General features: G+C 38.5%; 3 protein-coding genes across 5 annotated transcripts; 1 reads left to right on the forward strand and 2 right to left on the reverse strand.

Moving 5' to 3' along the window:
- Positions 1 to 3,406: 3,406 nt before the first annotated feature.
- On the reverse strand, positions 3,407 to 28,693 carry LOC121952316 (tubulin-specific chaperone cofactor E-like protein). Of its 2 annotated transcripts, none has more exons than XM_042498899.2 (8): positions 28,313 to 28,693; positions 14,985 to 15,127; positions 14,748 to 14,887; positions 14,019 to 14,200; positions 12,531 to 12,787; positions 12,311 to 12,437; positions 12,080 to 12,196; positions 3,407 to 7,674 (listed from the first exon to the last, which is right to left on the reverse strand). In XM_042498899.2, the coding sequence occupies exons 2-8, from the start codon at positions 15,115 to 15,117 to the stop codon at positions 7,329 to 7,331; spliced, it is 1,302 nt and encodes a 433-aa protein (XP_042354833.1). In that variant the 5' UTR covers positions 15,118 to 15,127; positions 28,313 to 28,693; the 3' UTR covers positions 3,407 to 7,328. The 2 variants fall into 2 exon arrangements, with proteins under 2 accessions (XP_042354833.1, XP_042354834.1); XM_042498900.2 differs by lacking the exon at positions 28,313 to 28,693 and adding an exon at positions 18,578 to 18,646.
- Positions 22,493 to 30,354, forward strand: plekhb1 (pleckstrin homology domain containing B1). The gene is made up of 6 exons (XM_042498901.2): positions 22,493 to 22,718; positions 24,475 to 24,627; positions 27,158 to 27,260; positions 27,352 to 27,391; positions 27,503 to 27,593; positions 29,866 to 30,354. Exons 1-6 carry the CDS (start codon positions 22,682 to 22,684, stop codon positions 29,997 to 29,999), a joined length of 558 nt encoding a protein of 185 aa, XP_042354835.1. The 5' UTR covers positions 22,493 to 22,681; the 3' UTR covers positions 30,000 to 30,354.
- A 750-nt stretch (positions 30,355 to 31,104) lies between these two features.
- sc5d (sterol-C5-desaturase) lies at positions 31,105 to 60,371 on the reverse strand. Of its 2 annotated transcripts, XM_088088068.1 has the most exons (6): positions 60,317 to 60,371; positions 40,696 to 40,742; positions 35,600 to 35,817; positions 34,010 to 34,142; positions 33,829 to 33,929; positions 31,105 to 32,370 (listed from the first exon to the last, which is right to left on the reverse strand). In XM_088088068.1, exons 2-6 carry the CDS (start codon positions 40,727 to 40,729, stop codon positions 31,906 to 31,908), a joined length of 951 nt encoding a protein of 316 aa, XP_087944194.1. In that variant the 5' UTR covers positions 40,730 to 40,742; positions 60,317 to 60,371; the 3' UTR covers positions 31,105 to 31,905. The 2 variants fall into 2 exon arrangements, with proteins under 2 accessions (XP_087944194.1, XP_042355302.1); XM_042499368.2 differs by lacking the exons at positions 40,696 to 40,742; positions 60,317 to 60,371 and adding an exon at positions 36,937 to 37,003.
- Positions 60,372 to 60,948: the final 577 nt, after the last annotated feature.

Here is a 60,948-nt window from a genome sequence, read left to right on the forward strand (position 1 = left end):
CTTTGTGTGTGGCCATTCTGAGCAGGTACACCTTTGCCTCAAGATGACTCACTGTACAACTTCATTCATTTGAATCATTCACTCACATCTAACCTTTCTGCAACACTACTGAACTGTGAAAGCCGCTTCAACTTGACTGACACCGAGTCTTTGATTTTTGTCTGGTTGTCGGATGGTAGGATGTAAACAGCTCTTGACAAGAGCAATTAATGGCACCTTTGATGCTTAAAGTCAAGACTGAAAAAAACATAAGATAAGAGCTCTTTATAAGTTACAGTGAGTGGGAAGGACCTGCTGCCTTGAACTCAGCAGTTCAACATCAAGAAACTCCAGTTCAAGTGTGCAGCTCCACACCAAATACAGTTGACCAAGGGCTTTGCTGGAGAAGAGGCAACAGCAGTATTAGTCATAACCAAATACTAAAAGTATCTATGGAAAAAAAAGTTGCAGTGCTGATGTTAATAGCACTATCCTCCTTAGAAATGGGAGCGGCTGACAGCATCTGTGTGGCTTGAAAGGCCAGTGGGTTGTGTAGCTCATACCACCTTGAAATTTTTTGCAAGAGACAGAAGACAGAAATTACATCAAAGGTTTCTGTGCAGCAGGAGGGCACCGTGTGGGAACAGGGTCAAAGTATCCAGCATCACACGTTCTGGAGAATCCATCAAGCCTGACCTTCACAAAGAAGGTCCTGGAGTGGATACCCGCTGAGCTCTGTTCGGCAGTCACCTAATCCGTGGAGTGGGCCACTCTAATTCAACCCTTATGCCCAGCGGTTGGCTCTGCCCTGCCCTCCTCTCCTTCCTTTCCATTCACAATGGCGAACCTCCTTCCAGTAACCCAAACCTTCTTACCCCAATGACTCCTTCACCTCAGAGAACAAAAGGCCCTGTTCAGCCCCCCTGCCCTCAATCCCACTTCATAATGCAATGGGGCAGATCAAGGGCAGATCAGAATACCAACCGTGCAGCCAGGTCCCGTTTATGCAGCAAGGTGCTAGGTACGATCTATACAATGCAACCGCATCCATCCTCCAACCTCAGTCTGACCTTGCATTAGTGAACATCTCCAAGCTCAGTGACAACAGTCTGGTTGCGGCCATGCTCTTTGAAAACTGAGAGTTTTGAGTAAGGCTTCATTATTTACATGTTAAGGCAGCATTTTTGTTAACTATACACTGTTTATGCTTAAATTAAAACCATCTAGAAATTTCTACCTCCAACATTGCAGCTCCAGTTACACTGCGCATGTGTCATACCATTTAGCTCACAAAGGGTCAAAGAACGCGATCCAGCCTTCACTGAATAGCCTTTGCTCATGCTTCATAATGTTTACCATGTTCATCATCTTAGTTAAGTGTGACTATGCTCACACCTGATAATTAGCACAGAACACAAAGAACAAATCAGGCTGGTACAAAGGTCATCGACTTTGCAGATATTTCATCATAAACCAAAGTGTTGGTGAACTAACATTTTTGATTTAATGATGTCGCTAAATGAGAATTCAGGGGACGACTTTTCTTTTTGTGGTAACCGAATTTTACGGCAATCAGTCCAATTGTTGTCAAGATATTTTATCCTGAAGAAATGCCAACTTTCTGAAAGCAATAGCTGAAAGGTAGTCAGGGGATCGCCAAAGCTGTGATGATACATCATCTAGATCATGGCATGATATTTCATTCAAAATAGGAACTGTCAACCAAATGGTGGCACAAGAAGAAGAGTAATCAGACCAGCAAAGTGACTGGGAATCAAGATTTGGTGATCACGAATGTCTGAAAATAACAAGGTCCCGATGCATCTTGAAATATTTCCGTGGATAAGAGAGAACTTTGACGTGCTGGTGGAATCACCTCAAGACTCACTTTATGTGCATCCTGGTGATAAAGTTTCACATAAGTCTGTTAATAGTTGTTAAGACATTTTACTAAAATCCCAAAGTGTCAACCCCATGGAGGCACTAGATGCTAGAGAACGGGGGATCACCGAAGAAAGTGGGGATTCATTATTTTTATCAGTGACAGTCAATGCTTTCACAAATATTTAGATGAAAATTAGATACACTCCTTTAAACTACTGAAAGACTGACTAAACTTGAATTGGGTTTTCATCACTCCAGACAAGGGATGTCAGATGAGGTAAAGTGAGGTAAGGTAAGGTAAAACAGCTTATACTGTATTTCTGAACTGTGTGTCAATGTTTGGAGCTGGTCCTTGATACAATCCAATAAGATGTCAAAAACACCTTTGTGTCTTACTTAGCTCCCAGAGAAGGGGGTCCTGATGGTGACGGTGTATTGAGGGGTGGCTGATGGTGGTGGGTGGCATAGATATCCCACACAGGATTAGAGCAATACCACTGGAAGAGGAGGAGGGGGAAAAAAAGAGGGAATGCCCCAGAAACACAACACCGCCTGACACGTATGGAATGGAGTCTTTGCAGCTCGACTAAATCACAACTGCCAGAAAGAGATCTCCAGAATCCCATCTTCTCCGAGGCCAAGCATTCAGCCTGTGAAACAGAGCTGTGTATGCCGACCACGTGTACATTCTGCACGTAACATGAGTGATGCCGCTCCATACCTTGTCTTTCAGTCAAGACTGTGAAATGCTCCACAGTAGTTAACAAGCTGATTTGTACACATTATGCATTTTTTTCCTTTTCTTTTTAGAAAAGATCAAACTCACCAAGTTTTGGAATGCACACACAGGTAAATATTTCTGCACTACACAATATCAACAGACAAGTAATACCAATGCAAGAACAACACGTTGCAGCAGCAGTGTAAGAGCAGAAACTTGCAGTCAGCTGTGTCCTCTACAAGCAGATCTGCAGACAGCAATATGATGGACAGCAGCCTTGCAACTTTTTGATGCTGCAAGAGGCCAGGATACGCTTGATAGAAACTAGTCATTACATCATGCTGTGCAACCATACTTGGTAACAGCAGCAATTATAGCTGTATCGAAAGGCCACAATCTAAAGCAGGGTGATCATCCCTCAAATGGGAATAACAAAGCATACTTGACGCACTTATTTATAAATATAAAGAGTGAAAGAAGTAGTTGAAGAATGAAAAAGAGAACTTGAGAGAAAAATTTGGAACTCACCCACTTTCTCACCTCCACACACCTGGCCAATCATTGTATGAAGTCAGCAAGCTTGTCAGATTTAGAAAAACTTACAAAAACTGTTGGATGTAGCAGCTGCAGGAGAAAGCTGAAGCTGAGGGCATAACAGAGCAAAAGAGTGAGCAGAGCACTGAGGACTTAAAGAGATGCCTAAAATGGCAAAAAGTGCATTTGATTTGATTTTCATAGAGCTCTTCATGTTAGTATATCTGACAAGTTCTCTGCCTGAATGAGCTCACGTCTCACTTTATTTATAAAAATGTACCACTAGAATAAGATGAAATAATTAGAATTTATTTCTTGAAGAGAAGTAAAAGCACCATTACACTGTACAGGTGTAGTCAAAATGGCAATATGATCGCAAGAGAGAAAACAAGGATTTACCATCAAAATATCAAGATAAACATTTGAGAAAATACAGAAAGCAAACGTAATATAAATTAAACACAATATACTAAACAGCACAAGGCAAACTGTATCACAGATTAGCAACTATCTTTTAGATTTTTTAAATCTGTAAATAATCTTTGTATTTGGTATAACTGAAGGGACAATGTGAGGGTGAAAGGAGCACAAGTAATATTTTAAAGCGTCAAAATGACAAAATAACAGTTTCCCTGAATGACACATCCATACACATTTTAAACCAAACATATCAAGAAGTATCACAGCATGCAAACCACCGACTTACCACAATATAACTTTAGAAACTAAATGCTTTACGCTCATCCCATTACTTCCCATTTAAGCACTCAATCATAATATAGTATGATGCAAGTGAGTCAAGACAGAAAAACCCAGAAGAGATCTCCAGTTATCAACTACACATTTTAAGTTGCGTGTCGGAGGAGCGGTCCGACAGCACTGTAAGGCTGCCACAGAACGACGGCACCTCAACACTTTTTCATACACTTTCGGTAACACAAGGCTTCACTTATAATTGGAATAAATGTACTCAAGAGAAACTTTTTATCCTGGCAGCTCGCTTCACCCAACATGATTTCAAACAAACACCTTCGCAATATTTAAAAGAAACGGCTTCTGCGAGACCTACCTTATTTTCAGTAATATTGTTGATCGTTTCATCAACAAATGCACATATTGGGCCACGTTTACACTGCAGAGAGAGCAGGGAAACATCAACAACACATTTTATTTAGAGTCTTCTATCAGCCTGACCTATCTGTCTTTGGACTACAGGAGGAAACCAAAGTAACTCTTTGAAGCACTACAGACCTCTTAAAAATGTTATTTCTTGGCCACAAAACACTAAATTGACGCATGTTTTTCTTTATAAATGCACAGTGAGCATTTTACTCTTAACTCCTAAAATTAAGCTTCAAGACAGTCTGCATACAGGGAGCCCAGCTAGTTGTTGGTGCTTTATATGAGAAGTTACCATAGACAAATTCATGTCCCTTGTTTTCTATGAATGCAGCACTCCGTCTAGTTTGTTTTTTTTGTGAGTGGAGTTTGCAAGTTCTCCCCATGTCTGTGTGAGTGATTCAGCTTCCTCCCATTGTCCAAAGTCATGCAAGTCAGTTAACTGAAAACTCTGTTTCCAGTGCAGGAACTTAACGAAACACAACATAATGTGCTGCCAAAGTCAGCCAGGATTCTGCTTTTTCCTCCACTGTTCTCTCATCATCTTTGTGAATGAGCTCTTAGAAATGAATTTTCAGGTTCCTTTAGGGGAACAAACGCCACAGTATGAATCCCACTTTACCGTTGTGTCTGTCGACAAGAACAACGGATATTTAGGTCAACAGATAAATAATGGTGGACATCTGAAATAAAAAGGTGTCCAGGTCCTTGCCAGTATTAGTAGAATAGAAGCTTTTCAGTGGAATCAATGATCGGAGATGAAAAGGTGTGTCAAGATTTTTCAGTGTCTGGCAGAAGGAAACACAAAAAAATGACAACTTTCCAAGGGTTAAAGTTAAGGTTATATGCTGTTATATTCCTGCACTGGAAAAGGCTGTCAATTAACCCTTCTTAAGTCCCACTCCTTTCTGCTCTGTGCTCAATATCAGCTGCGCAAGCTTGATACCCGGCAGATCCTCACTCAACATTCCCTGTTCCTGTAACACTTAGATAACATTTTAACATCTGCTAGTTAAAAGTGCTGGGAAAAAATGAAGATGGGTAAAAGATGTGACCGGCGGACTTGTGAATGTGACACTCAACACATTACATCAGCGTCACGGGACAGACGGGTTAGTTACCGACATGCTTTTAAGATAACATGAATTATTGTAAGCCAGATCAACTTCCCTTTGTTTATTTTATCTCTGTGATGCGTACGTGCTGCCCAAAAGTAACTTTTGGGGTTATACATTTGGATATGCACTATGTCTACTATCCCGTAAATATAACCTTCAAACACATACTGTAGTCCTCGCTGTTGGCCTGTTAAAGCTATATTGCCTGACGCCCAGAAACTGTCAGCACCCAACTTGACACAGAATCAGCGTGTTTCTGACCATCAACAGTAACTAAAGTGTGCACGACTTAGGATCGGCCAATTGCCAGAAGGTGGGGAAAGGTGGGGATGTTTTTCAATCTATTCTTTGATTTTGAAAACAATTGATGCCAATGTGAGCCCATGGAGAAGTTCACAACCCTATGTCCTGTGAAACAGCAGCCACTGAGAGTGTCAGGTTTGTAAGACAGGAGAGATCGAGGTGACTGGGTGAGGGGCGAAGCCTTTTGGTTGAACCCATTCTAACATAAACGCAGCGGAAATGTCTGTGACACAGCAGCTGGTGTGTGGTTACCATACAGGCTGGGCCTCAACGTTTCTCAGCTGCCTTTGCAAAGGAGAGAGAGCTGCTCCATTCATGGGCTGAATGGCCAGAAGACCTGCAGTAACTTGAGCGTCAACGCTCCTTCCTTTCTCTGTCCCAGACCCGAGCTCACCTCAGACTTGTCTCGTCTTTCTGCCAGGGCGTCTTGACTGAGTGGCAGCCATGTGCTCTGTTATCCCCCACACACTGCATTCGTGATTTCAGCTCGGGGGGGTTATCCCAGGGCATTTCACTGCTATCAAGAGTCATGTGGAGAGAGAGTGATCTGAGTGACGGGAAGAAGCAGGGAAAGATTATGCACACACTCCTCATGTTCCTGGAAAAGAACATTCTCAGGAGCAAATCTCGTCTGTTAGAATAAAAGTCAGAAGAGATGAAGCCTCTCAGAGCCTGTCATGATCATGAAAATGTAAATAAAATATTAATAATTCATTTTTTATACGCAATGCAAATGTAGACTGTACCCGGTTCACGAACACTTGGCAATATGCAGAAATCGAAAAAGTCATTCAAAACTTGGTGTGAGTTTTAGACAGCTTGGCTGCAATCATTTCTGCATGATTAAGGTTCATTGTTTGCCACTGTGTCGGCTTTTAAGGAGAAGATAAGTTTAGAATGATTTTCACCCAAACTGCATTCTCCGAGGCAATGAAAAAGTCACACTGTTCACTGCTGCCTGAAGACACTGTTCACAGCTTACAGGAAACGCGCCTCAGAGTAATCTTCTACTTGCAGAAAATGAACCGAAAAATGGGGTGAAAACACAGAAGAGCTGCTTATTACGGTGCAGAAAAGCCAGACAAGGCATTTTGAAAACTGTGAAACGTATGCATACAGCAGCTGGTATTTTTAAAATCCAATTTCCATCTGAACTCTTTTATGTCAGCCAATTTCAACATTTTTCACTTCTCAAAAAAATACTTATAAGTCCAATGCATGTTGCAAGCCAGGGTGAAGTTTTCCATCCCAAATTGCTCAGATTTAATTAAATGCTTGAATTATTAATTGTTTTTAAAATCAATGTGCAATTTTTGCATGCGACTGGTAATTATGGCAGCTGTTTTTTCTTTCAAAGGTTTTTTTGCACCACATCCGGATTTGCATATTTTTCATAAATGAGATGTAAACTGCAGTCTTACCTCAAGCAACTCGAGCGCAGAAAAGTGCGACTCAAGATACAATCTTTGTGAATGTGGAACTTCTATGTGCAAATAAACTATTGTATAGATTTGTTCAATATGGTGGACAGCAAACATCTTTACATTCAAGGCTGAATAATATCGCCTTTCTTTTTAATCTAAAAAAAAAAAAAAAAGGCTCAAGTCAAAGCTTAGTATCCAGTAAGTGTTCATCTAAAAATCCTGAAGTCCCATTCAAAAGCCTCAGACTCAAAGATCTGAGGAGCTGCAGCGGCTTTTCACTCTGGGCACAACTAGAATCTCATCCCCGTCTCGGATGCTGTAGGAATGGAGCGCCCGGCTGCCACACTTCAACTCCTCTGGTCCCACGACCGAACACATCTCTCGGTTTATATAGAAGAGCCTGATCCCGTTGGTGGGCAGCTGCAGCAGAGCTCGAAGGTGTTTCTTCAGGTCACCCACCGTCTGCTCCAGACGAAGACTAACAGCCTCCACCCTGTCGCCCCAGCGAACGTCCACCATGGTGCTGCGGGGGCTCAGGTCCACCTCCGCCAGCGGGGCCAGTTGACCGTACTTGGATACAAGGATGTGGTACCTGGGAGGAAGCAGGGCTCATGGCAGATCACTGAAAGGCTTTGCTAATTTTTTTGTTTTTTTTTAAGACTACAGAATAACAAGTTTGCAAGATGACAGTTAACCCAAAAATATAAAATACAAATGTATACTCTTACCTGTAAAGCTATTTATCAATCTAGATTTTTTTTAAGTGTGAGTTGCCAAGCTTTAGAGATATCACCCTTAAAGATGTCTGCCCTCTCTGCAATATAACAGAACTAGATGGCACTCGGCTTGTGGTGCTCAAAGCGGCAAAAAATAAAAGATCAAGAAAAGTCAAGTTATAGTTCCAGCATGTAACTCTCCATGAATTGTTTAATCTGTTGGTGTACAGGTTCAATAAAATTGAGACAATTTATAATATAATCGATGAGCTTTAGAGGTGTTTGCAGAAGGTACTGTTTTTTTTTTTTAAACTTTATGTTTTTTGATAGAAAAGATATAGTGATATAGTATAGTATAGAGAGACGGGATGACATGCAGCAAAGGGCCAAGGCTGGAATTGAACCCACGGCTGCTGCACCAAGGACACAGCCTTTGTACATAGAGCGCCCTGCTCAACCAGGTGAACTACTGGGCGCCTCCCAGTAACAAGAGGTGTTTTTATCGGCCGCTATGATATATGGAGGCAGCTGAGATGCAAGAAGTGCCCCTGTCTGGACATAACCCAGGGATGTTGCAGTTCTTATTATTTCTGGTCTTTCTGCTGGGGTGGAGGCCTTTAACGGTGAGTGGAAGAATTACATGTTATATCTACTATAGATGAAGCAGATGAGATCTATTAAAAAAAGAAAACCTCTTTCAATCAGCGACTACTGCATCTTTTCTTTTTTGTAAGTGCCAACTACCTCACCTCAGCCTAAGCAGTTCCATGCTGTATTTCAGCCTTTTCTTTACATTTCTGACATTCCCACTCAGCATATTTTAGGAGCAAATTTAAAATGGGCATAAAAACAGGTAAATGGCTTCGTGCCTCGTGTGTTTAAGTGGCAGAGAAACACCGAGTTCTCTGCCTCTTGCTTGCCGTGAGAAAGCTCTCAGCCACCTCAGGGGACTGCGTGTTCGAGATAAGGACCCAGGAACGATTAAATAAAATCCAGGAGAAAAGGCCTGTGCTTTCAAAGCTACTGTAACAGCTGGGCCAATCAAAGCAATTTCCCTTCCCTCCCCAAAAACTTCCCCACAAAGCCAGTCCCCTGGCCTGGGGTTTCTGGCCAAAACTTGTGGTCCACCATGGGAATTCTCCTCTAATGCCACAGTGCACAAAGTGCCATTCTAAGAGGAGCCATTTAGCTAAAAGGCTTCATTAAGGTGGTAAGCGTTGCATAATGGGGCAAATAATGCTGCAGGTGATAACAAGTCAGCATTCCAATTGTCTTTTCCAGCATTCTTCGCTAATGGACGGTAAAGTAGCGGCGAGAACAACAGGTATTGGAGCTAATACAGAAACTATCTAGCCCAGATCTAAACGAGCTTCTCTTTTGCCGTTTCGTCCTACCTCATTTTCTCATTTCTCTAGTTGAAAGATGACCTGCTCAAAAAGTTAAAATGTTGTTTTCCCCTTTTTTTTCTCCCAGACTCCAATCCCCACTGTTCCAGGTCCAGTCCCCTTTCAGCCCCTCTCTACTTATTCTACTGGATACTCCGACTCTCAGATTTCTTTTTCAACCCTCTTTCACTGCAACTAATCCTTCCTGTCCAGCCAACACATTTCTTTACATTTCTGTCTCCCAGTCCCACAACCCCTTTCCCAGATTATCTACAATTCTCTGCACATCCTAAAGAGATTATTGAAGCATATCGGTCTCTATCAGTCAGATTTATGGTTTGAGCTGCGTTTACAGTTACTCAAAGCCAGGCTGTGTCAGATGTGTTCACCTGAGAGGCTGTGACCAACCCTGCAGGGCTCTGATGTCTCGGGGTAGCAAGGCCACAGCCCCATCGGTGAGGAAAGGGGATAACGGCGTTCACTGCTTACCCAGCGTGTCCGACACCCCCGTAACACCGACATGCTGTCATGGTAATCTCTAGGGAACCTGGCTCCAAACCAAGACCACCAATGCATGGATGACGTATACAAACAGGGATAAGAAGTGGACTTGAACATGGCTTCTGAGAAAAAAATGTCTGAAGGTCTTCGGATGGTTTTGGCAAAGTATGATGAATATGATATCTGTGACATGATTTAATGGCTCCTGAATTTAACTGAATCAAAGTTGTTTTGTGGCAGACTTTGTGATATCAGCTAATACTTTATTGTTGTCGGAAGAATCGACATTATACGATATTGTGATAAAACTTGTGATTTGCTACCGAGCCCCTGAAAGGACATGGTGAGTAAAAAAACTGTGGGGAAAATGAGATGGTAAGAAAAAAAAATAGATGGTGGGGGAAAAATGAGATGGTTAAAAAAAAGAAAATATTACATGGTGGAAAAATTACATTGATTAAAAAATAATGGTGTAAAAAAATAGATGGTGGGGTGAAAATGAGATGGTTAAAAAAAAACTAATTACTTGGTGGCAAAATATAGATGCTGGGAAAAAATGGATGGAACAAAAAAAATAGAAATGATTAAATTAGATAATTAAAAAAATTGAGATTTTGAAAAAAAATATAGATGAATGGAAAAAATAGTGAAAAAAAATGGACAAAAAAAATGACATGATGAAAAAAATTAATGCTGGAAAAAAGTTTGCTCGGGAGAACACAAAGTTTTCTAGGGAGACTTTTTTATTTTCAACAATCTTTTTTTTCCCTCACTATCTATTTTTGTTGTCCTGGATGTCTCTTTAGGGGCTACATAATTAACATTCATATGTACAGCATAATTATCGTATACGTCTTGGATCTTCACATAATTAGGAAGACAATTCATAGCCAGGAGATTTATTCCAGCTACAGTGACATAAGAAATAAATAAATCTCTCAACTTAAGGTTTAAGGTTGACACAGTAGGTGTATACATAAAAAAAAGAAAAGAAAAAAATTCAACCTGCTACCTTGTGTATCACTTTTCCAATCAGAGAATTCCCAGCACAAAGGACTCATTGAGCAGGTAGAGACTGGTGGCATTGTCTCCCAAAGGTTAGTTTCCCCCAGTCAGAGACTACACCTTCCTTCACAAATCCCTCCAACATTCTGTCGAGGTTAAGTGGAATGCAGTCGGAGAAGAGCGCGGGCAATTATTTGACTGCTGTCAGCCTCCGAGGACGGCTTTCCAAATATTATACCACATACCGTAAATGTATTGAGGGCAAAGAGCGTGTTGGTGCTATTGCTACAACTGTACAAGTGTTCACAGGTACGAGTTATAAAAGTGGAAGACACTACTACTACATGTTCAGATTTCTGACTGATATGAGCTATAAAAATAACTTCGGCCCACTCATGTCGCACATATCATGGCTTTAAATACCTGGTGGATACAAATACACACAAAGCGCAACAACTCAGGGTCAGTGAAATCATAACGTTTGTTCTATTTCTGGCCAAGTTGTAAATAATTAAATCTTTAGACTCAATTTCCTCATTTTGTATTTAGTAATCTATATTGTAGCTGGCTGATATATCGATATCATATGATGTTGTGATACAAGACTAGATTTCGTCTTAAATTTTTAATATTTTTATATCATGAGACAAGTCTATCCCTAGTTTTAAAAGGTGCATTATAGTAAAGTGATGTCATTTTCAAAATGACTTGACTTCTTAAGCTGTTCTATAATTTGCCTTTACCCACTTAGTCATTTAGCCACATTATTAATGACTATTCATCAAAAAAGTTTTGTGAAAGCACCAAAAGTCAACTCTACAATACCACCACAATTTTTGACACTGAGGTATCTGGTTAAAAAATATAATGATATTTGATTTTCAAATTAATTCTGGTCGATTGCCAGTGCTGATACAGATATGACATATGTCTTTCCACATAATTGCAGAGAGCATCAAGTCATGTTAGTTAAATAAAACATTCGAGTCCAACGAAAAACTTAGAGCGGGTTTGAATTGGAATTAGCTGGCTTTTGTTGAGATGTTACCATTTATTTTGAGATTTTACAATGCAATGTAAAAAAAAAAATGACTCATGAAATAACACTTGTCATCTCTGAGCATTTCTAGGACTACTGAAATACTGATTTGAGACATTATAATACCAATTAAGGCCTTATTTTAAATTAATGAATTCAATGCCTTTTAAGGCTTTTTAAGGACCCGCGCAAACCCTGGGAAGTACACGCTTTTGTTTTTATGTGAACAAGAAATACCATTAAAGAGTGAAACACTAACGCTAATGGTGCCATCATTTAAAATTAGGGGTTGAGTGGGAAATAGGCGTGGGTGTGAAATACATATTGTGTGCATATTGTGTGTCTGAGTACCTCATAGGGAGTTCCTGTTCTGGGCAGTCCTGGTAGTACCGGATGAAAAGCCTCTCAGCATCCTCCCTCTCTCCATTAGACACTGCACTCCCATTCAGCAGCACCACAGATGGCAGCCTGAAGGCAGGGACATTTGGGGTATGGAGATTAGAGGCAAAATAAGAAAACATGCTGTCCTGATTGTGTAGGACAATAGAGATTTGATGTATGTGTGCGTAAGTTCAGACTCACTGTGCTAAAAGGAGGCAGCGTCTCTCATGGGTGGTGTAAGGCTGCAATAAAGGAATCCCTTTTGCTTTGACTTCCTCCAGCTTAGGGAAGAAGTTCAGCCTTTCAATGTCCTCCCATTTACTAAGCCCTGAACAACACAACATCACAGAGTTTTAGGGCCACAGAGAATACTTAGTCGAAAAATCAAACCTGCGCACAGCCTTCATCCTCCCTCTCAGACCTGAGTTGTTGAGGTTGATGCTGCGCAGGTTGGGGAAGAGCCGCTGCAGTGTTTCCTGAGTGTCATCCACAGAGTCCACACTATTATTGGCCAGAACCAGTGTGCTCAGACTCGGGTACATCTGCCCAAACTTCCTCACTTCTGCCCATTGGTGCAGCTGGTTGTCTGTGATCTGCAGCAGGCGTAGTGACGGACAGGACGTCTGGGATACTGACACAGTGTTGTAGCCATTCAGGCACAGGAAAAGCTCCTCCAGCCTGGATGATGAAGTGAATTGATTAAAACTTCAAAACATTTTTCGGGTCAAATGTGCATCTGATATATTTGTTGTGCTCATTTTTAAGCCTCTGTTTGATTTATTGGCTCTCTGTGGTTGAATCCCCACAATGAGGGCATGTCTTTGAATCTACTTTCAGGAAAGGCTGCTGTCGTTCTATAGATGAAACAATGTATTAGTTCATCTCTCCATACTGTTAACCCTTTGAAACATGAGCAAATTGGCTTGATTTAATTAGTAAAACATGGAAAGAAGGCAACAAGAAATGACCTAAATATCAGCAAGATATTTGTAAACAGTTTTTTTAAAAAGGGGAAAAAAGTGGAAAATTTGCATAAAAAAAATAAAGAGCATCATGAACATGAAATAACCTGGGAAAAACAGTGCGAAATTAAAGGAAAAATAATAAATAGAAATAATAATGCTAAATTTAATTTTATTCTGTATGCTAATTTTAAATATAAAATTTTTTAAATGCAACTTCTGGTCATTTTCCATTAGGCTTTTTTTAAAATCATTTTCTATTGATTCTTTTTTTCTAGATTTTTTTCATAAGTTCTGCAATTTATGCTAAGTTGCTGATTGCCTCTCTTTGAAAGAAATTTAACCAATCTTAGGTTTTAAAGGATTAAAAGCTTGTTAAAGGTGTCAAAAAGCAGCACAAAAGAACTGATGACAATTCAGGTTTAAAAAGGTTAACACAGGTCAATGATCTCACAATTCACTGACTTTCCTTCCCTGTTGTAGCCCTTTTTGCACAGAGATCCTGTAATACTCCTGCAACAGCAATCCCTCATATTGCCAGCTTTGCTTTCTTGCACAGAATCAAGCAAAGCCGTTATATCACTGCCCCAGTGTGTGATTTTATAAAGCATGTCGGTTTTCCAGAAGCAAAAGAGGTATGATGTGCAACGTTAAAGCATCTGCATCTAGTCTGATATACAACACAGGCAACCTGCAGCATATTTTTCACCAAAACAATGGCAATACATGGCACTAACAATCATTTACCGTCCGTTACATGGCGATTGATCGCGCCCTCTGCTCTGAGGGTAAGGAGCTCCTGGACCTCATTGTATCCCCAGTTTGCTGACATTTTTGGTTTTCTGTTCTTCTTCTTTGAGTAAGCTGCTAGCTGCTTTTTAAATAATCTTTTCAAATATCTGTACGTTCAATTCAAAAGGGCAACATCTGCATGTCTCATCACTTACTCTGGTGTGTGTTTTGTGAGTGTGTGCACTGCGTCCCAGCTGATGTGTGTGTTAATGAGGACGAGCTGTCGGAGCCTGGAGAACACCTCAGCCATGCTGGGCTCCAGCTCCACGCCGCTCAGGGGGTTCATGCTCAGATTGAGGAAGTCCAGGTGGGGGATGTTGGAAACAATGGTGCAGATCTGGCAACCCACAAGCAAAAATGAACAAATACACAAAAAAGAAACCTTGCAGAAAATTTTAAGCATATACAATGCATATAACTATCACTAATCACAGGTTTTCTCAATAAAAGTCTGGCTTTGATGAGAAGGATATAAAAGCTTCAGCTCCTTATTTGAAATCATATTCTAAATATAGCGTACACTTAAACCTTTTTTGATTTTCTTTACGTGGCTAAATACATTTTGTTGCTGACCCCTCCGTGGCAGGAGATTGTTTAGCCTTCATGCCTGTTTCTTCAAAGTGGGGGAGTGCAAACTGTCTTCTACTGTATGTATACACTAACTGAGTATAACTTTGTGTGCAGGAAAACTGCAGCGGCAACTAACAACACCAATAATCTTAAACCATGACACTGCCCCACACGTCTGATACAAATAATTCTGTCTTAAATTATAGCGGGGCCTTTGCAGTCAGTACAAATTAGATCAAAGTGATAATTTCTGTCTCTGGAGTAGCTCGGCTTTTGAGAAATATTACCGCCAAGAGTCTTTTACAGACACCCACCTCTGTCCAGTCGTTCAGTTGATTGTGGGACAGGTCGAGCTCGACCACGTGGCCACAGAAAGCTGCAATATCTGAGCCATCACCGGCTTTACTGATTCCAGAGTCACTCAGAACAAGTATGCTGGGCAGGAACAGTCGATCTGCAACAAAATGAGTTAAGCAAACTTCACTCAGCTTTTGTGCAGTAAATGTACTGATGATTATAACACTGACATAATTCTCTGCATCGTCTCTCACCTTTGACGGGGGATCCTGGTGGGCTGGGCATGACCATTACTCCTTGTCCGTAGGGGAAATTCTCTGGGTTGTATTTCTCACTGAGGACTTGGACGAATGTGTGCACCTCCTCTTCATCAGAGGACGGCTCCATGGTCCCAGCCCTGAGCAGGTCCCCAAGGAGAGACAAGGAAACACAGGGTGCAAACAACAAAGTCAGTCAATTTCTTTTCAGTTTATATTATTTTTGGAGCCTTTGATTAGTGGAGTCATTAAAACAGTTACACCAGGGCTCTGATCTATTTTCACCACGTGAAGAATAAGGCTGATGATTTTACTTAGATTAAATTGTTGCTATTGCTATTTTTTTAACCTCCTAACACCTGGGGACTGTTGTTTATAGCAAACATTAGCCAAACTAGAAATACCTGAATTGTTTTGTTTGTAAGGGGGTTGTCACTAGCTACAGATATAAAGCTGCTATGAGAAACTTTGCATGTTGCCAGCCTCAAATGGCTGCCTACAGGAACATCTGAGAAACTTCAATAATCAGAAACCATAAAAGATGATATCAGTAAATTTATTGAGTTCCTTTTAGCAGTGTGAGGATTTACTGATAAAACCATGTGACAGTCTTCACGATGAACTCATCTATTTCACCAGCTTATAACACGCAAACATAAAAACAACTTCCAGAAACAACAAACAGGGCTTTGTTGTAACTTTAACTTTCATTTGTGAGCATATTTTGTATTTCTTCCTTAGTCTTCTACGACATAAAGGGTCACACACACGCATGCCTTGTTGCTCAAAGTAAAGACAGACTCACACTGACAAATATTTAGACCTTCACATTTGTATTTTTTTTCTGAACAAGGAAAACTTGTGTGGACATTTAGTGACTGTGGAAGCAGTGTGGCCAGTTTAACCAGCATAACACTGCAGGACATTAAACAAATTCACTGAAGCATTTTGCTGCAGGGCTTTAATGTACCTCTTAGGTAATGGGGGAGTTAGTTACCTTAAAAATCCTCAATTTCAGAAGCTTAAAAAAGACAATAAACACAAAATTCTAAGTACTTTTTTGGATGAACATTTGAGAGTACTGCCCAAAAAAATTTGATATATGAGCTAAAAGATATTGCTAACAATATTCGCTAAGGGAGAAAAAGTCTGTCTTTTTCTTAGTCAGCCCAGGCAAAGAATAGAAATTAATGACTTTGAGTTGGAAATGATTATTACTGATAATAATTCTGATTAAAAGTAGTGGCAGTAGAAACCATTTCTCTTAGTCTTGTTGTTCCTGCTGGCAGAGTATGCGTTGGATAAAAAGGTCTAAAAATAACCCTTCAACATCACAGAATAACCTCCAAGACACAGAAGCAGAAACGTGAGAGGCAAAGTAGCACTGACAAGAGCAGGTGCATGGTTGACTCCAATGCACTTCTTATTAAGGCTGCACCACCTGTTCCTGCCTAAACTCATTTTGTGTAGTTCTGCAACAGTTAACCGATTAACCAGTTAGTTGATTAACACAAGTTACTTGTTAATTATTTTGATAATTGATGTTTTAAGCAAAAAACAAACAAAAAAAACAGCTTTTCTCCATTTCATATCACTATGGAATAAATATCTATCTCTATCAAGAAACAATGTAAAGAAATAATTATGAATTTTTGGACATTTTATAAACTAAACAAATGATCAAAACATTTATTGACCTTTTAATGAATATCAGATACACAGCTGCAGCCCCAACTATGTGTTTGAAAGAAAACAAGACTATATTTGCATATTTATTTATTGACAATTCTTGGTAGTTGTTTTCCATTAAGGTACGGGGCTTAGCAAACACAGGACTATTATCACTCCAAATATAAATAATTAAAATAGAGAAACTGTCCTGTCAACTTTGGCATCTAACAGCTGATAGCTCAAAGCCAGGCTGGCAACAGTGTCTAAAACATACTGCAGCCCTGCAGAAGAAACAGCAACACATGTGAATAAAAAAAAAGTTCCTGATTGTCCTGATTTAATGTATGCTGAAATTATTCAATTAGTATGCAAGGATTTATTTTTTAGAGTTATGATGATATCATTCATCACAAAGCATATAACCTTGGCCTTGTGTGCACCCCGGGTAGCCCAGGACTCACCCTCTCTCTTCAGCCCTGATCAGCCCTATCGGTTTCGAAACATCTTAAACTCAGCCCACCTGAGGTGGTGTTTTTGCAAAATGACTGAGCGTTGCGTCCGGACACTGTCTGATGTTTCTGTCATAGATAGTTTCTTGTTTCACAGATGCCCTGATTCAAACCTCTGATGTAGCAGAGACCAAAGGAAAGCCTGTTTTCAACTACACATCAGATCACAAAACTCATCTGCTGCTGAGAGAAAATGTTGATGTGAACTTTGATGAAACAAGAAGAAGAGCGTCTAAAAAAAGAGCTCAGCTGAGTTTGGGGATCAGAGAAAACCAATATACATTTGTGTAAATATAAAATGTCTGCCAGCTTGATGGTATAAATTGGAAGAGGAAGTCCTATGACTTGCAATAAATAAGTAAAGGAACAACTTGCGGGAATTTTCTTTATCTAAGGACAATTTCCTTCTATGCACCTGTCTGCCAGTTTTTGAATGGAACAAAAACAACACAGGCAAACAGACTTTGCGCTTCATAAAAAGGAGTGAATGTGCATTTTATGGCTGACAAAAGAAAGACAGAGCGACAGCTGGTTTCCTGGCAGGTTCAAGGGATACAAAAAAAAAGTTCAGTCCAACACAATACACTGACAACAAAGTATTTGATAAACATATGCCAGACTAATCTGATATTCTCCAAACATCCATTTAAAACCTATCCATATGATGTTAGCTGTCTCATCCTGTGTATTTTTTTCTACAAATATGTTGTGCAAACCTGTGTTGTCCTCTTCAGCCTTTCTTCAATTCGGCACACCTAACAAGCAGCAAGTTATTTTCTTTATAGGAATACAACTTTTAAAACTCGTCGCTGCTGCCTTCACGGTTTAGTTACTGACACAATGCTAATCCAATTTCATGGTACAGTATTACATACAAGGCGTTTTATTTAATGCCGAATTGAATGGCGACCCACGGCGATTCAAAAGCAGTCCAAAGTGCAAGCTATATCTGGCATTTAGACGTCCTGATAAGCGAGACTACATTGAACTCAAAGGTTTTTCAACAGGGTTTGGCGATACATTCTTCAAGCGAGATAAGCACATTTGGTGGTGGGGGGGCTGGCTGCGACCGAGGCCTGGCTGCCTGATGTCGCTCGTGCAAAAATAACATGGACAAAATAACAATGTAAACGTCGACATTTTGAAAGTAGAGGAGGGTACGTTTATTCACCTCACAGCCACACAATTTCACGACGGTGTCAACCTCGAAAAGATGTGCAACATGTATGAGGTTGTGCAGTAGTGTAACTTAGCTACCTTCACCTCAAACGTTAGATTGAGAAAGGTATTATGATTTCAGTGGCTGCTACAGTCGAGATATTATCATGCCCTCTCAAGCGTACATCACATGTGACTACTCATGTAATATTTTGTAACTGATACGGTATATTTCGAGACCATTGCACTCACCGTCCCCGGAACCCCCTCGGTGCTGTGTTTGTTTTTGTTGTTCTTCGGTTAGTTGACAGTTTAAGACACGCCTACTTTCCGGAAGTGACGTAGTTTAAATGTTTTTTTTTATTTTTAAACTCGTCTTCTTACTGTACATTTTTTCTTTTAAAAACTATACACACTAATCAGTAAGACATTACCGGGTCTAATATACAATTTAGTAGGCCAATATTTAAAAAAAAGTATATAAATATTATTTTTGAAGTTGGGAGCGTTTCTGATTCGTCATGCCAAAAGCTATATCGCCAAGTATTTGCGACAAATATAACCCGCAAGAATTAAATCTAGTCATTTTGAGGCAGAAACAACCTTTCAGTCACAAGATAGCGGCTGTTATCACTTTTCGGCAAGTTGAGAATGCATTTTATGCATTGCATTGGTCTTTAAAGGGTATTTACATTGGTAAAAAGGGACTGAGTGGGCAATAATCTGTCAAATATAATCACTATGAATGAAATTAAGTGATTAAGAGGCAGAAACAACTTTTCAATGATAAGACAGCAGCTGCAAATTATAGCAGGTATTTTCGGTATTTACACATGTAAAAATGACTGGAGTGATTACAATTCATCAAATACAACCCCCAAGATTTCAAAATAAATTTTGAGGCAGAAACAGCCTTTCAGTAATAAGATAGGAGCTGTAATCAGTTTTTGGCCATTTGAAAATTGCATTTTAGTTTGTATTTGTTATATTGGCTCTTCAAAAGCTATTTCAGCATGTAAAAGGAGGTAAAAGGACTGGAGTGGTTATAATCTCAGCCACGGAGCAGGTAAAATAATGCAGGCTCATAAGGATAACAGCAGTAGATACCTTTATTTTTACATTACTCATCCGTAAAGTATGATAGACTACTTTCCAAATATAAACAAGATACACATACTAAACAAAAAACATTTGAATATATGTGTTCATAGGAGGACCCATTTTACAGTTAAATTGTGAGTTAAATGACAAAATGATTAGAAAAGATTAAAATTGGGGCTGTAGTCAATATTACAATAAGAAAACAAAATGATCTTTCATGTTCAGAAACATAGTTCAGACAAGAAAAGGAAAGAAGCTGCATAGACATCTCTTTCACTGTTGCATCATTACACCATATAAAGAAAGATGGTATTTATATTCATCCTCAAGTTGCCCAAAGTTTTTCTTAATTTACAATCATGAGGCGAAATATTTGACAGTAGTTTTAATGGCATGACACAGTCCTACCCCATGCTGCCACTAGATGGCAGTCATGTTGTTTGCAGTAAACAGGTAGAAGGAAGAAGTATAGCATTTTTTAAAACACTTCACTACAACTAAAAGTCCTGCATTTTACCAGGACATCAGCTAAATGTACTTTAGATATTAAAAGTTAAAGTAAAAATTGTCCTTTTGACTGGTATATATATTAGTACATTTCTATGGCAAATACTGATGCATCAGTGCTTAAGTAGCGTTTTGCTGATGTAGCTGGTTAATGTGGAGCTTGTTTAAAGGTTCAGCATGCAGGATTTAGGGGAATATGAAAAAATAAGAATTACTGTGTTTTTGCTACCTTAGAATTAGTTTTTTTTCCATGTACATATGGGAGCAGGTCCCCATTTACAGACATCACCATGCTGCATCGTCTTTCACGTTTTTACATCAGCCACCATATTTAGCAGCCAATCAACAATAAGTGCGTTAGAAAAACACAATTTAAAAAAAAAAAAAAATCATTACTAATTCATACCTTCTAATTTCATATCTTCACTGGTTTAAATCACTGGAACAGACCTCTGCAGATAATTTGGCTCATAGTGAAAAACCTTATGAATTTTGGGATGTAAAATTAACAGAAATTAATGAGCACACATTTGCAAACAGATCTAAAAAAAAAATATCAGATTTTAAAATATATGAATTTGTGCTCAGGACACTAAGTCAACCATGACTTCGCTCCACTGCCACTTGTAGCCTATATATAACAGAAGAACTATTATGAGTTGTGGTACTGGGTATCTATAAAAGGAGATTGCACAAGTCAGAAAAATGCCTTGAGCCAGTCATCCCGTCTGTCGGGGGTTCAAGAGAGCGGAATATAATTCCAATTCACAGACAACGTAACAGTTCTCTATCTTTAACCAGTTAAACAATAGATGATTTCCTGCTGCTGTTAATAAATCCTGGTCGTTTGCTATGTCGCTCCATAATCGTCACTACTCTTTATAACAAGCAAGTTTTCCAATCTTTAACCTGCCTGACCTGTTTGTGTTTTCTGTTTGATGCAGATTACAAAGCCTTTTTTCTAGCATTTTGGCCAGGGACTACAGATGAAAAATAGCCTTTATTTGCACTGTCCTTTTTTCCCCCAATAAACTAGACTAAACAAAATGACATTTATTTGACATCCTGAAGGGTTTTACGGCTCACCAGACTCCATTAGATTTCCATCTGTTTTAAGAAATGGGACTTTTTCTGGATAGTTAGCTGTGTCATAGTTCATTACACAGTTAAGATACATGGGCGGGGGGTTCCAGAGTTTGTTTTTGGAGAAAGTATCTGAACACCAAGAGGAAGCTATGACTACAGTATTATTCACTGTCAAAACAAAACAAAAACTAACTCGTACTTTTGATGGGACTGTAGAATTACCAAGTGCCTGTTTTAAAGATTTTTCCCCGAATGGGTCCAACACCACAATGCATGCACATGGTCCAAACATGGGGTGTATCTTATGATACTGCTCATGATAATCATGACAATGGTAATATTCCTACATGTTGATATAACAACGTTACACACGGCAACAACAAGCATGGCTTAAGGCGATAATGCTGCCGACTCAGCATTGAAAATTTGAAGGCAAACGGTTATATTTATGCCGACATTTAAAACACTTCTTTTGTTGCAGTTGTATGTTCTTGAAATTAATAATCCATTTTTTTTAGGGATGCAAGATATTGGATTTTTTAATGATATCCGATTTGCCAATATATAACTGATTTGAATGACAACAGATATATATTCACCAGCAGATGGAGACAAATGCAATGCTTTTCAAGATATGTAATATTTATTTCCTGTGCAAAATAAGAAAAATAATTCAAGGTTAATGTTTTGTACGTCTTACGGAAGTCCTGAGGGGAAAGGGAGAAAACGTTTTTTTCTGGTAATCCATTTTCTAAGTTCAAAAATTTTTCTTTTCATGTGTGCAATAAATTAAAATATATATATATATATACATGGATAACATGCTGATATTATTGTGCATACCTAAATATTTTTCATTATTTTATCATATTATCAAGAATATCGTTATCCTAAAAATACACTGAAATATTTTGATATTATTTTAGAGACATATCTCCCCCCCCTATTCTAAACCAAGTTAACAGACACAAATCTGTCCCTCAGAAACTCAAACATGTCATGTCATTTCATTTTGAAGTTACCGTAACCGTTTTACCGTTCTTGCTGTTAATGCAAACATTAAGTCAATAAAAACTTACCATAATACAGTGCTTCTAAATAAAGAAAGGAGTGTAAATACATAATAATGTGATTCAGCTGACACTGTTTAGGCTGTAAAAGGAAATGATGTCATGCAGACATCCTGAGAAGACTCTCATAACTGACCTGGGGACTATTAGGCTAATCCTCATGTTGTTATTTAAGTGCAGGGATTAACTTGTAAAAGCATGCTATATTTATGCACAAAAACAAATGAAACTGGGATCACATGAGTTTATAGTTTATGAACATGTTACAAGGGTGTTCGACAGTATATAAGTGGTGCACGGTGTGAGTCAGGCCAAAACTGAGTCCAGAAAGAGCGAGGGAGATAAGACAGGACGAGAGGGAGTGGCCAAACACTCTCCTAATCCAGAATGATCCAGTGAGTCAACCTTAGTCCAGATTAATCTACCAGTACCTCACTGTCTGTGGGACAGAGGGGATATAAACAAAAAAACAAGAGGCAGAAGAGTCCAGACAAGCTGCTGGATCTTTTTGTCCACTAAAACTTTAATTTCTCCTTTTTGCTTCTATTGGATTATCACTGTATCACAACAAGAGGGACGGCAGCTGAGACACATGGCGCTCCTGAAGTCAGGCTGGCTGTGGAGACAGAGTGAGTAGATACAGGACAATTTTTTAATCAAAGATCAAGAAACACGGGGGGGGCGGGTGAATACTCTGCCTGTTATGATAAGGAGCACAATTTCAATTTCTCCAGTGTGAGAATTTCCAGTTTTTCTCTTATCTCGTTATTAACTTTTGGAAGATGACGTCTTGGTGTCTGGGAACTCAATATTTGGTATTAAAAATGTTAGGGGGATTTCATGCTTTAGTCCGAAGTTAACAGTAGAGGGACAGGAAATGAGGGGAGAGAGAGACAGAGGGGGTGTACAAAAACACTGAAGGCCAGACTCAAACTACAAACTCAAACTCTACTCTGAGGACACAAATTTAACACATTTTCTGACATTTTGTAGGATAAAAGATGTATGGATTTATTATTGATCAAGTAAATGGTTCCCTTTTTCTATTACTGTGTAAACTGACAATCCCATAAGTGACATATTTTATGGATATTTCAAATCATCTTCAATACATAACAATAACAGTACAGAAAAAATGATAAAATGTACAATTGACCCAAAAAGTAAAAATAATAACAGCAGGAAGTTTGTGTAAAGTGAGCTATTTGGTTACATTTTAATCTGATTATTCCTGTGAATAGTGCATCAGAGATTCGTTTTTGTGATATTTTTAGGAACTTTTTATAGGATTCTCTCTACACATAATATATTTTCAAACTTTAGCAGTCATTTTTGACAAATTCATTCCTGTGCGATCTTTTTGAGTTTATATCTTGAATTATAATCTAATCTTTAAAAGTAATTATTTATATACATGTTTAATTTAGTTATTTTTCACCCAGAAATGAATAAAATGCTGAGTTTTAGGCCGACTGTATTTCTATAAAAAGTTTCTTACACCCCTTAAAATCAGGAAGGCCTTGTGCTCCCCTGTAAAGCTTTGGGATCAGGACCTCAGGCTTAACCAGCAGATTATGTCATGATATGTTTTCTACTTTAGTATTTCAACAAGCATTCATTAAAATATTAAAATACATCAATAAAAATGTCATCTTGGTTGATTCAGAAATCAAACATTTGATCTTCAAGTTACAGAACGACTCCAGCAGCCGAGCGAGCACCAGATATGCACTATAGACTAACAAATTATTGATTTCTCACACTAGTGTTGATATTGCGTTTTAAGAAATCTGATGATTAAATATCAAACCATGGTCATCCTTTTAAATACACAAACATTTTTATAACGGCCTCTTGAATTTAGTTATTAAAGAACTGTTAACGTGAACCGAAAAAAAGAACGTTTTGCACCTAAATGAATTAACAGAGGCACTATTTTAAAGTGCTTCAAACATATTTTTAGAATTTATGTTCTACAACTGCTGTCTTGACATATATTCAGATACAGATGTATTTATGATCAGATAATATCCATCAGACTTAACTGTCACTCTCAAATATGTCCCACTGTGGTTGTCCAGATGTTTCCACATTCATATAACAAAAAATCCTTAACTTAATTTCACCATTCAAAATTAAATTGAACTTCAATCAGATATACTGAGCATTTTCTAGAAAGTAAAAACTGTACCTGTTATGAAACTCCAACCTTTGTAACTTGTAATCCCATTATTTGTCCCTGGCCATGTCCTTAAGTGGCTTACGCCGCTGAGTCAGTCACGATGTGTCTGCTTGATTGTTTTTTTTCTTTTTTTTACCAAGTTGCTAATTTCCCCTTCAAGGTGAAACACTAATGGTACACTGTGACATGTGTCTCCTCTCTAGCGTCCTATCTAAAACGCTGGAAGTTAAACTGGTGTGACCTCTGGATAGATGGGAGTCTTTGCTTTTACAAGACTGACAGCAGGCGAGAGCTGGAGCACCGCGTCAGCCTCAAGATGTCATGCGTAGATGTGAGGTCTGGCCTGGAGTGTGGAGGTACAGCACGCTGCTGGTCAACCTTTCCTGCAGATCCATTGTTTTTGGGGTTATTTTTTATGTTATCGAGCACTGCTCAAACTCACAAACTTTTATCTTAAGGCTGTCTGTAGCGATGATTATTTTTAACGATGTCACAAAAACAATGCCTGAAATGACTGCATATGAAAGGAGTCACTTTGAGTGACAAACCCAAGGATTTAGTTATCTCATCTACCAGCTGCAGCTACTTTTTAGCTAATAAACCCACTGTGCACTACCAGACCCGCAGCACAGAGCAGATCGACACAGTTAGAGGCATGCTGGTGAACATTTAGCAGCTGAAAAGCCAGATATTTCCCTCAGGAGTTGGGGGAGACTAAAAACACCACACCAGGAGCTGAAAAATGTTGCAGGGCTCCTGTCTGGAAATGTTAAATGATCTCTTGACTGGGTTTTAATTTAGGGGAAGCCATGACTTCAATAAGTATTTTACTGACATAAAGAAGGCCGTCACATAAAACTAGTCTCTCTCTGCTGTAGAAAGACTACAATAATACTTTTGAAATCGGTATTGACTAGAGAAAACAAGTAAAAAGGGTGCTTTTGCTCAAGAGGTCCTTCCTTCCATCAGCCATCAGGCTATACAACACCAGCCTTAGCCAACAATAACCTGGACTCACTACAATCAAAAGTTTCTGCCAGTTGCTGTACATTTTTTTCTTCTTCTTTGATACATGCCTATTTGTGCACTTTTGTATATTTTATATTTTGTATATATTGATATTTTATATATTTTTTCTGTACACACGGCTGCTGTGACAAGCTAATTTCCCACAAGTGGGATAAATAAACGTGTCTAAGTCTAAGTCTAAGTCTAAGAGGTAAAAAACCTACAACTCCCAGAATGCTACACGTCTGATCAGACCAATAAACACTCCCGCTGGTGGGTGACGTAATGTGGACTGGTCCATGTGAAACAACAGCAGCTGGCCGATTCTCATATTACAGTAAAAGAGTAAACTAAATCATGTTTCTGAAAGGATTTGAGGTGAGAAATATGCAACCAAGAAACAGATTCTTAGTTTATATTTGATCAGGGCTGCTTAGTTTTTCCATTTGATCTCTGCGTTTTCGATCTCAGTGCAGGAAGCAGTATGGTGCCGACTTCCTGTTCACAAACGTACACTTTTACAGCTAAAAAATATGTTTCTATTTTTCTCCTAAAATGTTTTCAGAAAGTGCACTAACAAAATCTTGATTTATATTCAGTCAATACTGCCTAGTTTTACCATTTGATTGGATTATGTGCAACTTTGAGAGCAAGACAATTTGCAAAATTTGACCTAAAACAGTCAGTATACTGACATATATCTGCGTGTATATGCATATTTTTAAAAGTCTGATTTTAGGGGTTACCAATGACTGCAGTTACATGGAAAATCATTTCTCTCTTAAAATGCAGTGCAGACGGAGAATGGAGCTCTGCAAAAAGTTCAGATAACAAAAATAAGTAAAAATGATAATAGTAGACGATAATCTTAGTAATCCATCATTTCCTAAGTAAAACACTATGTTGATTTCTCATATACCAACTGCAATAACAGAGTAAAATAAAGATTAGTTTGTAATATAGATGCTATATAATCAGTATTTAGCATGGAGCTGGGGAACAGCTTTTGTTTAATGATTTCTCTGCAGGGGCTTTAAACAGCCAAGCAGCATGAGACCATTTTACAGAACCAGATGCTTCCTATAGTGCAACCGCACTTCACCACACTGCGCACAACTTAAGAAAAATCCAAAGTGGTTTCACAAAAATAAGAATAAACCAAATGCCTTTCGTGGCCTCACAGATATCAACTTTGTACTCCCTAAAGCTTCTTATAGACAACATGACATGACAACGTGGCTGAAGCTGTTCTGAAGGACTACCGCTTAAAATAATAGAAAGAATATGTCCAAAATGTTATTAAAATTGTTTGTTCTTCCTATTTATATAAACACCAAAATCAATTGCGCGTATATAAACGTCTTTCTGTTGTGTGACAGTAGACTACTAGTTAGCTCAGTCTGAAAACATTAATGGTATTTCAAAGTTTATTTCGTAAATGTTATAAAGGTGTGCAACTAAGTCGGATGTTTTTTTTTATTTTCTGGTTTAGTTTGTCTAATTTGGTTTTATTTTAATTTATTTTTTCCCTTTTTCTGACAGTGGATCCTTTTTATATTTATATAATTTGTATTTTTGAATAAAGTCTAAAGGTCAGTATATTTGAATGTTAAAACAAATAAAAATTCAAATTACAAAAAATAATAATAATAATAATAATAAAGGTGTGTATCTTCATGTTTTATTGTCTAAGTAAAAGATTCTTAGTTTAATTTTATGTGTAACAGTCAATATAAACATATCATCTGAAGAGTATAATTTCATTGTAAAGCCACAAATTACCCAAAGACTTCAGTCTTTCTCTAAGTTTTTGACTGACAGAAGAATGATGACTAACTTTTGGGTAAATTACGTCTTTAACTTGTTTTTGGGCTGCAGGTGTGACTCCACCAGAGAGTAACCCGAGGGAGAATCTCATTGTGGTTCAGCTCGCAAACGGCTCAACAGTCAACCTGTGTGCTAACAGCGAGGATGAGTCCATGTAGGTACTCTCACTGCACTCGTGTCCTCTATGCTCTGCTTCCCTTTACATCCATCCATCAGGTCTTCATTCCTGTTCACGTCTTTTTCAGAGCGTGGAAACTGACTCTGCTGGACACCAGGAGAAACCCGGTGAGTGATTGATCGAGTGTTCTCTGTAAGCGCCGAGACACGATCTGTTCACGCTCATTGGTGTTTGGTTTTTCCACCTCGGTGCTGAAAGGTTTTTTTCTCTCCCTGCAGGTGTTCACATACGACCCATATGATGACTCCTACCAGGCTGTGCCCATCAACAACTACCATACCGTCTACATCACACCTGGAGCAGGACCAGGTATGTTACCATGGTGATGCAGGGCACATGAAAGCTAACCCCAAAATACTGTGAATCTGACTTGGCAACCATTGACTCATGTTTAACAGGGTTCCTGCAGCTTAAGGCAAAGTAGATTTAGATTTAAAGTGCTTGTTTTCCACTGAGACAACACTGCATTTACAGCAAGGATTGAGCCATCAAAACTGGGTATTTTAATCCAAAATAAGACCTTTCTCTAACCATAACCAAGCCGTTTTTGTGCCTAAATCTAACCACATGTTAAGTACAATTGTTGAAACTTACTGAAACATTAAGGTTCATTGTATCTGCTACATAACAATGTACAAATGTAACATATCCACTGCTTACAGGAATGTACAATGGCAACATTTATTCAAGCAATTGCGTTGGAAAACTACATAAAACAAAACAAAAAATAGAAAACTGCACAAATGTAGGCTATAAAAATCAAAATTGCAGAAAATATATTTTGTGCATACAGTGGGGGAACTTGGACTCATGACCTCAGTATTTCTAAACCTCTGGTTACGGCCCTGGTAGTCCTTAATCTGCATGCAACAACAGTGTTCCTCAAAACAGGACATTCAACACAGAGCACCACGGCGGGTGTACATATACATTAATGCATTCACAACAGAGTATAGCCCACACAGCATCCATACTGCCTTCATCACTGACACAAACACCACAAACACACTTGCATGCTTTAAACTGACCTCTTCCTCGCGGATCCTCGGCTGCTTCCTCGTCCTCTGCTGTATCTTCCTGTCGATCATGTAATCCATGTAGACATGTAATCCAGAGGAATCCGACACAAGTTTCAAACTTTCAGTATATCAGCCTATAGGCTATTTTTCACCGCCACTTCTCAAACGCCGCCACGTCGCTTCCTCTATCACGTGATTCACCTCCACACCTGCTGGGCGCGCGGCCTAATCAGACTGTGGAGCATTTGATTTGTGTCACCTGGCGTGTCCGCCGGGCGGTGCATTGAGTCAAATACCAAAGAACAAAGCAACCATAAACATTATACAGTTGAAGAATACTGTGATACTAGCAATATGTGTAATGTGTATTATAGTGCAATATTTCAGATTCGTTTATGTATCAGTAGGCCTACCGAATGCTTTTGGCCAAGTCTTAAAAAATACTCCATCAAAATTCAAATGTTACCTAATTAAAAATACAGAACGCAGAATCTACTAAAAGTATTAAAAGTACTCATTATGCAGAGTGCTATAACCTATTATTATAGAATATTAGCCTATATTATTCTATGTTTTGTCACTAACAAATAAACGTAGGAGCATTTTTATGTTGTAGTTGGTTAATGTGGAGCCAGTTTTAGATACTCTGTATACAATTGGGTAAATTTAATATTAAAATACTGCATTATATCATATAAGCATATCATGTCTTTATTTATAAAGTAATTGGCAACTCTAAGTATCAGGAATTGGTGTGGTAATAAGTATTTCCTCTGACATGTAATGAGTTTAAATAGGCCTAAAAAGTAATGCACAATGACAATACTCAAGGAAAGTAAGAGTATGTCAAAACTGTAACTACAGCACTTGGGTAAATGTACATTATTTACCATTATATCCCCTATTGCATGAACATTGGTGGAAACACCTGCAATGCAATTGAGCCCAGACAGCAGTTCAGTCCAGTCCTACATAATGCATCGTGCCAAATGCAATTTGTAATTTATTTATTTAAAAAAGGGACAGTGTACATTAATCCACATTTAAACAAATGTAAATGCTGGTTGCATTCAGCTAAGGAGCTATTTCTCATCTGTAGTCCCTTACCTTGCCTTACATTTAAATCTTTTAAGAACAGATCAAAACATTTTAGGGCATTAAGAATTAAGGAATAGGCATCTTCCCGCTTTTACATCTTTGAATTCAATCTGTTTTGTGTGAAACAAAGGTAAGCACAACAAAATCCAGAGGATTTTAGAGCATTTCTATGGAAAAAAAATGAAGGTTTCAGTGGCATCCAATATCACATGTATCTGATGTTCAATTTATCTGACTTACAGCATTAGAAAATATCTGTTTGTATACGTAAATGCATATCAGTGCATAATGCACAACATTTTATTTTTTAAGGACATGTTAAACTGTTAGTGGTAAAAGTCAAACAGTGTCAGTTTTCTGCAGTTCTGGCTCAGAGCTGAGCTCCCCTTTTACCAAACATGGATCAGGCAACAAATTATACATAAACATTAGGTAAATGTGTCTTCCCTGTGTCTTTCTTTAAGGAACCCACCAGGTGGTTGTTCACAGGGACCCATTTGATGGAGTTTTTGAGCATCTAGCACTGGGATTACTGGCAGGCATGGCTGCAGGGACAGCCATGCGATCCTTCCTCTGGATGCCCATCTTTTTCTGCTGAGATGATCTCCATTACTGACATGACAGCGCTGCACACAACCTGTGTGGGATCCAAAATGACATCAGCATGTGTAGAAAAGCCTCATCTTTTGTATCCTTACTTTTCAAATCATGTCTGCTGCTCTTATGTGGACTTTGCATGTAAGAAGCTGAAAAGGATGTTGTAATTATGCTCTTTGTGCTTGTACATACAAAACACTGAATCATGTGCATATGCATCATCAGAAAGTTGATTTTGTATGTGACTGTTCTTTAAACTGCTGCCTGAATTTTACTCTTGATAGCTTGATATAAGTGTAGTTATAAAATATGTAGCGTGTTCTAGGAAATAAATTGACATATTAGAATATGATAAAGGACAGTGAGCTACAATTATTGTTTCATTGCACACAACAAAGCACAATTAATGCTTTGGATGAAAACACCCTGATGACGACAATGAAATTAAGTTTAAGTTTCCACAAAAAGCTAGTAAAAGGACCCTGAGTAAAGATTTGTATGCCTCTGTACCCCGTAAAGCTGTGCCCAGGATGTCCTGTTTTTGGGTTGTGTATGTGTCCCACTCTCGTGAACATGATATGACGCCATGAGGGAATTTCTTCAAATTTGGCACAAACGTCCACCTGAACTCAGGGTGACTGACTGGAATTTGGTGGTCATAGGTCACTGTGACGCTAATTGCAACAAAATTTCACATAAATGTCCAATTAAAATGAAGTAATCAAGTGATGACATTTCAAATCCAACTTCACCGTGGCATCATAATGTTCTGCAAAATACTTTTTGGCCATTATCTGACATCAAATCTCAGGAACAGAAGGGGAAACATTTAATCAGATACCGAATTGGTGATGCTAATCTTGGGTGTTATCCTTAAAACTGTGCTGATTTTACAGATCTTTTGTGTTGCTGGGTTGAAGGTTGTTGTGCATCATCCACATTTCACCAGGAAGTACTCTCAATACTTTTCATTATATTCCTAAAGTCTTCACTATAGATATTAAGTCTGGACAGAGATTGATGTAAACTGCAACTCAACATGTTGGTGGAGGCATACAGCCTCCAGATGGTATTCTAGCTTTTGTAAAACTATTACTTACAAAGAATGAATTTTAAACAATTTTTATTGTATGAATATAGAACCAAACCACAGAGAAATTTCTATGTATGTATGTTGCATTTTTTTTTTATCCAGCACTATCATTTATTTCTAAAAGGTATTTTGACTCTCTTTATACCAACGCATTGATACAGTACTGGGAGGAAAGGTCTTTTTTCTCAAACCAATAATGATACAATCATTTCAACAGACATAGAGTAAAGTTAAATTTTATAAGTAATATAAATGTTCACAATTTTGAGAATTTTTGAAAAATGCCAGAAGTAACAGTTGAAGTAGTTGTTGGTTTTCATGTTAAACATCCAGTCTGAACTTACAACAAAAAACTACTTGTTAAATGTAGAAATGTAGTAAAAAAGTCTTTGTGACACTGGTTTCAGTTTCTAATAATTATGTCAAACTTCACTATTAGTGTCATTCACTGACAGTGTAGCAGCTCCAGCCTTTTGATACTCCTTAAGTCTCTCGGCTCTGTTTTAGGTCTGCAAAAAGTAAAAACTCCTGAGCAGCATATTGAAACTTTATCACCTTTTGCTTCACTTATAAGCACTGCAAATGAATTAGGCCAACTGGCTTGATTGGTGTATCAAAAATGCAGCGATCCAAAAGCTTGCCTCTAATTGGGTAAATCCAGAGTTAGCCATCCTGCACCTTATTAACTTGCATTTAAAATCTCACAACAGCATATTTGGCAAGTGCAAAACTCAATTATTACAGCTGAAAGTGGGTGTTGCACACAGTCTTTACAAAAATAGATTTCACTTTCAGAATTTAACCTTCCCTACTGTTACTCCTCCTTACATGTGACTCCTCTCTGAGCATGTCCGTTCACTTGCCCTTTACTCTTCACTCTGTCATCTCCAAACTTCCCCTCTGCTTCAAGTTTACGGATCAGATCGTGGGGACCTTTCCCCATCAGAGCCGACGGGTGCCTGTAGGAGCCTCCAAGGCGGTCCCACAGAGTGAAGTATTGACCGTAATTGTATTCAAAGAACAGGTGGTGGTCGGTGTGGTGAGCCGAGCCGTTGATGGCACCCGTCAGAGCGCTAGGGACGCGATAGTCACCGTCGTGGATCGAGATGGTCCAGATGTTGACGAAAATGTAGAGGGCCAAGTAGAGTACCTTGTGGAGGGGGAAGAGAAAGGGGTAGATGTGGTACGGGAGTCCCTGCATGAAGCCGTCAACTGGATGAAAGGCGTGGCTGGCAAAGGGAGTGGGAATTTTCCACAAGTGGTGGGGTTTGTGAAACAGCTGGTGGGAAGAAAAAAGCAAAGTAGTCAGAGAAAATGTTATTGCTTTCTCTAAAAATCATGGTAACTGTGATTTACCTGACACTTTTCTATGATTTCAACTCATTTATGGTAGTTATAAAAAAGTGTCAAATGGTGGCATTGGTAAAGACACTACAGAACAGAGCTTTGATTGTCTGCCTGAGCCCGATCAGGTGAGACAGAGAAGCACCACATTTGTACCAGTTCATCTTTGAGTCCAAGTGGACGTCGGTGCCAAATCTGAGAAAAATCCCTCAAGGTGTTCCTGAGATATTGCGTTCATGAGAATGGGATGACCATGAGGTCAATGACTTTGACCTTCAACCACTAAAATCTATTCAGTTCAACTTTGAGTGCAAGTGGACATTTGTGCCAAATTTGAAAAGATTTCCTCAAGTGATTTTTTTGAGAAATTGAGTTCATGAGAATGAGACAGACACAAGGTCACAGTGACCTTGACCTTTGGCTACCAACATGTAATAAGTTCATTCTTGACTAAAAGTGGAAGTTTCTGCCAAATTTGTAGAAAATTCCCTCAAGACGTTCCTTAGATATTGCATTCACAAGAATGAGATGGATGTGAGTTCACAGTGACCTTTGACAACCAAAATCTAATAGTTTCATTCTTGAGTCCAAGTAGACGTCTATGCCAAATTAAAAAAAAACCAAAACAAAAACTCAAAGTTTTCTCGAGGTATTGTGTTCATGAGAATGGGATAGACGGATAACCTAAAAACATAATGCCTCCAGGCACGACTGTTGCTGGCTCTGAGGCATTTTTCTTTTACAGAACAAATTTAGGGGCTTTCAATCGGGCTCAGGCCCAAAACTGCTGCTGTGGTGCAGATTTGCCTCAAGCTTGGGACAGAAACTGCGGGTTTATGTAGGGTCAGCCTGATGCTTTGGGCCTGATGAAGGCTCTTCTATAGAGGACTGGATGAATAATGGAGATAAGAAGAGATGCAATATTACTACTACTACTACCACTAATAATAATAATAATAATAATAATAATAATGATGATAATAATAATAATAATAATAATAATAATAATAATAATAATAATACATTTGATTAATGGGCATCTTTCAGGACACTCATTGTACCCTAACAGATACAATAATAATAAAGACAACAAAAAATCAGGACATAAATAAATCAATATACAGTTAAAATCTAAAAACTAAGTCTAAGTTAAAAAGGTGTGTCTTGAGGTGGTATTTGAAAGTGGGGAAAGAGTCAATATCACGGATAGTTTGTGGGCGAGAGCTCCAGAGATGAGGGTCAATGGGTGCTGGGAGCAGCAGTAAAGATTGCTTGACTTCGCTGTTGTTTATCTTTCATTTCCTAATATTAAGGACTTAATGACAGAATACAAATGAATATTTAGCCCTAAAAAAAAAAAATAAAAAAAAGAGAAAGCCACTGTTGGACTCACCTTGTAAATAAGCTTATGATGTAAGAACCGATGAATCCAGTAGATGCACATGTCAGTAAAGAAAAGGAAGGAGATCATACTCAGGAAGAGCCCAGGCCAACCTGAAAGCACGCAGACCGCGTCAGCACCAAGAGCTTTAACAAAACTACTGAAAGCTCAGTGAGGTCAGTCTTCAACTTACCCAGCGGAGACTCGTTGACGTTATCATACAGTTTGCTGTATCCTCGAACTTCAGCGAAAAACAGTGCCACTGTTGGGATGCTGATCCAAGGGAGAGAAGTCATCGCATATTTGATCTCCCTCTGAACCTGATTCTAAATTTAAAAAATAAACAATAAGATAGCTGATTATACTGGAAGAAAGAGGGAATGTATCAACATATAAAGACACAGAGAGCATGCAAATAGATTTCTGGTGACAATTAGTATGCACACTGAAATTTCATGTGATAATCATAGCTGAATCTGGCGGCTGTGTGATTGGATTTGTTTGGTTTAATTCATCTGGAATGAATGTTGAACAGCTGAAGGAGGCTGACTGAGTGTCTGGAAAATCAGAAACTATTGAGACCACGGCTGATTTACAATTATTTTGCCTGTTTTTTGCAGGATTGGTTGACAATAAAGACAAATACAGAATAATGTCAGGCTAATACCTTAAAAGTGATGCTTGCCTGACTGATATCAGACAGAACTGTCAACTGGTTTCACTCTGTTTGGTCCTATCTGGTTCACTGATTTTGGTAGGGGTGGGAATTTGATTTTCCCTACCAATCACTGGAAACCCACAAATCGGCTTAAATCTAACATCATTTTAAGTCCAAACTGATGTGTAGCAGTGCCAAAATGCTGATTTTGCAGGGGTTTAAGCGCAGCCCGAAGCAAAGTAAAAACAAGCTACGATGTCAAGCAACATTGAGAAGACATGATGTCTCTGTAAAAAGACAAAAGCTTCCACAGCATTAGTCCTGCCTGTGGCACTGATTGGCTAGTTATTAGTCCCCCTGCTGTCATTAAAACGCTTATATCGATCCAATGAATGAGATCAATAACTGTCCTACAAGTTATGTAACTTTGGCCAGGTGTGTGGCCATTCAGGTCAGGTAACAGCGTCTAATGGTCAGACAACACAGCATACAACTAGTTCATTTAAAGCATATTTAAGGCCTTTATAATAATCACCAACACAAAAATATGTTTGTCAGGCTTTTATGGTCCTAATGAAACCATGAGGGGTGAACATAGCAACATAAACTACTGTAAACAGAGTTAACAGCCTACAGCAAGTGGAATATAAGACTTTTCACAACTTTTCAAGGCCACTCAGAAAAATATTTAAGTATTTAAATATTTAAAAATATAACTTTTGGGTGCAAGCAGTGCAAGTGGTATTCTGTGAATTTTCTTTTTAAGTTACCCATTACTTTGAGATTTAACAATGCATTGTCAGAAAAAAAGATTCATAAAATTGTACCTTTTATGTCTTAGCACTAAAAAATTAAGTCAAGACATTTTAAGACCAATTAAAGCCTTATTTTTAGATTGATTCATTTAATTACTTTTAAAAGACTTTTTTAGGATCTGCAGGGACCCTGGTTAAAATACAATAGCATCCAACATTTTTAAAAAATCATGCAATTGATTCTTTGAGTCCATATTAGCACACAATTATTCAATCCAACATCACCAAGACAAAAATTTGATTTGACTACATTTAAATGCATTCTGCAGATGTTCCCAGTCATCAAATACACGAGTTAAAGGCTTCATACCTCTAAGAAGTGCGGGTGTTTCATCAGATTGTGGTCAAAGATGAAGAAGTAGCTGATGGCTCCCAGGCCCAGGTACAGGACTGCAGCCCCGAGGTTGGTCAGCACCAACAGGCTGATAATCTGCCGCAGGGCGCCGTCCTCAGGCCACGACACAGGGTACACATACGGGGTGAGGACATAATAGTCAGCAACGTTCAGCACAAGATCCATGGTTGAATCTGTAAAGTGTGGAAAAGAGACAGACTCTAAGCTGATATTCGAATATCACGGACAGTAAGGACACATAATTAAAGCTACACTTCATTTCCCAGAAGCCCTGCTGTTACCTGTCATCTCTCATATTAATCCTTTGATACATTTTTAAGGTAACACCTCAAACCCCTTGCTCTCCTTTTTGGCATTTACAATTAAAACTTGGTATAAAGTAATGTTTAATAACTTCTTATTAGTAGTGTTATTTGTGAACAACAACCTAAAAATTACCCATTACAAGTGTAGTAGTGTTCATAAATGATTGACAGTATGATAGTTGAAATCCTATACAATGTGTATTAATATGTTAATAAAATGAGGCTGAAAGCACTGGAGGAAATACACTGAGTGGAGTTAGAGTTAGGATTTTATTTCTGTAAAGCTGCTGTTTCTGAGGTCATAAATGAATGTCTTCATTAGATTTGCCACATTTACACTGTTAATGTCATGAAGACAAGAAATGATTAACACTGCAAATATTTTACTTTTAATAAAAGTATACGTGAGCAATTAACTGAATGAATGACACACATGAGTGGCACACAACTGCGTTGCACTCTTTCTTTATCCAAGAAATTATTTTCTACTCAACAAAAGTCGTGACATGTCCTTTTAACAATTGTTGTAGACAGAATAAGCCATTACAGTAGTAGACAGAAAGTGGCTGTATATGTAAATATGTTATTATTAATAAAATAATAAGTTATTTTGCTGATGGGCTGGACATCGGGATTTTGCCCTCTGATCTCTGGAAAGAGGCCAGATCCTGACTTTACCAATATCAACACAATAGACTACCAACTTTTTTGGTCCTTTTTTTTTGTTTGCCCCTAATAAACTTTTACGAAACACATATGCATAAAACATAGATTTTTAGTTTCCATCCGTTAATTCGGTGTCACATTTATGTAACTTCCGGACAGATTTTATGTTATGTATGTGTGACAGCTTCACGAAAATGTGAATATTATTGCTATATCCATCAACAAACACCAAAGGCTGCATCACATGATATCATTGGCAATTAACTGAGCTGCACAAATAACAGAGCGGCACTATGTTATTAATATAAAATTGTATCGTACCTTGTGTAGGTTGCTCGTATCCCAGTACAACAGTGGAGGGATCTGTACTTAACTAAACGTGAGCGAGCGACCAATCAGAGCCGAGTCACCGCTCACGTCACACAGAGGATATCCAATGAGCGCGTAGCTTCTCATCACGGCAGGACTGTTATGATTTCCGATTGGCCAATTGGAGGATCTGATCATGGTGCTACAGAAACAGCGCTGCTGCCCTTAAAGGTCCGGCCACAGCTGCAGCAGGGACCGAAACGCCCCCAGATTGTTCAATAAGTATTGTTTCATGCTTCGTAATGTAACAATACAATATTTATACCAAACAACTCAACATTGGGAGAAGCTAAAACGTGCCATAACATGCTGCATTCTAGCATGTAACCAAACTTCCTTTACAAAACGTAAGAATTTAAAGTTTTCTCCTTTTTACCTAATGTCATCTATATCGTGGAAAAAAACTCCCGAGATCACACTAAACTTTCAGACTCACCCTTCAATTCGGCATCTTCTAATACACCCAACGTTGTTTCCCCCTTCTCATAATGGTTGAGGCACTACTTGCACTATCAGTTTTGCTGTAGGCTGCATAACTTGTAGGCAAAATAATTTCATAACAGAACCTCTTATTTAAAACAACATGAAAGCTGAATTTTCCAGAACAGCCTTTTAATAGAATAAGTGCTAAATTAACCCATGTGTATAGTGTATTGTAGCAATTCAGCCAGGCAAAAATAACCTTGCAAGATTTCTGAATGAAGTTTGTCATACAGGCAAACCACTAGATTTTTGACACAGCACAGATTTATTATTATATAATGTCAGAAAACACAAATTACTTCTATTCTGCTGTGAAAATGACATCCACAAGGTGTCGCCAGTGCTCTAAGGTAGAAGAGGGAGCATTGCTTGATTCACTGTACTGCATTATAGTTGACTATAGGCTCTGTGTCATACATGAACATTATAGTGTTACAGCTGGAGGCTAGTGAATCAAAAACAGATATAAATCCGATAGGCTATTAGACACAATATAATATCATTAAATTATATGAATAACCTATTATGGGAATATTAAAACTAGGAAATGTTATAGCCCGTCATAAAACTCACAACTTTAACAGGTAAAGGTTTATAAGAGTGATTTGATAAGGTCATATCAGTCCAACTCCATTGTGCTGTTAGTCATTTCTTCATATCCAGAATGTACTCACTGCTTTGTCCTGTAGGTTACAGTGGTGCATTGTTTTTATACATTACATGTCAATAACATCAATAAGCCACCAAAAGAAGCTTTTAAATTATGTAGTCCTTCTGTAAGAAGCTATTTTCGTCGATGTTTGAAGAAAAGCTCTTGTTACTTTCTTTCTTCATCCAGTTGATTCTTTTTATTCCTCACTGTTAAATCCAAGCCACTACCAGTCTTCTTTCTGATCCATTTTCAATACAATATTTTCAATACCAACAGGGACTACCAAACATTTTAAATAAAACTTCTTCACTCGCCACCTGAATGAACTTAAAGCCCTGTAATTAACAATGTTTTGATCCTCTGTTCACTTTCAGAAGTCGTGTCCTACTTAACAGTTTGGAGAGCGCCAGTTGGTACTATAATTTATTCCCATTTCTTAAGAAGCACCTTTAGACACTTGGACTATATTTTTTATAAGTTAGAGAGGTCACTCACATTTAAACAAAACCAATGTTGCAAAACTCAGGGACTGCAGGTTTGTAGTCAACTGAATCCTTTATGCAGTAGCTTACTCCACTCTTGTCCCCTCTTTTTCCTCATCTGTTTTTTATAATTGTACACTGCCCATTCTCTTATTCAGTAATAAAAAACAGCATATCACCCAGTGCAAGCAATAGAAAAAAACATGGACTTTTCATTTGACCTTGAAGAAAAGATTCAAGATTTATATGAAAAGTTAAATATAAAAAACAATATGAAGAAAAGATGATGAAATCACAGATAGAAATCATTAATATTTTATTAATTCATTGAATGCTGCACTTTATTATGGGTCAATTCACCAAAATGATAAAAACTGCACTCTCTCCATTGTTGCTAGTGGTATCAAGCCATGAGGAAACTTTTAATTTAATGTACTGAAGTTTTGAGATATTCTCCGCGGAAAATTGAGCATCTACCTCAATAACATAAAAACCAAATGGAAATTAGTTGTTGCTGTTCCAAGCATTACATCACTGAGCTAAGTTTTGCCAGCCTGAGTAGAGTTAGGGGAGTAACGTGATCCACATAACAAATAAAAAACTAAACTAAACTAGAAAAAAAAAAAAAGAAATGTGACAATCTTGGTTTTAGTAGCTGCTATTCTAAAATTCATTCACTGCTACAAAGTCAACAGTTTCTCCACAGATTGCTAATTTACTTCACTAAAAACATAAAATAAGGTCAAGGACACTAAAAGTACCAAAAACTTGAAAATTTGCACATATTCAACAATATTTCAGAAACTTGCATGCTGTACTAAATGAAATTATTGTTATATGGCTTTTAAGGCCAGAACAGCCACATGCAGACAGTCAAAGTGAATTATTTCTACTCTGACACAAACTGGCTTGCTCTAGCTACTGGCAGTGATCAAGTTTCCAAATTTTCATTAGCATGACATGCAGCAGGCTGCTGGCCTTTAAACATCAAGCTCTTATCTACTGCTTCACTTGTGCTGTACGGACAGCAGATGGCCACACTTTATGTTTATCGACATAAAGCTGTCTTATATTCATAAATATGACTTCCTCTGTTCATGCATATGCCCAACACTTGTATGAATGTCCAATTCAGAGATTAAATGGCTGAATTTATAGGACACTTTTATCCTAAGTGTTTTACAATATGCTGCTTATTTACCCATTGTACACTCTGATGGCAGCAAGCTACCATGCAAGGTGCTGCCTGACCATCAGACGCAAATAGAGGTTTAATGTTTAGCCTAAGGACATTTTGACATTTGGGCAGGAGGAGCTCGGGGTCGGACTGCCAACCCTGTGGTTAGTGGACGATCTGCTCTACCTCCTGAGCCGCAGCCAACCTGTACTAAATATGGGAATGAAATTATAAAACAAGAAAAGTAAAACCTCAAGTGTAAACAGGAACTGTAGCATTATGCTCTTAAACTGAATGCAATCCAGCTCAATGAAGAGAAATGCGTTTTTTAGAGGAAACGTGTAAAGCAAAATGTAATATAATTCATTTATTTTGCAGTAGGTATCACCTGCTTCAGCTGATTATATCAGTTTATTTGCGCACTGAATGCAACAGTTGTATGTATGACTAAAGGAGCTCTCTTCTTTTAACAGAGTGTTTGTTTGCAGAGGCTTGTCTGGAAGCGTCTCTACTTTAGAAGAAAGTTGGTGTTTTGTCGGAGCATGGATCTGTTTAACAGGCTGTGAAGGCATCTCCCTCCGTGTGCAGACACACATCAACCAATCAGGATATCTGCAGAGAGGCAACCCTCATGCTGAGCCCCAGATAACCTGCTGCTCATCATCTCCTCAGTAGGCAACAACAGTGGATGTGTCACTTTGGGAAATGTAATCAAAAACTGGAGAAACTTGTCACAAGTGGAGACGCTGTGACTGCTCAACTTCTGACTCCGTCATATATTTGATTATCTTGTCAGTGGGTTGATGCGCTTAAGATGAATATAACCTTACCTTTTTGACAATTATACATAAACCTAAGGGGGTTATTTAAATAATAATAAACATCTATATGACATATAGTGAAAACATTGTGCTCACCAAATTGGTTGCTGAGATCTGGGAACACAGCCATGATAAAAAGAAATCTGAGGAGACAAGAAAAGTGACATTTAGAGAGATCGGATGGGATGTAAAGAAATCCTCACATTAGCCACTTGTGCCCTCATTTATGGTTTCACCTCCAAATAAAGTGATTTCAATAATCTGGCTTAACTGCTGTTTATTTTACAACCTCGCTGATCTTCTTAAAGCTCACCACGTAATGTATTGTTCAAAGATCTGGGCAGTGTTAGAATGTAAAGTAAAGTACATTTACTCAAGTACTATACCTAAAGACAGAGTAAGTTGGATTTTCCTGTACGAAAATGTACACACTCAAGTGTATGGTAGTATCTGTATCTGCAGAGACCCTACTCTCTGTTTGTATTTTCCTAATTTGCTGTGTTTGGGACATTTCTGTGCATCAGCCTTTGGGCAGTGGTGTGAAGCCTTTTGGGCAATAACAGTGTGCAGGGTGTGAGGGCGGGACTCTGTAAAAATGCATAACAACTAGATGCCAGATCACAAGCACCAAGCTGCAATGTCCAGGGCTAAAAAATGAAGCCAACACAGAAGTGCCAAAAAACTGCAGTTCCTCACATGGCCACTTGGGTGACGGATGGCGACGGCCAAAATACTGAACTCGAGGCTTTAAAATGGGAGTCCACAAACCAATGGGTGTCTTGGTAACCATGACCATTATTTTTTCAATCAGTGGATCAAACGCATCTGACAGGTGCTATTAAGCCAAGAAGGGGCCAACTTTGAACTGTGTTTACAAACCGCAACCAACAAATCCCTCTCACTCTGCCTAAATTTGAGGTACTTTCACTTTATTTGAGTATGCTCTCTACAGCGCAGAGACAAACACTGTGCTTTTCACTCCACTATATTTGTGAGACAGCCTTCATATTAAGATTTTTGTCATCCTCCTTCCTTTCCGGAAAAAACCCTCTATTACCGGATGTTTTGATTTTGAATTTTGAGATAAACTGAAGGATAAAGTGTTACTAGGTCAGCTGGAAAATGCATCATCACATTTAAAACAGGGTTGTTTTTCTGAGCACACAAATAGTCGACTTTTTTAGAGATACGTAATTTTCATAGAACAGCTACAAAAATATGGGGATCTTATAGACTATGATATCCAATAGCATACAAAGGAGTTAAAATTAACATCTACAGAAGCAAATTGCAACATACACATTAATACAGCGTTAATTTTAATCTAAAATCCTAGAGAAGTGACAAACAACATTTTACTGTGCAATCATTACTTTTATTTAAAGCACTTCTCGTGAATTTTGCTGATAATACCTTTATTTACTTCACGAAAGCTCAAATAAACAGAAATTAATGTTGCCCAGAAACACTAATCAAACACACTTTTTCAGCTGCTCCCACATTGACATCCACATATTTTATATTGACACGTTATAGTGCTTTCTCAGCAGCACCACTGAGTATGAGATCCAGGCCAACACACACACACACACACACACATCACACCGTCCACAGTTCAGACCTGCCACCAGAGACTTGTAAACGAGACGATACATAATCGGGTGCTCATTAACAAAATTGGGCAGGATTCTTGGTCACCCTGGTCAAAAGATTAGTGGGTTTAGAGATCCTGCATCCAAAGCCAGCCAGCAATGAGAAGCACTTCACCTCCTCTTTGGGTTTGGATGGTGCGGGCCACAGCTGCTGTTGTTTAGTCAGTTTGGGGCTGTGGATGCATCTGCTCATAAATAACACAGTCTCATAAAATTTCATGGAATGAGAATTAACTGTGAAATTAGATCATGGTGTATGAATACTGCAAACTTAATTTTCTTCTGCCATGAATGGATTTATGTGACAAAAAGCACAATTTGGAGGCCTATTTTCTGATGTCACATGAGATGTTCAGGTAACAGTTTATAATAGGACATATGAGAACTTTGGTTTGAAGCTGAATTAACAGCAAATTGGACAACTAGGTGATGTTAAAAAATACCAGAACAAACCACCAAATCCAAAGCAAACATATTATCATTTTGTCAAAGCATGTTCACTATTTCTGCACAGAATTGCAATTCAATTTTGCTGCAGTTTCATAAATCTTTTAAGTTAATGTCGCAAGATCACTGTTGCTAGGAGACTGACAATCAACATGAAAATGATGACTCATTTAAGGTTCCCTGAATTCAGGGAACAGTTCAGGATTCAGGTGTCAGTTTTAATTTTCATAGGCTCCCATATGATCTTGTCAGATCGATATTTCCATAAATAATGCTATGAATCAACAGTAGGTCGTACAGATGACCAATACACGACCCCACTTGAAGGCATCATAAGCCCTCATCAGTGTGAATATTTTGCAGACTATTATCAGTTAGTGAACTCTCCAGTGAGCCATGAGATTTGGCTCCTCAAAATATCCACACACTGTTGAATCAAACAACTTAAAACATATTAAAATGCAAATTGCCTTCTGGACACAACATGCTCCACCCCTTCCACTTTGATGATTAAAGTTCGCTCATCACACAGGTGGCACCTCCATCTCTTTGAAGCTGTCTATTTGTAGATCCTGCACATCCTGAAAGGCACAGTCTGATGTAATTCTTCCTCAAAGAGGGGTAAAAGGAAATTTTTTTGGGATGTGGTTCTAAGCTGCTTCATTCGCTTTGCTTTGTATTTCCCCCAAATTTTAAAAACCAGTTTGTAGCCAAAATATGTTGGTGTTTTTGTTTTTTTGTTTTTGTTTTTAGTACAAAATGAACAAGCGAACCTTTCACTTTTGTTTTGTCAGTAAAGGTGCCTCGGACTGCAGTCTTTTTTTATTGCTTTTTAAATGCTTTGCCAACAAAATACCAACTGAAATTAAAAGCACCTGAGAGAACAATGTTACTATAGAGTGGTTTATGCTTGCAAAATGAAAACCTCTGCTTAATGCTTTCAATTGATACAACTGCAGTATAAAAGGTCATAGTCCTTACAAAATGGACATACTTTTCTTTTTTTATGTGCACTTTATATTAAGACTCAGCCTCCTGCAGCAAGGTATAATGCAAAACTTGAAATCCTCAAATATTAAACTCCATTTTTACTCCAGTAATGTGGTCAAAGGACAACTGAAAAGGGTTGAGTTAAGTGTAAAAAAAATGCCTCCGCCCTGCATGTCTCATACTTGCTCTCTCTTTTTCTAAGTTAAATCTGCAATGGATGTCTAAAATTGCAGTTCAATTGATTGTATCATTTCCTGTCAGTATGACACTTATAGTTATAGGTAGTTATACTACCTGGACAAACAGTGTACTATAAAGATTTGTATTTGCTTCATACTATACACAACTACTTCACACTCAATTATTAAAATGCACTAAGAGATACCGCCATTAAATGTACATTTTCAGTATGTATTTTCTGTTGAGTTTAGAGTCTGTGTTCTCTACGGACCATTTAACATTTTAATTTCCTTCTTCAAAAAAACAAAACACAAAACAATGAATAAGAATCCATTAAGCCCTACAGCAATGTGTCACCTGCTGATTTTGTTTTATTTAAGTAAATAGTTGCCTCATACATCATACCCCATTTTCACAAAATGCCGTCACTTATGAGAAACAAGAGTCACACAAAGAAAAGAAACAAATGGGCAAACAAAGCCAGTCATTGGCGCTGCCACATTGAACACCCACTCTCTTTGTGACGCGAACGGGTCAGCGTACAACAAAGGTCTTAAGATGAAACAGACTAATTTTGCTGTCATTGCGGCCTTTCACCAGTTTTACAGAGTGAAAGTTAGAGCCTTCTTTTGGTTAGATCTGTAATCACTACCCAATCCCCCTTGAGGAGAAAAAGAAATTTAATTTGACAAGGAGGTAATGAACCCGTGCAGCCATTATCTTAGATAACCCATTTGAGAGACTGGTTGAGCACTGATGAAAATTCTATTAAACATAGCTGGCTGATTTCTCTATTTTGTTCAGTGGCAGAAAAGCCTTTTTTACCCTTGCCAATTTACTTTGAACTCTCAGAGTTGCCAAGGATCATTATATCAAGGCGCTTCAAACACTCACCCTTTACTTAATGATTCAAAGGCAACAACCCCAGACTGTGGGCTAATAACCTCTGTGATGCATACACAAGACACCTAGGCAAGCGCAGGAAATACTTTTACTTTTAGTTTCTCTCTAGAGTTTGAATCAGTGCAGGATTGGGGTCTAAGATGCAACTTTTCTGGTGCCTTAGAACTTTCCCGTTTTCAAATCCACTTTGGTTCAGACTCATCTTGGCCTCAATTAAAATGCTGACTCAACTTTTCTTTACTTTCCAGTAAACTTTGAGGATACATTTTCTCTCCACGGTCTATATTTTAGAGTATTTTCTCCATACTGCAGATAATTCAGCTATTAAGTGCAACACACAGAGAGCTCTTCACCTCATTTGATACACATCATTTGATGCCCGTAGCAGACTGCAGATGCCCCACATAGAGGGGACGGCTGAATCCGAACGTACCCTTAGACCGAGCCTTTACAAGCTTTTATTATAAGAACTATCATGTGGTCACCGTCATCATGTCAAGTCAGCAATGGAGCTGAAATACACTATGAGATGGGACTTTAAGTGTCAATTCCTGAAATGTTTTCACCCAAAACCAAAATGACCTGGCCCAGCATCGGCCAAAACTCATCACAACAGAAGAAATAAGTCAGGCTGCATCCTGTTGCCCTTCTTGGTTGAGACTGAATCGGGCCAAATAAACTGGCCCAATTCTGGCTGCCGACAATGCCACCACTGGGCACGGAGATTAATTAAAATTCATGACCCTGAATTTTTCTGAACAGTTCATAACTGGAAACTGGAAACTTTGATATGTGCAGTTCTCTTGCATTAGCCATAACAGTTATAGTTAGTAAAGTTTTCCTTTTACACAACTCTGCAAATGCAGAATTTGGGATATTTGGATTCCGCCAAAAAGAAGTCAAGGTATAGAAGCCAGGATGTGGCGGTCTGTGGTATGTGTAAAGATTGCCCCAGTAATGAGTCATAAAACTTGGATGTCTGCAAAAACAGAATGCAACTATGATTCATCTGAAGCTAATTTTTATATTTGAAAAGTAACACAGTGTATTATTTGTAATTGCTCTTGAATAGAGTTTAATGTGTTTTTTTTTATCTGACTTGACCTAACAGACTTATAATCAAACAGTGATGTAGAAGTTTGTCATTTGTCTTTGTTTGTTCCACTCTTACTTGTGTCTTAAGTGGGAGGATGTCAAAAAATCAAGGAAAAAAATATGTGTGAAGGAGGATATAAAGAAACATATAATGAATGAGGCATCATTAGCTGAATCAATGTCAGAGGCACAGCTGGATCATCTGCCAGCAGGCTCCCAACTGCTCTGGGGTGTATGTTTGCGTTCAGTTTGTGTTTGCACGGATAACGTGATGTCCAAACACTGGGAGCATGCAGTTACCACTGTTGGGGCTATTAGCTTTTATTCACATCCTCCTACATGACAACACAGAATATGAAACAGTAGCCTACGCATGCTGTCCCTGAAAATATACTATTTTACAAGCGTCCACACATGCACAACAATGAAGCTACTTGATAGGAAGGAATATATTTCAAGTTAACAGAAAAAAGAACAGAAAAGATGAGACATTCTGCACACTGAATTCAAACAGAGGCTCAGTCTTTCTGACTTTGGTCTTTACTTTTTCTCTTGTGCCACCAGCAGGTTGACATAAGCCTTTGGCCAACCACAGCCTTCCAGAGTCACAGCATGGCTGCAGACTTGTTGTCATTTTTCCACTTATTTATGTCAGCAGGTTATGCTATATCTTTTGGAGGGCCCTGGGAATGAGTCCTAAAACCCTAAAATTAGTTAACATTTTAGCATTTCCGGTGCCCTCGACTCAAAGTCAATGGGTTTTTTAAATGGGTTTTTGGTTAGATGCCTGAAATAAGGTCTGTGGTTAACACAAGCTCAAGAGACTTTCATGTTTTGTTCCATGACATAAAATACACTAGTAAATACACCACTGTGAACTGCAGGTTTTATGTTTCTTAAAAATGGCAGTTGCTAACAAGTGGCGAAATGAGACTACAGAACATCATCAAAGTCATGAAACCATGGTGTGGGTCACTGATAGCCTACTGTTAGCTTTTTACCTCTGGTGATTGCATTTACACTCAAATGACAAATCATAAAAGTGGTGCGCATTTGTGAACATCATCTTGATGAACAAAACATGTAAGCATCATAAACAATTGTTTGCCACAGAGTCTATTTTCTGCAATAATCCAAAATCAAATTTAAAAATCCCACTTGCTTTTTGACAAGGAAACAGGGTCGACGCTAACTTTTGTGTCAGCCCGCAGAAAAGTCATGGAGCATTAAGTTTCACCTATTGTGCACTAAAATGTAGAAAAGAAAATAGAATAGCACATTAAAGAAAAGTTACAAAACAAATGCTTTAGTAATGTATGACTCAATTCAAGTTCATGCTACCCACCATTAAGATATAATTAAGTCAATATGACTTTATGTGATTAATGCTTTCAGTGGATCATCACACATGTAGTTACTTCAGATTTATATAAAGCTAAGTAAGTTGGAGTGCAGGCGCATAGAAAAGAGTATATCAGAGCTTCACGGCAATATACCATTCTTACGGAGAAATAAAGTTACTATGAAACAAGACGCAAACATCTACTTGTTGTTGCATAACCCAGTTTTCAAAAGAAGCTATTTTCTGAGGTGTTTTAAAAGAAGAAGTATGGAGATCTTTTTCTGTTAAAGTCACATATGGGAACAAAAGACATTATGCTTGTTACCGTATAAACTGTCTGAAACTTCTGAAAATTAGACCAGAATCAGAATTCCAGTATTCATGACACCTAACTAAAGCACAAATATGATGTTTGTGAAGAACTTTCCGTCTCCTCACATGGCTGCTCAACCTGTCTGAACCGAAGATTAGACCTTGGCTAGGGGCCTCACAGCATGAATGCTCAAATTATGAAATGGTAAAATCGGAAGCCATGTGTGCTCCATTTAATATTTATCAGCTCCTGGATGCATGTCAGTATTTATTTGTTCCTTGCCTCCTTGTATATTCATGACATGAATAATGCTGTGTATGTTAATCAGATGGCAGACCAAGAGCAGCGTCTCAAAGCATCCTTCTGGAAAATCAATCATCTGCACGGCCTCCTTAGCATCAAACACATCCTCTGCTCCCCAGACAAGATCACAGCTAAGGAGGGTACCATCTCCTTTTTACATATTGCTGGACTAACCACAGCCACTGATTAGCAGCATCCCTCCCCCCTGATAGATGCTTTGTGCCTGATTTTAATGAACTGCTTGGCATTAGTGAGCCCTTCTCTCCTCCCTGTACACTTGCCTCTACTTGCTCTCTTGCAGTCTGGCAAACCAGGGCAGAGCTCCTGTGGAAGAAAAAAAAAAAAATCAGTCAACACATCTATCAGTAAGCAGCCGGCCAGGCGCACTCTGAGCCAAGACAGAAATATTGACAAAATGTCTGCTAGCCATCTTATTATCTTGCCCAGGGTTGCAGTTGGCAAAATAGCATATGCTGGAGGCAGCAGCGGTGGTGGTGGTGGGGTGTGTGTGTGTGTTTCCATGTGTGTGTTCTACGGGTAAAAAGAAGCCAATGTTTGTAGAGCTTGCAACCCCGACACCCTGTTGTTGTACTGCTGAGCTTTGAGTGCTGCACCATCATCTGTGGTATTAATATTTCTGGCCGTGATAGTGAGCTTGAAGCAGATACCAAATGAGAACACATCTGATAATGAGTGATTCACTCACTACATTTCTGCTTTTGGTATGAGTTGATGGTATATTGCTGTGGCAACGTGAGCCAGACACCAGTTGCTCACACCAGTTGCTCAGCAGAGAATATGTCCAAGAAATTTAATGAAATGAGCGCGATGTCATTGTTAGAGGACGGAGGACAAAAGGCGGGACCACAAACAGAAATCAGTTTTATGCTGAGGGTGCAGTGCAGAGTAAACACTATTAACCCATAGAAACTGGCTTGATGATACTAAGAATCAGGGAAAATTCATAAAAAGTTAGGCACGTGAGAAAATTAAGTGAAAATTATTATTATTATTGTTATTAATACAATAATAATAAAGAATTAGTGATCATTATATTTTTAATGAAGAGGAAAGAGAGCTGTTATGCTAATCTGAGCATGTTTTAAATGTCTTATTGACAAGAACTACTTGCTATATAATGAAAAGTATAATGAAAAGTATTACCAGGATGCTATACAAGTCATTGTTTGTTTCAGTGGTATAGTAGGCTAGTTGATGAGGTGGGTGTACCAGATGGGTAGGTTACTGAGGAAAGAGTGCGTATACTATAGTATACTATACTATATACATATTCCAGTCACTTTTTGGTTGATAGGTGTGTAAACTATAAACGGCCAGAAAAAGATGTAGGTATATTCTGTGTACATACGTATAACCTCCACTTGACCACTGCTTGAGACTGACTGAGCCCAAAAAAAAAAAAAAAAAGCAATGATGCAGCTAAACAAGGTGGTGAGTTTTGAGTGGAAGTGCAATGCAGCGGGTGGTGTGGTGTTAACTCATGTTCAGCTGCAAGAGGCTAAAAGTAGCCTTTTTCAAGGTGTGAGCCTCTTACAAAGTAGCTATTTCTGAAATTGGTCACCATCATGTACAGGACCTTTCTTGATTCTGTATTTCATGATTGACCTATCAGCTAAATGAGCCTTTTTTTCCAAACCCCTGAGGTTTTTCAAAGGTTATGTGAATCAACTGGCATGCTGTTTTGAGCTTAGCTTGTGTTTGATTTAGTGTTAATACCACCTATAAGTGAGTCAATTTTCAACAAAGCAAAGGGAGGAACTGTCGCTGCACTAACTTTACCAGGAAAATAATGATAGCACAGATACATTGTGGTGACGGCACAGTTTTTGATACACTGCTTTCATGATGCAACATGCTTTGCGTACAATTGTGATTATTTAATATCTACAAGACCTCTGCAGATCACACACCATTATGCCCAAACACACCTAGTATTGGGCTTCACAAAATCCAACTGGTCACACATTTGTGCAAAATGATCTGCTGGAGCAGCTCACACTGACTCAGCATGACACAAATCAGTGAGACCGCTGACTCATGTCACACTGACTCAGAGATGGAGCAAAATTTGATGTTGCTCTGTCTGTGAAAAACATATCCAGGGATACTGGGTAACATATGTCGACTGTATGTCATATATGGTATGCTATAACTTCTCTGGAAAGGACAGTCCTTATTCCCACAATGGCTTACTTGTCAGTAATATTTTAAGCAGTTTGAACAAACAACCAGTGCTTTCAATTCACATTCTGTATCTGAATGTGTGAAAAAAACATGTTAAAATACTACTGTTCAAAAATACACAAGAGCAGTCATGTTTTGCTATTCAATTTAAGTCAATGAGAGTTCAAACTAAAACTTAATGTGTTATTCTGAAGGTAAATTCCAAAAAGGGATAAATATTAAGGAGCAGGTCTACACTCTGTTGAATATATCTGCAAAACTTAGAAAACAGCCAACAATGAATATACGCTAAACCAGTGATTCACAACTGGTCCAGTTACAGGGTCCATATTTCTCCTTAGTCATTAGTTCAGGGTCCACAAATTTGAGAAATTACTGAGTTTCAATTATACTCAATAAAATGTTGGCTTAGAAGTTGTAGTTTTGGCTTCGTTTCGTGGTGCAAGGTGTTTGTCAATGGAGGCTTCGGAGCATCTTGTACGACCAAAGTGACATATTCGTAAATCGGACGAAGGGCCACGTGCTCAGCTAGTCAAAAATAAAAAAATACAAAGATGTCATGAGGTCAAATAAAAATGTAAAGAAAAATTTTTAAGGACCTAGTAAAAGGCAACCACGGTGCTGTGAGAATCCCACTGCACTTACACAAGGCTACGTGATTATGTGACCTCTGATGTTATTGATGTGGGTCTGCCGTGGTGAAATTACAATGTCCTGACGAGTGGCTACTAAAAGTGCATTTTAGATACATCACTCCTTGCATTCTTATTATGTTGTTTCATGCACGGTCCATAAATGTTGACAAGCTGGTGAAAAATATAATTTATTACCAAGATTGGAACTGAAATTAAAAAGGAAATATAGGCTACTGCCCTCCTGTCCACTCATATTTATTGACATGATTCCCAATTAGTATGCTTGTGTGATAGTAATTATCAAATTTATGCAAGATAGGCATATTGTATGTTTTCATAAGGGGCCGAATGGTGCATCGCTTTAAAAGTTGGTGCTGCAAGGAATTTTGGGATAGCATTATCTCCCTACTTTCATAAAAGATGGTCCAGTGACCTTGTGCTAAATAAGATAAAAAAGGAAGCACTGAAGTACTTTCTTTTACTATTTAGAGAATCTGACCAGCTCTCATCATGGCTGCCACTTAGATATATCCAGGTCAAGTCTATTGGACCGCAGCCCATGACCAAGACAATGGGGTTAGCAGGAAGTGCAGCAGAGATGCCCTTCACATTAAAAGAACTTTCTCAGGCCAAAACTGCACGGGCAGCCGTCTTCTCAACAGCTGTTCAAATAAAATGCTCCCTTCCTCCTTCGTTGACATATTGCACTTTAAAACTATAAGAAAAATGAGTGAAAAGTTTATTTGTTCGGCAGTTATAGGGAATGTTTTGCTGATAAATTCTTCAACTATGTATGCCCCAAACGAGCTGGCTTAATAATTGAAAAGGTGGCAGCTAGGTTCAAGGGCTGTTTACTGGCTGAATGGATAAAAATGTGGGTTGAAGAATGAGATGCAAATTAAATGCATAAACTGTGTTTATAAGTATGAACTTTAAAAAATACATAGCAATTAAAATAATTTAAAAAATGACAGCAGACTTTGACAGATACTGATTTTTTAAAAAAGCGAAAAAACTACATGATAAGTTAAGATTTTGTGTCTCTTTCCACCGATTGGCTTGTGACTGTATCATGAAGGGAAAAACTTGGAGGTTGTGGACGTCTTAATATGAAAAATACAGATAGACTGAATAGAGGATTTGCAAAGTGAGCCTTGAAAATGTATTGAGACGGAGTATTAGCCATTCTAATGCCTCTTTTTGGTAACACAATGAATCGGTATCAATATTAGCCATACATGTGGCCTGGCTCTATGGATGGCAATGTCTGCTGGTTGGTCCAGACCACAGACTTTATAAAAGATGTTTGTGGACTACTGTTTTGAGGCCTTGAACTTGGCATTTTAAGTGTCGCAATCTTGGAATTTTGGGTCAGAAATTACTAAATTTGGAGGAGAAAGTGGAGGTGGGGGGTAGCGAGGGGTGTATCCAACTGGATATAGATTTCCACGCATATATCCTCATTGACACAGTGTATATTGTTGTTATGTTGACACAACATAGCATAACATAATTTCAGCTACCTGGCATACATCAGGGTAGAAACGTAACGCAGGATAAGAAAAATGGAGAAAATTTAATGGTAAACAGCGAGTCACAAATTATATTCAAGCTTTGTTACTCTGAAACATGACAGAAAATAAATTTGCCATGTTGTTACATTACGTACAAGGTCATCCACAGAAGATTACTGTAACAACAATGTTACACACGACAGAATTCCATGACTTTTGTAAAACTTTCAATGATTTTTTTACAAATTACATGACTTTATCCAGGTATCCAGGTTTTCCAGGACTGCGGGAAACCTGTAAAGAACATGAAACGAGCAAGATCTCAGGAGCAGCAGAAATATTATGGTGCATGCTCAGTGGAAAACTTTTTTTGGCATATATACACAACAGGCAAGCCACTCCTTTGGACTAAACAGGTGTCATTCTGGAGTCTGGTATCTTGCTATGATTAAATACATCAATAGTTGCTGCTTTGCAGTTATGTCTTTGGACTGTCATGTTTTTAAAATCAGTTAAGATATGGAAATCCTCTACAGTGCACCAGGGATTAGCGAAGAAATTTGTTGCGCTTCACAAATGAGACAAGAAAGCAGTTTAAACATTTATGGGGATTAATTAAAGGGTATGTCTTTCTAAACTGAAGGAACAAAGTAACCATATAAAGAGCACAAACTACCAATTTGAAAGAAAAATTAACCCTTTGAAAACACTTTTCACAACCTTAACCTGTCCTATGCCTTTATTGCATAGGACAGGTTAAACTTGAAAGGGGAAGAGAGGGATAGAGGATGACATGCAGCAAAGGGCTGCAGACCGGAATCAAACCCACAGCTGCTGCAACAAGGACACAGCCTCTGTACATGGGGTGCCCACTCTAGCAGGTGAGCTAATGGATGCCCCAGTTTTTGTTTTTGACTAATTTTTAAGGTAATTTTCTTTTACTTTTGACTTATCTCTTGCAAATGTTTGGATCATTTCCACTTTAATGCTCATTGCCGTCTTCCCATGTTTTAAAAGAAATCGGGGCACCTGGTGGCTCAGTGGATAGAGCGGTGCCCCATGTGCAGAGGCTAGTTTGTGTCCAACCTCGGCCCTTTGCTGCATGTCTCCGCCTCTCTCTCTGCCCTTTTCACGCTCACACCTATCTATTAAAGGCAATAAAAGCCCCCCCCTCACACACACACACACACACACAAAAAAAGAAATAAATCCAATTTGCTCAGGTTTCAAAGAGTTGAAAATGAATTTTAAGCCTAAAGTTTATTGTTCAACAAAATTTGTGATTTCATAAAACCATATACATCCAGTGGCCATCAGATAACCTGCAGTCTTCCACAGTCTGATGTGGTGGTTGCTGCTTGGCTTTGCAAGTGCAAAATTATATAATTTCTACTTAAAGCAGTAACAAAGTTTTAGCATCAGTGCACCCGTCTGTCACAATCAGCACAGTGCTGCTTCACTGGTGCCAAATCTAACTTCCGGCCATGCAGATGGAGCCAAAAGACACACTGTTCAGGTTGAGTCTTGTTTTGTTTAACTGACACACCCAAGGTGCACACAAATCTTTTCTACAGGGCTCTTTGAGTGTTTGCCACTGATTTAATATTTTTCACATCCCTGCCTTTCTTAATTACTGCATATTTCTTACAGAGATCAATGAATCTGTGAATGTCAGCGGGTTACGAACCTCACAGACCATCTAATGCTCATTCCTGCTGCTGCCCTGGCAGAGGTGCTCACGACTGTCAACTCCTCCGTGTAACTCCTCGTCTTTTGATCCGAAATGAAGCTCTAGTGACTTTGAAAGCAGCGGCAGGTAAAACAGGGAGAAGAAATGAAAGCGACACAGGAAAAAAGATGGAAACTACAGTTGATTTTAAAGCAGCAGAAGGAGGCAGCATTAATTAGGGAGATGTGACCTGAGTGCTTCTCACAGCTCCCATCTATTTCCTCCGGACGCCAGTCACTTGAGATGTCTTATGCTTTTTGGGAAGCTGCCAAATGCTGTGAGGATAAATGAAACATTTAGGGCTTGATTGAGTCCCTGAACAATGTACAAATACCCTCCGCACACTGCAAGGTCCCGCTGAGAGTGGAGCAGTCAGTACATCCAACAAATGCAATAAGATGAAAAAGTTATTGATTCCTAATGTGGGGAAATAGTTTGTTGCAATGGTTACAGTAATGTGATACAGCAGGGGATGAAAGGATATGAAAGCTGCCTAGAAACATTACTACTAAAAGAAATGACAACCAAAAAAAAAACATGTCATAAACAGCTGAGAGTCATATAAACTACAGCTGAGACTTGGGACATGTAACAGCATTGATGTTATTATGGTTAGCAAATGTTAGCACGAGGGCTACTGGTCATCTTCACTGGTCTCACGACTCGATTTAAATATGATTATCTTATAATTATCCTCAATTTGAGAATGTGAGTTCTCCCACACCCCCACAATTTAATGCAACATTGCTACCATATGGCGCTGGTTGCTACCAGGAGGTTCTCTTGAACTGTAGAACTTCATTGTCCAGCTGCAGCCAGAAAATCAACAACAAGTGCAATGCTTCCCCTCAAATTTTTTCAGGCCCAGTGCTACACCCTGAAAACACTCTTAACAGATGCCACACCTGGGATGATTTACTGCCGTGCTTGGCTTCAGTCCGATGGCACAGGGGACCAGCAATTTAATTATTTGCGTTAAAAAATCTTTTTCACCCTGTATTCAAGTTTTTAAAAATGTATCCTACCTTTGTTATATACATATATATATATATAAAACAGCATAACTTATTCTATAGCTGGCTACAGCTATAGGAAAACCTGCTGTTTGTCTTTCTCTGTCACTTTGCTGGGCTGTCAGTCTGTTCCAATAGATCTTTTGATCAGCTGTGTGATCAGCCAGGTGTGTTTTTTTCTTTCTTAGGGCTACTGTTTTGTTAGTTGTTGAAAACAGGGAAAATTGGGAGGGTTGGCAAGTATGCTTCAGCCTCCGAATGGGAAAAATACAGTGTACTTCACCGTCCTACGCAAACCTCACAAACGTTTAGGCCGAGCAGGGGGTCTTGTTGGCCTGGCGCACCACCAGACCTGTAACATTGTAGGCATAACATTGAATGTTATGTGGCTATAATGGATTATGGGCTGTCACTGCATCAATGCAGAATCGTCCACGTCGACATTGCGTTCTTATAAACAATTAACTTCAACACCCCTAGTTAGCACGCCAAAATGTTAAACTAAGATAACACCCTTGGTAGGAGTATAGTTGAGCATAGTCAGTTCATTAGGTCATTAAATGGTCGTTAGCAGTTGTTATAAGCATCATAAAAATGGGTTCAAAGGGTCCAGCCACACCTATCAGTAGGTTCAGAAGGCCATTATCATGCCAAGAAATGTCTGTTTGCGTCTGTTTGGCTGTTACATCGTGTATAGGTAGTTGCAACCATACAGACGCCTAGAAACCACACTATATCATTGTGTACTCTGTAGTACCACATTACATCACAGACTCCATACATACAGTAAGCTAACTTATGAACACTAACTTATTGCCAATGAGTCATCAATGTCCCGACTGTCCATGACCTTTAATGTTTTTCTTTAAGCTGCAAGGACACTGAAAGATGAACAGGTAGAACATGAAGACGACACATAGAGGCTACAGTATAACAGCGAGTCGGAGCTGCTGCTGATGAACAATCACCATCTGAAACAGTTAGCTGCTTTCATAGGAGTGAAGCTCTGGGTATGGTTGTATCCTGCAGGCTTGAAAAATGAGCGTGCACCTGGAAGGTTGCCAGTTGAAATCCCCAGACTGCCAGAGAGGGTCTGGGAGGAGAAAGTGAATGACTAGTGCTTTTTTGTGTTTGTACAGCAGACAATACAAATAAAGCTTAGGATGAATTGGACCTACTGTGAAATTTGATTGGGATGAATGGACCTTGATGTTCTTTCTCTCTGTCCCCAATCTCTTTTAATTTACTGGTGTTGTGGAGGATATGGTTCTCATCATTAATCAGCAAGACAAATGAATCCCCAGCTGCCTCGGTGTGAGAGAGAGCGCAAGGAACGGAGAGGGAGAGGAAGAGAGGTGGAAGAGGAAAGGAAGGGGCGGGGTATATAAATCAAGTCTGCTTTGATTAATTCACCTTGGTCTAGAGGACATGGCTAATAAGATCCATTAGGTTGATATTCAGGATTCTCATGTATTGTGCTAAATGTCAATAAAAAAAGAGGCTAGATCATTCAAAATGGTTAATTATAGTGGGGGCTACTGAAAGTCCCGATGCCAATTAGTAATGTTCAACTCAAATTACAATCATTTAGAGCAGCTAATTATCTTATAGAGGCTCTGCTTTTTTGAGTGGTGTTGGTAAAAATCACCAATCACGTAATGGATAAACAAAAGAAACATTAAGTGCTGAAAGCAGAATTTGGACACGTGATAATCAATATATTACTTCCTGTTTGGAGGATTTGTTGAAATCAGAGTTGGCCCCATTTGACAGGGGAAACTGGATCCTGTACTCCTTAAATTTGGCACACACATCATATTATTCAATATTTTTGTCACCATGTTCCTTTCAATGCTACATTTTCTGTATGGAGGAGCTGCGTCTGACAGGCTGTAATTGTGCATTTCCCAGTGTGGCCACAGGAAGGCTCTCTAGCACCTGTTTCAGAAGCCACAGAGGGAGAGGCACCTTACATGGGAGTCAGAATTAGGGCTGCAACATTTGAGCAAAAAATTTGCATTTCTCCAAGATAACACCGCCATACAAAACAAGAAGTCCAATTCTACACACAGTTTCTAAAATCCTTTTTCGTCTTTTTTTTGCTTCTTTCAATAAAGAACAGTGAAGAAAGACAGATATGCACCTTCAAACCTAACACAATATTCAGCTAGTTCAATTCCTCTGAGGTAGTTACCTGAAATGTCCAGCCCTATCAATTGAAAGGTCAATATGAGCTCAGCAAGATGAATATAAACCATTTTTACTCATGTGGACTACCAGACACAGCCATGATTTGAAGAGAAAATCATTTCTGAATTTCCCCTTACGTTAGAGGCACACATGTGACTGGGAGCACAAGTTATACAAGACAGGAAGATGTAAAGTATGCAGAAAAAAAAAGAAAAGAAAAATGTTACACATGAAAAATGAGAGCCAGCATTAATAATGACATGCAAAATTAAAATCATTTATGGGATGATAAACAACCCCAACATTTGCTTTTAATTAAAACAATGTACAGTGTGTATATTTTATCTTCACAGCAAATTATTATTTGGGTTGTTTATATATTTAATGTCTGGCGTGATGCCAGTATTTCTGGAGGGCAAAAAAGCAATACAAAGCAAAACTGAAAAGTTGATTAAAATAAAGAAAATTAACTTTACGCTGGAACAGCAATTAAGAGGTAAAGGGAAAATTGTAATTAATAGAAAATAAGTATTAACACACGAAAAAAAGAAAAAAAAATATCCTACATCCATATCATAGAACCAAATCAAACAGCATTATCCATGTGTGGTTCAATAAAAGGGCAGTAATAAATCTTGAGCTTTATAGCTTATATGTGCACTTTTGGGGGAATAAATGAGCGGTCAGAGCTGAATTTATTGACCTTGTTGTCACTGCTGTTACTGATGTCCAGGCCCATTTGGCTAATCATGCTAATGCGTGAAATTCCATCCAAGATTAATGTGGACGATAGATTAGTTCAGATACAGCAGTCAACTTCCCCGAGCTCTAAACCCCCAGGACAACTTGACAGCTGACCTGCTGTTGAGTCAAGGTTTGACCTGAGGTTGAGATATTACACGTCTAATGCCCCGGCTTCACAAGCATGGCTCTGGGCTTCCTCTTTGTACCCTACAGCAACAAAAAAACCTTTTAACATGAATGGGTGGTTTGATCCCAGTTCAGTAAAGGTCTTCATGGAACAAAAACTTCCTCTAAAGAAGCCCCGACCCCTGGGACCACATCATGTAAAGCCCCATAGACACACAAAGATATATTAAACCTAACGGCGAGAAAGACCCAAACGTGGTGAGGCCTTGAATGACGTGAACGCAGCTCAAACACACAGGTGGTAAAAATGAACTACAGCCTTATGTCCACCTTTCTGACCAGTGACCAAAACCCTGAAGCGTTATTTAAACCTTCAGGAAGAAGCGCATGTGTGAGTTTAGATCATTACTTCGAACATGCTAAATGAAAAAGGAGAATAAGTAAGAAAAACGACTCCACAACGCCCATTGGACATATTCAGTAAAAAACGCAAGCATTTCATGTCTGAAAAGGAGGAAAAGGAGGTGAATATTTATCAAATCCTACCCCTTTCAATTTTATAAAAAAACAACTAAATTTAAAACAGGAATATTCCCAGTTTCTGCCTCAATATTCACCATACACGCCTTGACCCAATGAAACAAGAATTAAGACAAAACAAGATCAGATCAATCTGAATAAATGCGCACACACACACACACACACACACACACCACACAACAAAGAAAACACATCAATACAGAAACAAAGTCAGCTATCAAAAGCAAAGCTACAAATCTTGTCCCCTGTCTTACTGTGCCTTTTTTCTCTGTTCTACCATCTCGAATCCCTCAATATATTGTTTTTGAAAACATATTAAAATACGCTAAATGTTTTCAATCTCACATTATCATGTAAACTGTCTTTCATTTGAAGAAACTTTTAGAAACTACAAGGTAATATATGATTTTTAGCTCTGTACATGATTTAAACCATTTTAAAATCAACCAGATCTTTGAATTGGAGTGCTTTTCGTGCAGAGTCGAACACAACACACAAAGCAATCACATTTAACAGATGTACATAAATGTTTTGTTGCTGCTGCTGCACCAACAGTCAGACACACTATCAATGAGGACTTTGAAATGTTGCCACAAAGCTAAGTTTGGATAATTACTTGGACCATATTTTTACAGGTATAGGCATCAGTTATTTCAGTTATGACACCGTGCAATCACAAAGTTAATTGCTGAGATCTCACAATACAGCAGCGTTTCTAAAAATAGGCCCAACATGTCAACAGTGAGACAATCAGACAAAACAACTCCACAGGATAGTCGGATGTAGTTGGAGGATAAACAAAAGCAAACAGTACAATTAAGAGCCAAACTGTCTGCCGTAAAGGTCCATCATAGTTTACAGACCGATTTCCAACTTTGGCCTCACCATAGTTTTATGATTTGAAAAGTAATGTCTCTGATAAGCCTCTTCACTGAGGACTGCAAACACTGAAAGGTTGAAAACGGGAAATTAATTTATATATTTTCTGATAAATATGTGAAATGTTTTTTTTGCTGGCCCCTGGTCTTCTGTAATTTTTCAAATTAGCCGTCCAGGTAAAGCAAGCAGAGTATCTACTTGCTTTCAGATACTTGGTGTGTTTGACTAACTGGCTCGTTTAACCCTTTAAATCCTGACATCAGTTTTCTTGTGCTGCTTTCAGACACTTTTCACAAACATTTCAGCTCCTCAAATGTGAGATGATGAGAGGCAATAGGAAACTTGGAAGAAATATCCTGCAAATTGCAAGAAATACTACTGAAAGACTCATGAAAGGTGACAAAAAAATGACAATGATTCGAAAAATATGAAAAAAAGTGGGAAAAATATCAAGTTGTATTTATAACCTTTAGAAATATATATGTATATATAATTTTCCATTTTGAGCATTTTTTTCAGTTCATTTCCTTGTTTGTTTGATTTTGTTTTTTGCTTTTTTTCTATTTTTGCTAATTTTCTTGTAACATTTTATTAATGTCTTGCAATTTTTTGGGTCACTTCTTGTTAAAATTGTTCATTGTCTTCCATGTTTTTGAAAGAAATCAAGCCAATTTGCAAAGTTTCAAAGGGTTAAACCATCAGATTATCTGACTGCTTGTACTTCTTTCTCTATGGGGTTTTACTGTAGTAACGTAAAAGTGATCCCAGGTATTAAAAAAAGACAAAAAAACCCAACCAACCAATCCAACAAGCTAAAAGACCCAAGCAGCAAACTGTCCAAAAAGCAATGGACTGCCTGAGAGAAGAACCAAAACAGCAGTCAGTGTTGCAAACGTCCACAGCTGAACAACTCTTACCTGAGCCGACTTCAGTAGATCAGCTCAGCAACTTCTCATGAGGCCTGGATCCATGCTTACAAACACAAACAAAAAGCAAACATCAGTCAGCGCTAAAATCATGAGCTGCTTTCCACTTCCACATCTCCACTACCTCCCACCATTAGCACCACCTTAAACCTGCTTAAGCCAGCACACACAGTCTTACCTGATCAAGACTGAGGAGGACAAACAATCCTCATGGCAGCACTGAACCTGCAGTGAACCACAGCAGCCAACAACAGCAGCAACACTGCAGAAAACAGGAAGTGACATCACACTAGACAAAATCAGCAGGGGCACGTTCAACCTCAAAATGTTGGGCATTGTTTTGTTAAGTTCCTTGATTAAATTACTATTATTACTATTTCTTTCAAATGGTGTGCAACAGGCGTTGAGATTTCTTTTCTCTCATTTGGTGTGTATGTCAATAGTGTTTTTTTTTTAATTTTTAAAAATATATTTTTTATTTGTTTTTTTGGTTTTTTTTAGTTTTTAATTTACACTTGTTTTGACAATGCAAATATATATTTCCTATGCTAATAAAGCCCTTCCAATTCAATTAAATTGATTTAAACCCCACTGTATTAAAAAGTGCGTGTGCTTAAGACAAC

Source organism: Plectropomus leopardus, chromosome 15 (genome assembly GCF_026936395.1).
Source record: "Plectropomus leopardus strain MGB_pleo_1.0 chromosome 15, ASM2693639v1, whole genome shotgun sequence".
NCBI lineage: Eukaryota > Metazoa > Chordata > Actinopteri > Perciformes > Serranidae > Plectropomus > Plectropomus leopardus.

Excerpts from the sequence above, each read along its gene's own strand:
- LOC121952316 (XM_042498899.2), bottom strand. The coding sequence starts at position 15,117 with ATGGAGCCGTCCTCTGATGAAGAGGAGGTGCACACATTCGTCCAAGTC. Across the intron at positions 14,201-14,747 it reads AACTGAACGACTGGACAGAG|ATCTGCACCATTGTTTCCAA; the intron begins GTGGGTGTCTGT and ends GTGGGTTGCCAG. Across the intron at positions 12,788-14,018 it reads CTCACAAAACACACACCAGA|GCTGGAGGAGCTTTTCCTGT; the intron begins GTAAGTGATGAG and ends TTCATCATCCAG.
- plekhb1 (XM_042498901.2), top strand. The coding sequence starts at position 22,682 with ATGGCGCTCCTGAAGTCAGGCTGGCTGTGGAGACAGA. Across the intron at positions 22,719-24,474 it reads AGGCTGGCTGTGGAGACAGA|CGTCCTATCTAAAACGCTGG; the intron begins GTGAGTAGATAC and ends TCTCCTCTCTAG. Across the intron at positions 27,594-29,865 it reads CACACCTGGAGCAGGACCAG|GAACCCACCAGGTGGTTGTT; the intron begins GTATGTTACCAT and ends TCTTTCTTTAAG.
- sc5d (XM_088088068.1), bottom strand. The coding sequence starts at position 40,729 with ATGGCTGTGTTCCCAGATCTCAGCAACCAATTTG. Across the intron at positions 35,818-40,695 it reads AGATCTCAGCAACCAATTTG|ATTCAACCATGGATCTTGTG; the intron begins GTGAGCACAATG and ends CACACTTTACAG. Across the intron at positions 32,371-33,828 it reads ATCATAAGCTTATTTACAAG|CTGTTTCACAAACCCCACCA; the intron begins GTGAGTCCAACA and ends TCTTCCCACCAG.